The sequence below is a fragment of the Dendrobium catenatum genome, unplaced genomic scaffold (assembly GCF_001605985.2).
Source record: "Dendrobium catenatum unplaced genomic scaffold, ASM160598v2 fragScaff_scaffold_970, whole genome shotgun sequence".
In the NCBI taxonomy this organism is placed as follows: Eukaryota; Viridiplantae; Streptophyta; class Magnoliopsida; order Asparagales; family Orchidaceae; genus Dendrobium; species Dendrobium catenatum.
Genome location: NW_021319432.1, coordinates 5,212 through 60,313, shown reverse-complemented (window position 1 = coordinate 60,313; position 55,102 = coordinate 5,212). Strand labels below are relative to the sequence as shown.

Sequence of the window (55,102 nt, the reverse complement as noted above, 5' to 3'; positions counted from 1 at the left end):
TTTTAATTCTATTTTGAAAATTTTCAAAACCTACTAACATAAGAAGAAACAATGGGTAATGATATCGGGACCAAAATTTGATGGGGTTGGGTTTCAAATCCCTTGGATTTTTTTGAGTTAAGTGCAATACTGGAATAGTCCATTAACTGATGTGCTTCACTATTCTCCGAACAAATTCATGTCTTAAAACCCAGGTTGTCAAAATTTTTGTTAGAGCAGCTTCACCCATTTTTTCCCTTACATAAACATTTCGTAGCATTTTAGAATTCAATTATCTCAGCTATGCTTTATCTTAATCGTAAGAAACATTAGCATGCAGTAAATTTTACTTGGTCTAAGAAAAATGAAATGAAAAAACTCAGAAGTTCTTTAACCCTTGCTTGTGGTTCCTAAAAATACTTTTCTTGTGATAAGCAACTACTAGAATCACTCAATATAATCTGTCGCCTAAAACTTTAAGCTCTTATATTATAGCTTAAGAAAGATGTATTAGATTTTCTCTTATTTTTTATGATGATGTCTACTAAACTAAACCCTTTTTCCTAAAAGGTCTGGATATGAAATTGGTCATACATGATGTGGTAAAATTAATCTTTATCCAAAAGAAACCAAGTGAACAAACCACCAGTTTATGTGTTGGTTTTTAATTAACCCCTAACATCTACTTAGACACATCGTTTTTCATATCTAATCTTCACTCTCATCCTGTTTGGGAGTAAAGCATGCTATATATGAGAATAGAAGTAATGGGTGCTAATACTAAGCTACAATTAAAGTATTATAAGATATTGTATATTCATAATTCCCTTCTCAGGTGTTTTAATAGGTAGTGATCAAGTCATGACAAGGGTATTCTTTTTTAGGAGCAGATCCCACAAAGGACTCACTTAATCCTAGTGAAGAAATTTGCCAAAGGAGAATGAAGAGCATCACTCGCCGACATTTGCCATGGAGTTCACTCTACGCTGGGTTACGAGGAAGTTCCTCACCAAGAAAATAGATCGACTCTCATCTCAGTTAGATCTTCTCCCTTTGAACTCATCAGACTTAGTTACAGGAAAGCGCTTACCATAGGGACTTCACACTCCATTTGTCTGCTACTATCTGGCCCAGGGACTATTGACCCTCGCAAACACCTTTTCTCGCCTTTCATGATTAGGCGACCTCGAGCCTCCTACGTCAGTCGTCGGCCTAATAAGACAATTTGCTTGCTACGGGTCCATCTCCTCTCGAGTCTCGTTCACAAACTAACCTTACATCTACTCAGCTCTATTGAGCTTGCTCAATGACAAACAACTCACTAGACCGTTGATTTCGTCCTCTTGCAACCAATCAGGAGATGACCCATGTCCTAGATTAACATGTAACTTTACACAAGTATTTTGTGTAGCATGCATTTTTGCATTTAACTATATGACTTTTTTGTAGTCCTCAAATCCGTAAAAATAAATGGTGATGAAAAGTAGTTGGGATCTTTAGATCTTTTGGGACTCGTGAGTGTCACTTCTTATATTTTCTAACTAGGATAGTGGAGATTCAACTAGCTTACTCTCATTCTCTCTGAACTCTCTATTGTCCATTCTCATCAATTGGCTTTCAACTCATCAAATAGATTTGCTAGTAATGTTGAATATTATACACTAAACAAATATGGATTCAACATACTCTTAGGTGGGATGAGTGTGGATTGATGTGAGTGATAAGAAGACATGCTTTGTTTAATGAGGCACCTTAGCGAGAGCCTTTTGTAAACATGAAAATGGTGAATTCACCACTCGTTGTGATCTACATGAAATGGAGCAATTGTTGAAGATAATTTTGGATGCCTTGAGCAGCCTCCCACGGTGAGCTTGAGCTGATTGTACGCCCAAAGGATCCTATGACTCGGTAGCATGCCAAAGATGCTCGTAGTGAGCACTCGTCTCTATAACCATCCCTAACTACACCTGCACTTGGACGAGTGTTAAAGATTATAACTCACTGACTAGGCGAGATAGGAAGGAAGAACCCGAACTGACTAAAGCCATTTCTAGGGTTATCTCTGAGGCCAAGTTGTCTCCCAAGTTCAAAATGCTCATTTGGAGTCATATATAGGCAAGATTGATCCCACATACCATCTTGTGACCTTGGAGACTATGATCTCCTTGGTGGATATAGACTATGCCCTTAAGTGTCTCTTCTTTATGGCACTAAAGAAGTTGGCATTGAGGTTGCTTACTTTCCTATGGGAATAATCATCTCCTACTTTGAATTCAAGCAAATGTTCATTACAAAATTCGTTAGCGTTTAGAGACCTTGAAGAACTTGCAAGCTCTGCTGAAAATGAGGCAGTAGCCTATAGAGTCTTTTATGAGCTTCATTGTGAAGTTTCATAGAGAAATGTTGGATATAAAAGACTTGGAGCCAGCAGTCTCCTAGGCTGCCTTAATTTAAGGACGAGGGAAGGTCCTTTCAGATATGCACTCGGCTTGCAGTAGCCGAGGACACTCGCTAAACTATTTGAGCTTGTTAACAGTCATGTCACTGCCGATGAGTACAATCGAATGGCTGAATCTTCCCTACCACTTGCCATCAAGGGATCGGCCTAAGGTGAGAATTTGTCCTAGGGATAGGAGGGACAAAAAACTAAACTCGCCATATGATCACTAGGATCCTAGTATAAGAGGGCGCCCATATAGTCGAGGCCCTTTAAGATAGCAGTGCTACTAACATCGAGAGTAGTGGAGCTCACTTCTGACACTCATCCATTTCATGAAGAGGTCAACCATTAACCTCCATCTTATACCACCTACACTCTGTTGAGATTGTTTATGGCCGAACTCATAGAGGCCATATAGGATAAGTTCTTCAAGCACATGCCTCTTACGAAAGTAACTACCAACATCCGCGACATCTCAAGGTATTGCACTTTCCACCAAAATTGTGAAAATTGGATCAGATATCGAATCGAAAAAAGAAGAGGTTCAAAAGCTCAATGGTTCTACTGGGGTTGAATCGAATGTTGTAATAAATATTAAAATAATTCAAATAACAAATAAATGAAATAATAATTATGTAATAATTATGTAAAAATATAAATTTATATTTCAAATAAATGTAATTCACATATAAACTTAGAAAATTAATATAAATTATTGTTAATTTATATGTTATATTTAGATAAAATTTACAATTATAAACTTTATAAATCTATATTATAAACTTATAATTATAAATCGTTATAATAAATAAATAGATATATTTAATAGTTTATAATTAACAAAAAATCTAAATGGATTAACAATTAATTTTAATTAACAAAAAAATTTAGAATTATTCACACTATTAAAAATTAATTAAAAAAATATATTTAAAAATATGCAATGTGTGCAGGGGCGGAACCAGCCTTAAATGTTAGGGGGGGGCAAAATTATAAAAGAATATATATAACAAAACTCAAACAAATTATTAAATTGAAATAAAAATTACAAGCTTTGCATTCTATTTTGCATTTTTTGATAATGTTGCATTACAACTTCATTTGGAACCAAATCAAATACTTCTTTTTCAATATATGGAACTAGACAATCATTGAGCCAATCATCACCCATTTTACTGCGCAATCTATGTTTAACAATTTTCATTGCTGAAAATGCTCTCTCCATTGTAGCGGTGGCAACGGCAAAGTTAATGCTAAAACAAGAAGCCGGTGAACTAAGGGGTACACGATATCTTTTTTAGCCTTAACAATTTGTTTTGCTAGATCTGCAATGTTGTCCAAAGATGAGAACTCCTCGCTTGAACGCATATCAAGAATGTATGTCGATAGCTGGTGCTCTAAAGCCACAAGTTCAATAATAGAAAAATCAGCTGAATATAGTTCTGCAAGCCGAATTAATTTCTCCTTATTATAAGCAGAGAATGAGTTACTTGGATTTAGACATGACATACAAAGAAGCAATTCAGTACTGGCTTCAGAGAATCTATTATTCAGCTCTTGAAGTTGCATATCAATGATAGTATAAAAGAATTCCACTCGATAATGATGTAAATTTGTTGCATCATCATTTCTGTGTGCAGATCGTCGACGGGCTTTGAATGTAGAACTCATAACAGGAACATCAACTTCAAAAACTTTAGAAAAATGCGATACTTCTTCTAATAAGGAATTCTATCCATTATCCCTCATCATCTGTAATTGTTGTTTAGAGATTTGCACTAACTTCATTGCATTCAATATATCCTGATATTTTCTTTGCAAGGCCTGTGATAATTTATTTGTGACACCTAAAATATCAATCAATAAGTGAAGGATAAAATCAAAAGATTCCATAACATTTATCAGAACACCAGCTTCAACAGCTTGTTGATCATGTATCCATCTTCTTTGATAATTTCAAGAACTTCAATTACTGAAGCATACATTTTCTTCAAGGTAATTAATGTATGAAAATGTGAACCCCAACGGGTGTCACCAGCTCGTTGTAAGCTTGTCTCTTGGTTCAAATCTCTACCACTGTTTAACTCTCCTTTAGACAAATGAAACATTATTTTATCATGTTGAATTGCTCTAAGAGCATCACTCCTCTTACATGAAGCTCCAACTGTATTAACAATTCTTGAAGTAATCTCAAAAAGATGCTTCACATGCTAATGATTTTTAGCTACAACCACTAAACATAGTTGAAGCTGATGAGCAAAGCAGTGAATATAGAATGCATGAGGATTATCATTAAGTATTAAGGCCTTCAAACCATGAAACTCCCCATGCATATTAGATGCTCTGTCATATCCTTGACCTCGAATCCTATGTATGCTCAATGAGTGTTTAGCAAGTATATCTTCCATGGCTTCTTTTAAGGCAACAGCATTAGTCGATGCCACATGTTTAATGCCTATAAACCTTTCAACAACTTGCCCAAGACTATCCACATATCTCACTGCAACAGCCAGCTGTTCCTTCGTAGAAACATCACTAGATTCATCTACCAAAATGGCATAGTAGGAGTCACCAATATCTTTCATGATTGATATCAAAGTTTTAGCAGCTGCAGCAAAACAAATTTCTTTCTGGACCTTTGGTGAAGTTAACTTCAAATTTGAGCTTGAATATGCTGTAAAAACTTTCTTTATTTCATCATTATGATTACTAAGAAAATCAAACAGCTCCAAATAATTTCCTCGATTCTCTGATCCGGAAGACTCATCATGACCACGGAATGATAACCCTTGGCGCAACAGAAATCGTACACAATCTACTGCATCAGTCAACATAACCCTATAATCTTTTCTATTTCTCTCTTCTTTGCTCAACCATATAATAGGAAGACTTTGTTCTTTTGTCTTCATCAGATCTTCACATTTATGTCTAGCCTTATTATGTGCACTATTATGATCTCCAACATGACTTAACAATTTTTCTTTCTTCTTCCAATTTCTGAACTCTTCTCCAATAAATGAGTCTCCCCCACCTTGTCCTGTAATAGTTTTATCTTGAGGTTTGAACAAGTAGCAATACAAACAAAAAACAGCATCTTTATGCACGCTGTATTCTAACCAATCGGGATATTTCTCAAACCATTTTGGATTAAATCTACGTACAAGATTGCCAAATATTGTTTGGGGGAATTGATGATTTTTTGGTTGATGGGCTCCCTTCAACAGATATGCTCTCCGAATTTTATCTCTTTCATTTACATCGTAACACCAAATTGAATGTCGAATTCCTGGATCAGCTGGGAGACTGTTAATATCAGTCTCCAAAGGTTCTTTCCTCTTTAGATAACGTTCCATTCGAATCAAAAAATGATTTGATATATTCTGTGAAAAATTATATTAACATGGTCTACTCTCTTTTAGTAAGATCAAACAAAAAAAAGTTCAATATAAAGAGTTAAATAACATATAAGGAATCAATCCAACAATAATAAATCAATCCATAACAACATATATGCAATAATTCGAAAAAAAAAAAATTCAATTTATCATCCTAACATTAAAATCACAACTCAAAGAAAAAAAAGACCTAAATCAAATTCTCTCTGCTTTTCTCTTCTTTGCTCTAATGTTTTTCTATAGGTTTCAATCTACAGATTCTACATCAACAAACTTACATGGATAAAGCAACCTTTTAAAAAATACCTTCTCAAGTCCATTCTCAAGGTCTCCTAACGAAACCTTTGTTTAATATTTTGTGAGAAAGATGAATGGAGATAGAATGATCATATCTCAGCTGATTTATAAATTCTCAAATCAAAGAAAAAAATAATATAATTTAAAAATTCTCACGGAACTGCAACTGCTGGCCAAACCAGTTTTCTAAAGGAAAAAACATACGAAAATATCTCTCTGCTTTTCGCTCTAACGTTTTTCTACAGGTTTCAATCGTGATTCCTTGGAGTGTAAATAACAGACTCTTTAATACTTGCAGAAAAACTTCACTTTAGGTTTAGTAAAATATTAAAATTTGATGGCAAGTCTTGCAGAAAAACTTCATTGCAAGTTTATAATGATTAATGAGTTCAGAGCAAGAAGACAAAAAAGGTGGAATATCGAATATCTTGTTGAATGTTGATTGTGCGTCCGGTGTCCACCGTCCAGAGGCCGTCGCTCGTTGGCTTGAGTGGCGTCGAAGAAGCGACAAAGCCCGAAGGTGGAAGAAGAAGCAACGAAGATGGGAGGCACAAGGAAGAGACGTCGGCGTCGAAGGCGATTTCTCGCTCGCGGCTCGCCAGAGAAGAGAGGGTTAGAGCCTGGAGGCACAGAGCGGCTGTGCAGGAATCGCCGAATCGGGATGAATGCGAGAGACACGGAACTGGTTCGATTAGGGCAAAATAAAAAAATTTTAGAGGGGGGGAGCAAAATTACAAAAAAGGCCCTCTTCTAATTAATTTTTTTTTTAGGGGGGGCAATGGTTCCGCCAGTGATACCACTGTCTTTACGCATGTTTGAGCTCATAGATGGCTTTATGTAGTCTACAAACATGATCTGCTTGAGATGAGTATTCAAAACTTTTAGGTTGCCTCATGTATACTGTTTCATTGAGATCTCCATGCAAAAATGCATTCGCCACATCTAGTTGCTGAATGTCCCAATTATTAAATACTACTACAGTGAGAAGCACTCTTATGGTGGGTAATTTTGCTACCAGATTAAATGTTTCCGTATAGTCTATGCCTTGTTCCTGCCTATTCCCTTGAGCAACTAGTCTTGCTTTAAATCTGGCTATGGTACCATCCGAGTGGTATTTGATTCTAAATGTTCATTTGCACCCCAATATTGAAGCATCTTGAGGTGGTTTAATAAGTGTCTATATACCTATTGTTGGATTGCTAAAAATTATGTAGCCATCGTCTGTCTCCATTCAAAATTTTTTATAGCTTCGTTGTATGAGGTTGGCTCAGATGTAAGAGAACTCTGTCCTTGCTTGTGAAGGAGATTTAACCGTTTGCACGGTTTGAGCAAACCAGTTTGAAATCTGGTTAGCATTGGACGCCTTGTAATTTGATGACACTAGCTTGACAGATATGGAGAAAGATTGTTGGAGATCTGATTATCATTAGTAGACCCGATGCTATCAGGTGCTTGAGACGGATATATAGGATTGGATGAGCAAGGATTATCTGAGGATTGAGGAAAGATGTTTACGGGACGTTGAGAGTTTTGAATGGGTATGAGAAATGATGGTTGTGTGTAAGGTGTTGACATTGGTTCTTGTACTGAAGACTCCTTGAATGGAAAAGAGTCTTCTACGAATGTAACATGTCTTGAAATGTGTATAAAATGGATTCTTTGCTCAGACATTTGTATCCCTTGTAATTATATGAATAACCAAGAAATACACAGGAGTTGGATTTTGGTTGAAGTTTGTGACGTGTGTGACGAGGAGTTAACGGAAAACATTCACAGTCGAATGTTCTTAAGTGAGAGTATAATGGTTTAATGTTGTGAAAGAGCTAAAATGGGGAGAGATTGTTTGTGGTTATTGATGGCAGACGATTTATAAGGTATATGGCAGTGAGCGCGGCATCAGGCCAAAATTGGTGAGGAATGAATGCTTGTTGCAACAATGTCCTGGTAGTTTCCAAAATGTGTCTGTGCTTGCGTTTCGCTTGACCATTCTGTTCCGGTGTGTACGGGAAAAAAATTTGGTGAAGAATGCCATTTTGAGAGATGAATTGTCTAAATTGATGATTAATGTATTCATGACCACCATCCGTTCGGATGGTTTTTTATTTTGTAAGAAGTTTGTTTTTCTACAAAGCTTTTGAAAGTTTTGAATACATCGGATTTGTTCATAATCGAAAACAACCAAGTAAAACATGAGAAGTCATCAACAAATATGACATAGTATTTGAAGCCTTGATTAGAAGATACTGGGGATGGCCCCCAAACATCAGAATGTATAAGCTCTAGAGGATTACATTTCCTATTGAATGATTTCTCAAACGATAATTTGTGAGCTTTACTCATTATACAAGATTTGCATTTAAAAGAAGATGGTGATATATTGAGATGAGGATTACTATTGGCAATAAGCTGAGTAGTTCTATGGTGAGGATGCCCCAACCTATTATGCCATATATCTAAAGGATTCTTTATTGCTTGAAATGCTGAAGATGACTTCTGAGCCGATTTAGATGAGATGGGATACAGGCCATCCTTACAGTGACCTTTGAGAAGAATATTATTTGTCTTCATGTCCTTAAACAGAAAACCCGTTGGATCAAATGTGATGGATATGTTGTTGTCTTTGACCAGATTTGAAATAGAAATGAGGATGTGGGAGATACTTAGAATATGAAGAAGGCGAGATAAATGAAACTTACGAGATGGAGTCGGAAGAATCCTAATACCAGAGTGAGCAATTGGAATCGTCCTCCCATCTCCAATGGTGACCGTGTCAGAGCCATTATAAGGCGTTAATTGCGAGAGGTTATCTGCAAGATTTGTCATGTGCGAAGAAGCTCCCGAGTCCAAATACCAATCTGTCATTGCTCTGCAGCAACCATAGCTTTGTTTGTCGTTGATGTAGACGAAGATGGCGTGTAATTGATATTTAGACTGTGCCAAGAAACCGATGTTGTATGCCCTTTCTTGTTACATATTTGGCAGATTGTAGTTGGTTGAGACTGAGTTCTCGTATTAGAGTTGGTATTCTGTGGAAAACGACCGATATTCCTTTTGTTCCGTCCACGATATGTGTATAATGCAATATGTGCATCATTATTCATTGAGATTCTGGCATTTTCAACATTTATGTGATTTTCTTCACTAATGAGAAGGGCATATAAGTTGTCGAGATTGATCGATGTGCGAGTTGTTCTGATCGCAGTCTTGAACGCCTGATATGGAGTTGGTAGACCATTCAGGATATACATGATGATATCTTCATCGTCGATTGTGGAACCCACCGCAGCAATTTGATCTACTAGAATCTTGATTTCTGTCAGATATTGCGTCATGGTGAGAGCTTTAATGGAAACGTTATGCAGCTCGTTCTTGAGTTGTATAACTTTTGATCTATTTGTTGATTGAAATATGATTTTGAGTGTCTTCCAAATTTCCGACGTGGAATCTAGATGAAGGACATATGGAAGCACAGAGGGCGAAATCGTTGAACAAACAGCAGCTAATAGATTTTGATCTGTTATGTGCCATTTGGTATATGCTGGATTGGATACCATTGTGCTATCAGATTGAGAGATTTGTAACTATGGAGGCGTACCGATGGATTCAAGAAAATTTACAAAGCCATTTGCCCTAAATAGCTTTATAATTTAGCTCCTCCAGATCGAGTAATTATCTATCGATAGTTGCGTCGGCACCAACATTCTGAGATTCGAAACCATAAATTTAAGCGTTGCAGGAATACCAGTGTTCTCGTTTGAGCTTTCAGATAGATTTCCAATCTCAAAAGAATTAGAGTTCGCCATGGAAAAAGATTAAGAAAAGAACTCTCTCTGATACCATCAAGAAGTTTTTGGTACAGTAACAGCAAGAAGACAAAGAGATTTAATAAGGCAAAACAGAGAACATATTATTTCATGTCCTCTGTTACAGGTATAACACTAGTATATATAGACATTTGCGTTTCATTAGTACACGTGTATAACTGTTATTGGAACTATTTGTATACCAGCTGATGTGGTATTATTTGAGTTGTCCTTTGTCTTCTAATACATCAAAATAGTCATCGCAAAATTATTTGCATCTAACTTTCCATTGCAAATCATTGTATGCTATATTGAATTATCGCCTTAAAAATCATTAGAAAAATGAAAATCTAAAAAAAAAAATAGTCACATTGATATCATATAATCCTTTTGCATACTTATATTAAAGTAATCAAATCAGTAGCTTACATTAAATCAGGGAGTCCCTTTGCATGCCATAACAACAATGCAAATCATTAGACCATAGAGATATTTGGAACTTTTAAAATAATCATGAGAAGATTCAAACAATACAAGTAAACATTATCAAAATAATTGACTATAGTATAAGTGATACATCGAAAATTGTCTTGTTCGGGCACCAATCTTGAGATATATCCAAGTTAGAAATTTTATAAATTAAAATTGAAACCATCCAAGCTCTGATTCAACAAACTTATAGTCAAATTTAACATCTCAAAGAGATGAACCTCCAATCCAAGCCCAAATGGCTCAAATCAAGGGTATGAAACAAAGGTTCAATTCATTAAGTGGATGAACAAATGATCATTGAATGTGTCATGCTTATAGTTGAATCAAGCGGCCCGATGAGACAAATCCAACGAGCCAAATATCACTTAATTCTGACTTCATTAAGACACATAAATGCTTGATAAGGGAATCACTATCATCCATCCAATGGAACACTCCCAACATACTTTTGATCTTCTACATAATAAAAAGCCATGACACCCCTCAAAATACTATAAATAATCCCTCATTCTTCATATGAAAGGAGAGGAAGAAAAAGAAAAACTAATAAGCTCACTTGCATTCTCTAGCTAGCACCACCAACTGTCGACAGAGTTCTACCATCCCTGAATTTTCTTTTGATCATTGAACACCCCCCGGATTTCTTTCCAGCAACCAACCATTGTTGGACTTCGACCCTCATTGAACGCCATCAGATCTCTTCTGAATACCTAAGCATTACAAAATTTTCTCTTCTCTAAAGTTTAGAGAAATCTTCAACATAGTGTATTCTCCCTATCATTGAGTTAGGGGACAGAAAGATTTTTGTAACTCATTCAAACAAAGTGTTTCTTTGTTATTCCAACTAACTGTTTATGTGTTGAATTTTGGGCATTGCTAAGACAAATAATTTATTTACTCTATCGCCAGGAATTCCTCTATTCGCAACAATAAGAATATTCAAATAATAGTAATACAAAAGAAAATCATAAAAATAAGAATATTCAAATAATAGTAACATAATATTGTAGAAAGCCTAACAAATCAGTGCAAATCAGGATATTTTAGCTCCATATTAGTGTATGTTTAATCATATTTTTCATAATATTAATTCATGTGAAATTTATAAAATAATTTCAACAAGTAAAAAGGATTTATATATGGCACATTATAAATTCAAAATAATTACAATAATAATTTAAACCATTAAACTACCGTAATAAACACTTATATTAAAGCCAACACAAAATGAAAAAAAATAGAAAATATTTAGAACCTATACAACATGAATAGTTAGCTGCTCGATGTTATTAAGATTTTTTTTTTTATTTGTTTATACGTTTTTCTTAGTTAGGAGTTTGATTGAGAGTCTGAATCGACTGCATCATTTTATAAAGTTGATTATAAAGCTGCTCTGAGGAAAAGAATTTAGTTATTTTGATTGCAAAAATTTACTTTTCATCACAAAGTAGTGAGAAAGTAATAAGAGAATAATAACGAAATTAAATTGTAGTTGTTGTCTGAAAAGAATAACAACAAAAAAGTTGTCTTAGGTTTCGTTTGGGATAGCTTTCTTATTGCTTTTTAAAATAGTTTTTTAAGACAATTTTTAGTTTTGTACTAAAAAATTGCTTTAAGAAGCAGCAAGAAAGACGTCCCAAACGAAGCCTTAGGCTTCATTTAGGACAACTTTTTTTATTTCTTTATAAAGTAGTTTTTAATACAAAAAAAATATTTTAATTAAAAATTTTTATACTAAAAAACTGATTTAAAAAATAGCAAGAAATCTACCCCAAAGGAAGTCTTAAACAAACCATTATAAATATATAATATTTGCAATCATTTCAAATATAGTAAAATGATTTTATTTAAGCATACATATATTTTTCCTAATATAACTAATAATTTATAAAACAATTTTTAGTAAATATATTCTATTTAAATAACCATGTGCTCAACATATATATTTATATATACAATTAAAGCACTGTTAACAATAATAACTATAAAGTATTAATTAATAAATCAATATTCTCTATTATCAAGTAATAAAGATTGAAAAAACTTACAAACATAAGATCACTTAAATCAAGAAGCATAATTTCACAGCATAGATTAAGGATTTAGGGTTTGTTTGGAACTGTTTTTTTATTGCTTCTTAAAACAGCTTTTTAGTAAAAAAATAAATTTTTTGCACTAAAAAGCTACTTTAAGAAGCAGCAAGAAAACCGTCCCAAACAAAGCCTTAATTCAGATATCTACAACTATTTGTAAATATGATTATAAAGCTGCTGTGAGAAAAATAACTTTTTAAAAAGCTATTATAAAAAATAACTTCATAGCTCAAAAAATAATATGATTATGATCTGAAAAATAAAAATAGTAAGAAAGTTGCTCTAAATCAGAAATTACTATGCATGAAAAGCTAAATCATTGAATATATTTTGAGATCAATATATTATAAATTATAATAATGATGTTGAAATTTCATGAGAAAAAAAAATTATAAGCCAAGAAATACCAAACAACATAGCTAGCAGGCAACCAGCTATAATAAATTGATTACTCAATGATTAAAAATTAAAGCAACCATCAATAGTAAGGAGCAGGTAAGGGTAATAAGCCTTCTTCCCAAGCCGACCTACTGCCATTTAATCGTTCTATCAAGACCTCCATTAGTTCTGCTCCCTCACCACCACCACCACCACTTCCTCCGCCACCTCCCATCACCTCCTCCACTCCTCCGACCCCCACACCACCATTCCCTGCAATCCACTCATACTCTCTCATCTCCTCAATCTCCACCCCTTGATAACCAATCCCACCAACCTTCACATCCATGTCCTCCATCATGACCGGCGGCAACATCAACGGCCCCAACTGATGCATCCTCACCTGCAAAGCATTCAACTTCCTGTTCACTAAGTCCAGCATATCATCCGCCTCTTCTTTGCTCAGACTATCCACCGGCCGCCCCGCCAAACACTGTCGAAGACAAACCGTCGTGCTCAGCTCCTTATTCTCGTGCTCCAACCGAAGCACCTGCTGGCTTAGTTTCACCAGCCGTTGCTCAAGAAAGCTTCTTTGGTTGACCATTTTCTTGTTCTTGTCTATCTCCGGCATGTTCGTCAAGTCCGTCAGTATCCTCTTCGCTTCTTCGACAGAAGGAAAGACCTCCGGTTGCTCGGTTTGAGGGGAATACACGACGGCGCAGGCGGAGACGCCGCAGAGGATCGACAGTTCATTCACCTTCTTCAGAAGCCCGCGGCGGCGTTTCTTCAATGTGGCGCGGCGGGTGGCGTCGTTGTTGATGTAGGCGAGGGTTACTTTCTTTCTAGCCATGGTTGCTCTGGTTCGGAGCTTTGAATAGGCTTAAGTATAGGAAAGTTGCTTGACTTATGTAATTATATTGTTAATAAACTGTTAAGGTAATATTGGAATTAGAATTTAATTGCATGTAGATACGGGATCGAATGAAATGTATCTTCCTAAATTAAAATTGTGAGAGGATTATTTTGCTAAAATTGAGGGGATAAAAACTTATTGGGAAAGGTCAGAGGATTATTTTGCTAAAATTGAGGGGATGGAATCCCTGCAGAGAGGATTCGAATCGGGCATTTTGAATGCTTGTGGGAGACGGCGGAGAAATTGAAGAGCAGATATTCTCACGTGCTTTTACGGTTGTTCACGTGACTGTCGCAGCCTGAGGCTTCGTTTGTTTTTTTTGTGCTTTTTTAAAAGGCAGTTTTAAAAAATATTAGTTTAGAAAATAGAGTATTTTAACTGAGAAGCACATATAAAAAGCTTTCTCAAAACTGCAGAAAAATAAAAAAAAGAGTTATTGGGAACGTGATTTGACGAACCAAAAAAAAAAAAAAAACCTCCGTTTTCAAAAACGGAGAAGGAAAAAAAACGCTCAAACAAACAAAGCCTGAATCTAGAGGGCATGAGTACATAGATTAGCATACGCGCGTAAGTTTAGCATTATTTGAAGGGATATTCGAAAGCAATTTTTCATAAAATTGCTCAAAAATTACGTTGGTGCCACTATCGCCAACGGCGAGGCGTTTCAAAACGTCAAATTTTTCATTCTACCGACATGCGAAGGTTCTACCTAAAAACAAATTGGAAGAATGGAAGGTTCATGATTCGATCGGATGATGTAATAAATAGTAATATTAATATAAAAAATTAATAAAATTAATGAAATATAATAATCATAAATAAACTTCATAAAATATATAATAAAAATATTAAAAAAATAAAAAAAAATATTATCAACTAAAAAAATTAATAGTATCAACTAAAAAAATAAATATTATTCATATTATAAAAATTAATTAAAAAAATTGTTTACAAAAATATGTTGTACAGTATATATATGAAATTAAATGTGATTTTTTTGCTTTGTTTGGTTTAGTCCCACATTACTTGAGAAGTTTTGCTTTGTAAAGTTTATATATCTTTTTGCTTTCACTCATGTCAATAGCTCATGTGGAGTAATACAGATATATGAGATGAAAATCTTGTTTTTAATATAAATTTAAGAGTTTTAAATTAATATTTATTTATTATTAAATAATTTATTTCATTATTTATATTAAAAAATTTTGAACCGGCTGATTTAAAAAAATCCGGACTGGTTTGCTGGTTCACTAGTTGAAACAGTGGTTCTTGCCAAAATTGGCCGGTTTGAAGCAGAGCCGGTTTTCAGGTTGAATCGAAACGGCGTTCAAACCGGTTCACGGTTGAACCGGTCAGACCGGCTGTGGGTCATATGAGCAATAAAAATTGGAATTTTTTTTAATTTAAAAAATTTAATACTATTTTAAAAAAATAAATGATATATTTATAATATAGAAAACTTTTAAAATAACCTCCACACAATTTATGTATAATCAATTTAATCTAACAGTATCAAGTTGCCTTTAATTAATCTATCGATTATATAAAATTGATTCAAAATAGTCATTTTTTTGTAATTATGATATAAAATTGAACCCAATTAATTTCCCTGACTTCACAAAATTGATCTCAATTTAGTCTCGAATGAATAATTTTGGATCAATTTTATATAGTCGATGGTCTAAATTGGAACAATGTTATATTCTAAGATTAAAATAGTCATATATGAACAGTCGGGAGACAATGTGTTCAAGATTAGCTCATTAAAATTCGAGCAGATCACAAACCAACTTTGAACAAATAAAAAATAAATAAACAAAGAGTGAGGTAATTTGATTATGATGAACTGATCCAAATTAAACCCAACAAAAACAAAATCCATCTGATTCCAGATTAAAATCAAACACAGCTTAATTCAATCGGATCAATCAGGCTTAACCTTTCCAAATCTAGCACTTAATCATCTCATTGCACTCATATCAAAGCCTTCTAAGAAAATCCAACAAGCGGCGTCGATGAGGAAAAATATTACGTGATATTGCGGAACACATTCAGACGCCAAACAAAGGCTGCCACGTCACGTAATGCATAGTGCATTACATGCACATGACGGCTCTTGATTAGCTGAATTCGTTTGGAGTCTGCACATAATAATCTCTTTGAGCTAGATGGCTGCATACTTTTTTCCTCTCGCAAACCATAATGCACATAAGTATATGATGGTTGTGATATAATTTTTTCTTCAGAGATTCCATTGAAAATTTTTATCACAAATCATCAGATTTTCCATCAAAATAGCCATCCCAAAATTATTTGCATCACATGCTACATTGAATTATTGCCTTGCTACCAACATTTGCACTGAGAAAATCATCAGAAAATGAAAAACCACAAAAAATAGCCACATTGATATCATATATTCCCTTACATACTTATATTATAGTAATCAAATCAGTAGTTTACATTAAATCACAGAGTCCCTATGCATACCATTGCAACAATGCAAATCATTAGACCACAGAGATACTTGGAACTTCTAATATAATCATGAGAAGATTCAAACAATGCAAGTTATCATTATCATAATTGTTGCGTCCTGTAATATTTGCAGCAGTAGAGAAATATAAATTTTAACACCGTAATTTTGTATGAAAATCAAATACGTAAGCATATAAGAGAGAGGGTGTAGCATTCATAAGAGACACCAAGATTTTTATGTGGAAAACTCTGAAAAGGGGAAAAATCATGGGGCCTCGCCCAGCTTGAATGAATCTACTATTATTTGCAGTCGTTTACAAATGAGGCTCTTCCTTGGGAGAAGGCGAAAAATATGCATCATATAAAGTGTATTACATTATAGGACCTGAAAGAATCACTATTGATATGTTTGTTTGGTCAGTAGAACTATAGTTGGACGGTGATGGAGGTCGGAAAGACCGTAATCTTGTAACAGTGTTCAGAGGGATCATAGTCGACGAGCTAGTGGTCAGAAAAGACAATTATCTTGCAACAAAAATCAAAAGGACCGTAATCTGGCTATGAAGATCGAAAGGACCGTAGTCGACGAGCGACAGTAGTCATAAAGAGTATTGTTTAGTGAAGGAGATCAGAAGGACCGTAGTTAGCTGGCGACGGAGGTTAGAAGTCTGGTGATGGAGCAAAGTTTGGTATCGGGTAGAAGTCCAACAAAAGTCTTGCGACGGGCAGAAGTCCGGAGAAGGGTGGAAGTCTGGTGCCGAGTAGAAATCAAGTGATGGGTGGAAGTTTGGTGTCGGGTAGAAGTCTGATGAAAGCCCGGCGACTGGCAGAAGTTCGATGATGGGTTGAAGTCCGACATCGGGTAGAAATCCAACGACTGGCAAAAGTCCGACGTCGAAATCTGGTGATGAATAGAAGTCCCATGACGGGCGAAAGTTCGGCGTTTGGTAGAAGTTCGACGACGGGTAGATGTTCGGCGGCGAGTGGAAATCTGACGACGAGTGGAAGTCCGGCGACGGACAGAAGACCTGCAACGGTCAGAAGTCTTATGTCAGGTAGAAGTTTGATAATGGATGAAAGTTTGGCGTCTAGTAAAAGTCCGACGAAAATCCGACGATAGGCATAAGTCTGGTGATAGGTAGAAGCCTGGCAATGGGCGGAAGTCTGGCATCTGGTAGAAATCTGGTGACAAGCAGAAGTAAACAATGCAAGTTATCATTATCATAATTGTTGCGTCCTGTAATATTTGCAGCAGTAGAGAAATATAAATTTTAACACCGTAATTTTGTATGAAAATCAAATACGTAAGCATATAAGAGAGAGGGTGTAGCATTCATAAGAGACACCAAGATTTTTATGTGGAAAACTCTGAAAAGGGGAAAAATCATGGGGCCTCGCCCAGCTTGAATGAATCTACTATTATTTGCAGTCGTTTACAAATGAGGCTCTTCCTTGGGAGAAGGCGAAAAATATGCATCATATAAAGTGTATTACATTATAGGACCTGAAAGAATCACTATTGATATGTTTGTTTGGTCAGTAGAACTATAGTTGGACGGCGATGGAGGTCGGAAAGACCGTAATCTTGTAACAGTGTTCAGAGGGATCATAGTCGACGAGCTAGTGGTCAGAAAAGACAATTATCTTGCAACAAAAATCAAAAGGACCGTAATCTGGCTATGAAGATCGAAAGGACCGTAGTCGACGAGCGACAGTAGTCATAAAGAGTATTGTTTAGTGAAGGAGATCAGAAGGACCGTAGTTAGCTGGCGACGGAGGTTAGAAGTCTGGTGATGGAGCAAAGTTTGGTATCGGGTAGAAGTCCAACAAAAGTCTTGCGACGGGCAGAAGTCCGGAGAAGGGTGGAAGTCTGGTGCCGAGTAGAAATCAAGTGATGGGTGGAAGTTTGGTGTCGGGTAGAAGTCTGATGAAAGCCCGGCGACTGGCAGAAGTTCGATGATGGGTTGAAGTCCGACATCGGGTAGAAATCCAACGACTGGCAAAAGTCCGACGTCGAAATCTGGTGATGAATAGAAGTCCCATGACGGGCGAAAGTTCGGCGTTTGGTAGAAGTTCGACGACGGGTAGATGTTCGGCGGCGAGTGGAAATCTGACGACGAGTGGAAGTCCGGCGACGGACAGAAGACCTGCAACGGTCAGAAGTCTTATGTCAGGTAGAAGTTTGATAATGGATGAAAGTTTGGCGTCTAGTAAAAGTCCGACGAAAATCCGACGATAGGCATAAGTCTGGCGATAGGTAGAAGCCTGGCGACGGGCAGAAGTCTGGCGTCTGGTAGAAATCTGGTGACAAGCAGAAGTTCCATATCGAGTAGAAGTACAATAATGTATAGAAGTTCGATGTAGGAAAGAAGTACGATAAAAGTCCAACGACGGGGACAAGTCCAGCGACAAGAGGAAATCGGGCGATGGGCGGAAGTCCAGTGTTGGGTAGAAGTCCGACGATGGGCAGAAGTCAGGCGTTAGTCGATTGTATGGTGGAAGTCCGACGGTGGCCGAGGAAGAGTCTGGTGGCAAGAGAGCTCAAGTTTCTGTTCATCCTTCTCTTCATTCTCTTCCTTTCTTCTTTGCTTGAGCTTCCTCCCTCTCCTGGCTTGGGGAATGAGGAATCTCTATTTATAATTTTCCAAGAGTTGCATGATCAGTAGATATAAGGAAGATCAAGGGTGATTTGGGAGTGGTTTGAATGGATAACTGATGTTGATTCCCGTGATCATGGACCATTTACTGGACTTTTGAATGTCTTAATAATATTAGAACTTGGTGATTTTGGGCTCATTGGATTTGTCTTGTTGAGCCGCTCGATTCGACTATAACACATCACATTTAAAAATTGTTTGATAATCCAAATTATTGTTTAAACCTTCAAAATTTGATTCGGGTCTTTGACTTGGACTCATTTGGGCTCGAATTGAGTTGAATTTGATGTCGTTGGATTTGTATTTTTGTGGCGTTCAGTTCGACTATAAATTTGTTGAAATCGAAATTCAAACGGTCTCCTATTTAATTGATCGAATAGCAAAAAATTGTGTTGCAAACTTAAAATTTGCTCAAACTTGATCATAGAAGCTTCATTGAGCTCCAAAAGTGCTAAAATTGATTCCAAAACGTCAAAAATGATTCCATGGATCCCAAGAAATTGTCCAATTTGGACTATCCGGGCCGAAAATTCAAGCCTAGACGCGAATGGACAAACTTTTGAATGTTTAATGAAAATATATTATCTCATCATTTTGGAGTAGTGGGTTTCCTTTTGGCCCCACATGTAAAATCAAATATTCAAAAGTTCGGTTCAACTCAACATAGTGCGATTCGACCTAACTCGACGTAGTGCAAGTCAAAGCTAGCTCGAATTAATCAATTTCAGCTAAAAAGGGATTTATTAGCCTAAAGGTAAACTCGCCTCAAGTAGGCAACTACAATCCAAGAACTTGTCCCCATTAGGTGATTGCAGCCCATCAAAAGGTTTGAACTAAGTTCTGAACAAGATTTAAATCAAGTTTAAACTAGTTTGAAGGGATCCCTCATATGAATCAGTTTGAACTAAGTTCTGAACAAGATTTAAATCAAGTTTAAACTAGTTTTAAATCTTGTTCAAATATGGATTTGAATCAAATTCAAACATTGGTCTGTAAGAGGTTTGAATTGCAACATGTTTAAATCAATTCAAAATACTTCAAATTTAAAAAAAAATAGTTTACGGATAGAATAATTTCATTCAAAATGTGTTTTTTGAAAAAACAATATTCAAGAAAACAAATAACAATTCTCCTATTATATGCATTAGGAGTCATATAAAGTAAAATTTCATATTTTAAAAATAAGAGGGAACATAATTTGTAAAAATGGAAATTAATTGTCACTCAATATGTGGTTGAATTGATTAATACTATTAAAATCATTTTAAAGAAACTGATATTGAAATTGAAAAGAATTTAATAATTTTATTTCCAAAATATTTTTTCTAATTTATTTATTTGTTTGACTTTTAATATTTGAAGAATTTACATGATTTTTTTTTTTTTTCATATTTGCATTCAAAACAATAGAGTTGTAGTATTAGGGATGTGGTTGAGGGTTTTGCCCTACGCGTGTCGGCGGCGGATGGTGAGGCTCATCGGCGTCGTTTTCCGTCAAGTTTCGGTTGGGGAGTGCTCTATTCTATGGTATTATAAACTTTCCTTTCCTCTTCCCGCTGTTTGACGCGTTCTTCTCCGGCCGTTCCGGCTGGATGGCGGTCCGTCGGGTTGAGGACCCTGGTTTTTTGGTTAGTTCGTTTAAATCTAAATCTTTTGTTGAAGCTCTATCTGGTTCTGTGTCTTCGGAGAGTTTTCCTGATCTCCGGCATGGTTCTTTTCGAGGTTTACCGTCTTTGTGGATTTCTGAGGCTGAAATTTGTGCTTTCTTTGCCTTTTCAATTTGCCTTAGTTGGTTTTTTTTCCCACAAAACGCCCTTCTCTGGATGCCATTCAAAAATTTTTCTTTGCCCTCAAACTCAAAGCGGAGTTCTCGGTCAAGGTTCTGGATCATTCGCATGTTTTGATTAAATTGTCAAATGAGCTTGATTACAGCCGTGTGTTTTGCCATCGATCTTATATGGTGAACAATTGTTTTATGAAGATTATGAAATTGTCGCCTATTCTGGACATTGGATGTGAATCTCCGGTCATTCCAATTTGGGTATCCTTCACGCTTTAGGTTCTATGTTTGGTAATCCTTTGAAGGTCGACTCGGCTACTTCGGTTGGATCTCGACCTTCTCTCGCGCGAGTTTTAGTCGAACTGGATGTGACTAGGATTTATTCGAAACAGATTTGGCTGGGTCCTGAGGAATCTGGGTATATTCAAAATGTGCAATTTGAAACTTTCCCTGATTTTTGTGAGTCTTGCAAATGTCTAGGACATCTTAAAGGTCACTGTGCCTCCTATGCGAAACATTTTTTGAACTCTAATCTTCCTCTTGCTGAGAATGTTTTTGTTGAGGCTCAAGATGTTGAGAACCGTAAATTGAATGAGAATGAGGTGATTAGAAATCCTGTTAGTGTGGTGCCTCCTCTGAATTTGGTTGTTCCGTCTCCTGATGTTGAGGCCCCGGCGGTGATTATGGAGGTTTTGGCTGAGTCTCCTCTTATTCAAGATGAGTTGCATCTGGAGGGTGTTTATGTTTCTAATTTTGAGGTGTTGCCTAATAATGAGGAGGGCTGTATTGTGGCTGAGCCTGTTATGGTGAATATAACTCAGGAGGCTTTGACTGGGTTGGTTTCTGCTCTTGATAATTCTGGTTTAACTAGAGAGGTTGTTGGAGGGAATGTATTATCTACAAATGCGTTGCCTTTCTTTCCCCCTGTAGCTACGCCTGTGAATGATTGTTTGTTGCATTTGGAAGGTCAGGTAGATTTTACCCCGCCTAATGGTGTTGATGTTGCGTTTGACCCGGCTGTTAATAATCTAATTGAGGTCCCTGTTCATTTGGTTGATTCGCAAACTTTGGCCAATCGATTGGGTGATCATTCGGGGTTGGATGTTAGAAACCATATTAACTGGCTGGAGGTTTCGTCAGAGTGTGAATCTAAATCTGAATTTTCTGAAGGTGGCTTGGCCTCTCCGAATTTTTGTAGGGGTTCTGACCCTGGTAATGATTTCTCTTTGGTTCGTGCTAGACCTGCTAAAACTACTGTTTCTCGGGGGAGATTTCGTGGGAGAGGCCGGCGTAGACGATAATTATCTTTTAATGTGTTATGTTGTTGCTTCCATGCTTTTTTAAGAATTTCCTGTGCTTTTGCTGTTCGATTTGTTTAGGCGATGGATTCAGGGATATGATGTAGTTGGGGCTCGCGTCTCTGTTGTCTATCGTGTGGCAACCGTTGGTGTGGTTTCTTTTCGGGTCAGTTGGTAGGTGGTTGCTAGCTTCACTTTTCTGGATGGCCCGTACGTGGATTCAGGAACGTTGGAAGCCTTGGCCGTTTCCTGAGCCCACTTTTTGGTTGTATTTTTCCTCTTTTATTTCCCTTTTTTTCCTTCTTTATCTGTTGTAATCTCAGCTTATTTTATTTATAAAAGTTTCTGTAAAAAAAAATAGAGTTGTAGTATTCTAATAGATTTATAAAATTACTATTTATTTATTTCTTTTTAAAATATATTTATAAAGATATTATTCATAACTTATTAATGAGTTATAAAAAAAATATATAAAAATATATAATATTGAAGAGCAAAAAATTTGGTTCCAAAATAATTTTAGTTAAAAGTCTTGATTATATGGGGACGCCGAACACTGTTCGAAGACCAACCATAATGCATCACATCACCCCTTGCTCGGTACCGTGGTGCGTTCTGATTGATTTTCAAATGATGTTCTGTGTTTTGTCTCCGCACAGAATAATTTCTCTGATCATATGATCTCCATCAAATAACAAGAAGCAATCCTTAAATGCAGGTGAAGGAGTTGGCCGTTCACAACCAATCAGTAGACCAATAAAGTTTAGCTTAACAGCTTCCAAGCACAAAAGTAATATCAAGATTGAACAAGTGTAGATGGAAAAGAAGAAGATGTAGATTAATAGCTAAGCCCACTTATAAACAAGCATTCCTTTGAGAGCAACACCTTAAAAGAATCAGATACATAGCTCATCTTATCTGTTGGTTGGGAGCTTCAGCTATCAACTAAGAGGTCTTGAATTCGAGATTTGCGTGTATGAGTTTGTCTTAATTAGCCTAAGGCTTCGTTTGAGACAACTTGCTGCTTTCTAAAAAAAGATTTTTTATACAAAAAATTTTGTATTAAAAATGTTTCATAAAGCAGTAAGAAAATCGCCTCAAGCGAAACCTAAATGTCTCGAAAAGGATAAAAGTATCAGACAAACTATACCAAATTCCAGGTAGAGAAAATAAGCCTTAGACATTCCTAGTTGCCTGATAAATAAACTTATAATTATGAGAGAAGGCATGATCCTACTAATAATTATAAAAATTAAGAAAAAGAAGAAAATAGTGGGTTTTATCCCTCAATCAGAGCAAATCCTACCAAATAAAATTGCAGTGAATTTTTCTATCAAGCTCTCTGCTAGAGCACAGAACTAAAAATCAACCTGTATATCCCAGCTTATATTTTGCACAGGTCATGACAATCATTCACTAAGGAACAAGCTATAATAAGAACTTGATGAGCTAATGAGGATTTTTGGCATGGAAGAAAACACAAATCCAAGCTATAATCTATGCTTGTAACAATCTGGAGTTATTAAAGCAGTAATAATTTCATTTCTTCCATTACGAAAGTGATAAAAGAGGACAAGCTGAATAGTTCTCATTAGTTGTGATAATTCTTTCCAGTCAGGAGTAAGAAACAACAATTGCAGCAATATAAATACTGTGGAATTAAACACTCTTAAGGTATCTACTCTTCTGGCCTCACGAGACTTTGGACAAGATCCTGAAGCAGTTCTGTAGTAGATTACTACTGCACATCTAAAACCACTCCATTTTTTGAAAAAAATATTATCAACCAGGCAAGTTGGATTTCTTCTCCAAGGTTGCAACCCATAAATGTCCTATCCCTCGCTCTCGGTCTCCTGGTTGTCCTGGAAATTTGACATTTAATAAGAAATTATTCATTTGGCTCATATCAACAAGCAGATGATGGATGGAAGTATTGTTGTATTTATTCTATTCTTTGAAAGTTAACCTTTTGAACTTCACAAAATTTGTAAAATATCAGCTGTAAAATGAGGACTCTACATGCCAAATACATCTTAGATAGAGAAAGGAAATCAAAGAATTGATTTATATTGGGAAGAAGCAAGGGTGGATCCAACCTTAATTTTTAGGGAGATAAAACTTATAAGTAAAAGTGTAGAGTTTTTTTTTTTTCATAAGTATCCTTACAACTAAAATTTGTTCCGAGGGCGCTGCCTCCCGACCCCTATTTATTCATCGTTGTACGCTTTGCAGATATGTCGGGGGTCCAAGGAGGCAGTGCCCCTTGGCGGGGGTTTCCGGAGGCAACGCTCCCAAAACAAATTTTGGATGTAAGGATATTTTTGAATTCTCTTTACTATTTCTCTTTTTATTTGGTTCACCGTTCCCTAACAATAACATCTCTACACAATGTGTTTAATTATGTTGGGGCAATTGCCTAAAGACCATAGTATTTTAAAAATTTTAGGGGGGAAGGGGGGCAATTGCCTAAAAATTCTTGTAATAAAGACTAAAAAATATATAGAGGGCAAATTACCTAAAGAATCATATAATAAAGAATTTTTTTAATTTTTTAGGGAGGTCGATTCACCCATGGGAAGGATATTAAAGGGTTCTTAAATTCCACTAGTGGTTGAGGAGCTTAGAGGAAGGTAGAGAAATAACTACAGACTGAGGGCTGGAATCAGGAGAGATGCAGTAGGTGGAGATTGTGTGATGAGAAAAAAAGGCAGTGATGACGGCGAAGGAATTATAGGAAAGGCAAGTCAAAAAGAATTCACCGCCCACTTGATAGAGAGAGACATGGTAGTGAGATGAGAGAGATACATGGTGCAAAAGCAGGGAAATTCCAAGGCAGAGAGGGTTTATCAAAAGGTGAGGTAGCAGCAAAAATTCAATAATTTTTCATTTCAGTCAAAAGACAATCTTAAGGGATCATTTATAAATAAAGCTCATAAGGATAATCACAAAGAAATATACCTAAATCAATTAAAAAACATCGAGTCAATCCTAAAACAGACTCAATTAGTTAACAAACTGTAATCAATCTCATCATTGGCATCAAGTATATGTCAAGATTGGACCGTTATCATTTATAAAGCACAGGTCCGCATACAACACCAACGACTTGCTAAAATTAAAGAAATATAACTAGGACACAACAGGTCATGGACCTCCAATGTCAATTGATGCTTAGGTAGTTAGGTCTATGCAATTCAAGGTGTTCTCTACTCTCCTGACTCTGTCATTCTCAATCTAAGCTATTTGCATTTGATTGAATTTAATATCCTTTAATTTATTCTCTAGCCTAGGCTAGAGATGATCTAAGCAATTCTTAATTTTGACCATTGGTTAAATTGACTAGATCAAGGTCGGTCATCGCTAACCCTTTGATGAGTTCAATGCAATTCTGTGAGCCATTTCTAATATTGAGTCCCTGACTAGTTTAGCCAGAATCCAAACTCAACCATTAAATCAGTCTCTGGCTAGCTTAGCTAGAATCCAAACTCAACCAATAAATCAAGCTAACGAGGACCAACCTTAGATTAACCAACCGATAAAAGGACAGTTTTGATCTCTCATTCTTCATTTCAAATCTATATGTCAATCAATTTAGGTTTGAGAAAAATTAGTTCTAGGTCAACCTAAATCTAACTCAACCCTATATGGCAAAAATTTTCGCTCAGTGGTCTAAGCCTCTACTTATTTCATGTGGTTCTCTGGTATGGACTGTGGCATTTGGTTTGACCCACAGCTAACCTATGTGGGCTCCTAAAATTCGAGCCTCGGCCTTTCCACGGACCCCTTTCTTTTCATTTTCGGGTCGTCGAGGAGAGTTTTAACGCTAAAGTTCCAAGGCAAATTTTCAGAAGGCAGATTGAGTTTTGAATAAGACACTACCCAGAGATTTCGCCCTCATTTTGCGATGACTTTATGATTTGAGCTCAAGTTTCCTATAGACGCAAGCCCCTATAGTTAATTACCCCTCCCAATAACAAGAGAGAACTTTCAATTAAGGCTAGTCGTCAAATAGATACATAGTATCTGCTGTATAATAGCAACATGTTTAGGTATTTGAAATTTCATATTTAAAATTAAAAATTCACCACCTTGCACTTAAAGAGGATGGTGGGGGGAAGTGATGATAGATCCAATTAAGATCCTATGGTTCCGTCGTCCCAGACCATCGTGATCTATGATCTACTTAGCGGAAGTTGTCAACCCAACTTGACAGAAGGATCCTTGTCAGCAACCATGAGTTGCTTTGTCTAATGATATCTTATAGATCTAGGGTGAGTATTTGTCCAAGGAGAAAAATATGAATCCACCTTAGCTAATAGAGGGATTTATGCCCAATCGATTATATCCTATTGATTCATATATCAATGATTTAAAATCATTGGGGAACATGTGGGCTCTGACCATGCTGTAATTTAGTGGTATCATTTGGCGGCAAAACCATCATGACAGAAGGTCCCGATCATAACCATTTACATGTGGTTCCATATAGCGGCGAAATTGTAGATGTAGTGCCATTTAGCGGCAAAATTACCAGTTAAAGGACACGCGCCACGTCCTTACTGGCAAGAGACGAATTCAGAATGAATCATAGTGATATTCTAGACCAAAAATTAGCTCTGTATGAGCTGAAGTGATTTTCAGACTTATCCACCTCGACAAATTGTTGTAGAGGACGGATGAATTTTGTTTTAAGTGTTTAAGTATTTTTTTCAATTTATATTTTATATCTTGATGGATTTTGGGTTTTGAGTTTTTATAGAAATTTGGGAGCATTTTTTAGATGTTTGGGGACCCCTCTTGGTTGAAATTTTTAAATTTAAAATTTGATAATATGACTTTTTTGTTGGGAGCATTTCAAACAATTTTTGTCTATTCAGAAACTTATTTTGACATATAAAAATAGTATTTTAGTTCAACTAAAGCTTCAGTATATTTTTATGTACGGTCTTAGTAATTTGGTAAATTTTTTAAAACATAAATTTTTGCTTAGTAGGGTTTTTTGTTATCTGCCATTGGGATATTTTGGCACTTTCTTAATTAAGTATAATTATATTTTATTTACTGCAATGCATGACAACGAGTGTGAATATGCAGTTGAACAATAGCTGATTGCTATATTACTATTATAGTATTGTGATAATAAGTGTGGAGAAAAATAAGTAAAAATTGGTCATTCACTAGCGTTGGCTGGAGACTGACTGACTTATACAGAATGGTAGGCCGACGAGCTTTCCTTTAAATATGTGGTTTAGTAATATCCTCGTCTGATTCACGTGATACACTGATTGAGAGATAAATAAATGATTACTGTACCGAATGATAAAGTATAACGACTCTATTTATTAAGCCAATGTTTTACTGACACTGATATGATACTGAAAAAATACTAATTAAGCTAAGACTTCTTACTTTTTTAGCGTGACATACTGAACATATGATTAAGATACTGATTTGATTTTGATATAAAATAATCGGATAGCATATATACATAGTTATATGATTCTACTACATTAATATGATTTCAATAATCTTTACCGATGTTTTGGTTTTACTGATTTATATGATTTCTTTATGAATTGATAGCACTGATACGATGATTTTTTTATCGATTTAACATCCGTGTTGATTTACTTGCTTCCGTGTCGTATTGTTATATAGTTTACATATTCAATTGCTACTGCATGTGATCTTTACTATTTCTGTATTGATTCTTGATCATATGACTGTTATCGTTATGATTTGACAACGGATATGCATATTGCTCCTTTGTCTTGCGTTGAGTTCAATTGTAGGATTTGGATATTTGCTGGGCTCTTGAGCTCATTGTATGTGGTTAAATGATTTCAGGTCAGAGCAAGGGAACAGGAGTTAGAGATTGACCATGAACCTTCAGGTTCAAGTTCTTATTATTTTAGTTATTCTTTTGTACTCATGACAGATTAGTTGTGATATGATTGTATAGATCCTGAGTAGTGTTTATGATTTTTTGGGAAATGAATACAAATGTATATATTAATGTTTTGATCGATAGTTTTATTTCTGCTGCTATTCATATTGATAAAAAAAATTAGTTAGCTCTGGTTATTATTTATTAAAATATATAATTCTTCTAAATAAAATTATGGGGCGTACACCATCGATTCACTCAAATTTAAATAACACCTCTAGAGAATTGTGTATTGCATTAAACAAACTGAGAAAGGCAATGCAATTTATCATGTATCATCCATAAATCATATGAAGGTGCATAATCTCACCAGCGATAGTAAGGATACTCACCTAAAGGACCCATCACTAGACAAAATTTGTTTAATATTTAAAACAGGTGTTACTAGCTGGAATGTTGAAATTTTACTTGCATAAATATTTATAGGAACTTAGGAGGCTCATGTGTGTGTGTATCAGATTTTCAAAATTAAAAGTTGTATCCATGATTGAAAGAAAATCAATAATATATGTACCTATTCAAAGATTTTTTAAAATTCATATAAGTTTGAAGCTAAGACCTAGAGTTTTTTTAATATAATATGCAGAAAGCATTTGAGTCGAAAATAAGCTAGCACATAACAAACTTTACTATTTTCCCCAAATTTCTCATTAATATGTGCAATAGTTATATATTGAACTATTTTTGTAGAGGGGGGTCATGTAGTTCAAACTATTTAAAATATTCAATTTAATCTCTTAAACTCTTTAAATGTGATCCAAACAATCCCATTGTTAAAATCATTGTTAAATTTTACAAAAATTTCACATAAAATTCATGAATAAGGTGGGATTGAATATATTTTTTTGAAAAATAAAGTTTTGATACATCATGGTTTGCATGAAATACACTTGGTGCATTTTTGCTTGAGTTAAATGAGGGTGTTAGTAGAATATGGATTGTTAATTATGATAATTGTAAGTTTTCCCCTTATTTAAATAAGAGGACATGGAATTTGAAGCAAGGGATATAGTAATGATGCATTTAAATTCAGAAAAGCTTCATTTATAAACTTCATGGTTGATTCCAAGATATCTGCATTGGCATAACAGACCTTTTTGTGTTAATTTGTGGATTACTTCGAAGACAGCATGAAATTTATATTCTGATTTACTTGATAAATATTAAATGCCAAATTCTTCGAAGTCTTTTTTTTTTTTTAAGCCATGCAAATTGTTGTAGACTCTCTTTTTGGGCAACAATGGCTACCATGGTTAAAGTTCTTCAACAATCGTAATTACAGTGTCTCTACCACTCCTAGCTATAGTCCTGCTACAGGTTTTTCTTCAAGTTGTATTGATGCTACTACAGGAATTACTAAATTTCTATTTAAGGATTTGATGACTTTGTTGCTATGGTGCTTAGCTAATTTGTATTTTGCGCATTAGGGTCATGCTTCAACAATTTTACAGACATGTTCTATTGTTGGTGCTTACCAAGTCCTTGCTCTATATTTTCTGGTTGCAATTCTTATAACTTCTTTGGGTGGTTTTATACATATATTCAGTGGAAAGTCTTGGCATTTTTGCCAGTGACAAAATATATTTATGCCAATTTTGTTAACAGTCGAGATTTGAATATTATTTGGAATTTAAATTAAACAAAAAGAGAAACAACCGAAAAAGTAGATGATTATAAACATCAAAACTAGAGGCACTTAAAAATTTTGATTGATTCACCAAAAGTCTGACCACCTATTTATAGAAGAAGCCATCTCCTTACACCGGAAGGCCAGGATCGTCTTCAATTTAGTGATATCTTTACGTTATCTATTTCTTTAAATATTTGAGATTACTTATACTAGAGCTCTTGATTCTAGTCAAATTTGATACAATTCAAATTTTACTTGCAGTGTAAAACTTTAATCGCTTGCTAATTCTATATGAATCAAATTTCACATTGATTTATTTGAAATTAATCATATGTTGCATTATCATCTGTATTCAAATTCTCATATTTATGTTTTGCATCTAAGAAAAATGAATTTTTATGTATTTTGTACATCTAAGGAAAATGAGTTTTTATGAATTTTGTGGTGTTCGATCTGCTATTCCTAATTTTCTATGTGATATGCGTTCATTGCACCATCTTAACTGTATTAGTAAACTTAGACCCTTAAACATCCTGTATTAAACATCATGTACAAGCATGTTTGAGCGATTTAATTAAAGAAATTAAATTTTTTTTTTTTCATACCTCATTGCTTGGTTGAGTGAGTCGGTTCCATAAATCTCCCAACTGCTTGCTTATTTTCTTTTCTTCTGTGGATAATGAGGGGTTGACTTTCACACCATGGTCAAAATATAGATTACAGCTATTAGATTTAGAAAGAGAATGTTCTTCTATGGCTTGGGAAGACCTTTTCCTTCTTCGTTGACCAGAAGATGAAGAAGATAACGTCTGACTCTGAGAACCATCAGAATGAGCATGATATAGAACACCGGTGAGTTTTTCAGAACCATAGATAGCAGTCACTAGATATCCATTTTCAAACTTTCCTGTAATTTCCCCTCTCAACCAAGAACCTATTTCTAGTGGTGGATATCCTGCATATCAACAACCAAATATTTCCTCTATTAACAAACCCATTATACTTCATAAAACATTGTACAAAACTGGCATCATTACTATAAGAAATGCTACAAATTTATCTATAAATGTATGTATAATGGGTCTACTTTGTTGCATGAGCTACGTATATAATAAAAGACTGAAAACCTGGTAACTGAAGTCCTGTTGAATTCTTTTGCTGTGCTATCTTTGTAGGATCTTGTTGCTTTAATGGTTCTTGGTCGATAAGAACCTCACCAGAAGAAGAATCTGCAAAAATATTCAAAATGTATGCGCCTAATGATTAATGGATACAGAAGCATATCACGGGGCAAATGAACAAGAATCTCTTTGGCAAACCTGCTAAATGTTTTCCACTGGTGCCATGAGCACCAGTAGTTCCCACCTGATTTGGTTTTGATGCTGAAGGACTACCATAATTTGTACCTGGTAAAATAGTTTTCAGCAAAAAATAAAAATCTTTGCAACGTCAAACTAACAAAAGATACCAAGTAAAGAATTAAAGCGCCAAAGGTGGTACCAGTGATTGGGTCTATCGGGTCTTTATTGCGGAAGAAGTATACTTCTTCATAATGTTGAAGCAGGGAGATGTAGTACTTTCTCAAAACAAATGATGCATTTGTAATTGTTGATGGAAAGTTGAAGGCAGAAATTACATCTTTCCATATTCGATCTCTAATAACCTGTGATTAGTTAATGAGATGATAAAGTTAGCTAAAGCATATAATAAAAATATTATAGTCATTCAAGACAAGAAGTTAGTGGAAGAATAATTTTCATGTTAATTACACTAACCTCAGAATAGTGGACAATCTGTAAGGTTAATCAATCTGCCAGGTTAGTCAAGTTCACCATGACCCCAAAGTTAGCTTTAGATTATGTTTAATATTCATGACTCGATAGCATCATTTTGTTCCCGATTGTGGTTACTCAACGAGCCACAGCACCAAATATTTGTATGACACATAATAAGATCATAAATCATAAAGTCTTCATTCTCATTTTGCTATGTTAGCACACTAGACATTCAAGTCTCATTACCCTGTGCCAATTGGCGGTCATTTTATTCTCTTCTAACAAAAATGAAAAAGCATCTCCAACTTCTATAACTCCATCTTCTGCACCAACCCACCGACAGTGTGGCTGTGCTTTCCCTACAGCTTTTTTGGATATTATTTGTTATTTTGATGCTAATTCCTTTCTTCAGAAATTTCCTTATTTCTGTGATTGAAGGTATTTCTCTTCTAGCGCTCCCTGTATTCATGGATAGTAGAATGTGTAGAAAGCTGTAACGAAGTCAATACTTGCATCTTTGATGGGCCCTTCAGATTTTTCAGATTGTCCTTTTTCGATATCTGATGATTAGGCGGTTTTAATTGTTTTATTTGCTAATTAAAAAAAATGAAAGAAATATGATGCAAAAGCATAAAACATTTGAACATCAAATAGAATTTTGCTTTGATGTGCAAATCTCCTTCCATGATTTTACTCCTCAAATAAGTGTGAGACTTGAAATACCAGGATAAGTAATACCTCCTTACTTAGGCTTGCTTTTCGAGTGACTTCTTACTTTTTTTTTTCTTCGTCTCATCCTCTCCTAGAGGGTTTTCATTATTGGTTGAGAGTGAGGTCGAGTCTTTTTGGATTTCTTTTTATTGCGAAAAATTTCAAGCATATGTGAGGGTGTGTAATTCTTAATTTTCGAGAATTAATTTCTAGTAAAAGGTCATAAATCTTTTGCCTTTTTTTTCCTAGAAGATAGTGAATACATGTTTAAGATTAATAAATTGATTTTGGGAAAATAACAATTTTTTTTTCTATGTTACTAGTTACATTAACATTGGAAACTTTAAACACTAAGATCTACCTCAAAATTTCAAGCATATGTAGACCTTTCTCTAAGAGTTTATATTAAGCAAATACTTTATAGATGTGTATGTTGAAGTGGTCTCCATTCTTCAATACATCTATATATATTAAACTTTTTTGAGTCTTTCCCCTCATCTTCAGATTCATTACATTAATAAATACACAATATTTTCTTTGGGTTCAATCTCTATCAAATCATTGCAAGTGGTGTTGCTATATCTAGACTCTCGCATCCATTTCTGTCTCTTACTCTTGTTAGGGAAGTTATGGATTGGCACTTAATGTGGCTATTGGCAAAAAGTGAAATTTGAATTCAAATCCTTATATTGCAGTCTTATAATTTTGTTGGTTGTGATTCTATCGATTGCTTCAAGGCCCATTCATAATTAAGAAAATAGTCCTTGAAGATTCCATAAGCTGAGGTTAGCTCTTTTGATTACTAATATGAACATAGAATATAATTATATATTAAATACTCATGTGCAATTGAGATCTTCCAATATGTAGGCAATGCTCTCTCTACTCCCTTGAGGGTTTCTCATGACTTGCATACTACTCAAGATTCATTCGTTGAGTTAATAACTTCACTTGTTAATGGTATAGCTTTGATAGTTGGGTCTTCCAATTTATTTAGAGTCATGCTTGGGTTAGACATATGCGAGCTTACCAAGGACTATGCTACAAAACTTCCTATTTCTTCTCCAATCAATACTACAGTCATACTCGCCAATGGTACACGAGGATGTTCTACTGTAGAGAGTTTTAATGATTTAGCTTGGTTCAATATCAAAATTTGATTAAAAGTAATTTTAATCTAATAGATAAAAGATTTTAATAAGTTATTCCACATCAGGATATTAATCGAAAGAAGACCTTCTCCATTCTCCCATATTCATTAGATTTCAAGCGAAGCATAATAATTGGGAGAAAAGGATCAAAATCGTCCCTTGACTCTTTATGAAAGACCAAAATGGTCCAACTTTAAAGGACCATTTTGATCTTTCTTAAAAATTTAAAAGACAATTTTGATAATTTTTGTTGATAATTGACATATTAATTTTTACGTTCTAGACTTGGCACATGAGTCAGCATGATCCACTTTTTTAGGATTCTTTTACTCTTGTTTACTTCTAATTAACTTAATATGATATATTTTCTTCTTTTTTTATATATAGCAGTCTTTATACAACTGCATTATTATGTATCTTTTTCACTAAATATTACAAAATTTCATTGCCCAAAAAAATTTGCTATCAAAGTTTATTGTTCTTTTATAATGCCAAATAAAAGTAGACTAAAAGATCAAAACATTTAACAAATCAACACACGAACATTACTTACAAAATGTGAAGAAATAATTACAACATCAAACCTTTATACCAATACGTGGGGGCAACTACATGAATCATTTTTCTCCATTCTATCCTATTAAGAATCAAATTCTCATTTAAATCTATATATCAATCCTTTATACAAGCAGGCAAGGCCATGAGGCGAGCGTGCAAGGGCTAGCAGGCAAGCGCGAGGCCACGAGGGCAAGGCCGGGCGCAAACGCAATGGGTAGGACAAGATCCGAACGAGTGAGGGCAGGTCAAACAAGTTGTTTTTGGGTTCTCGGGTTAACCTGAACCTAAATCGATACATCAATCGGGTCAAAAAATTAAATCCGAACCTAACTCATTTGTTTAAATGGGTCGACCAGAACCCGAATTTTTCAAAACGGGTTATGGTCGGGTCCGGGTCAAATTTGTTGGTCGTGTCTGATGTGATGCATGAATTGAGTTACACATGATTAAAGAAAAAGAAATTAAATAAGAGCTTAACCGTTTATAATATCATGCTTCAAATTAAAATCGGTTACAAGAAGTCGTAGAGTTATACTTTGCTTAGGCAAAGGAATTACAATGAAAATTGACCGGGCAATTTAAGCCAATACAAAGGAAAAAGTAAAGTTTAAAGCTAGTGAATTGAATCCAACAATTAATACGGAGTTGTTCACCTTGAGGCCTCTTCTCTCTTTCCTACGAAACTAGGTTGAGCGGCGGAAGATCGTCCAAGCTAGTAGTGAGGTTGCCACGAGGAGGGAGGAGCCAATGATCGTCTCCACGAGGAAGGAGCTTGGAGGTGGTGGAGGCGCGGGTGGGTGGCCTTCGATGATCCAGTCGTAATCTGAAAACTGTTCGTCAATGACGTCTATAAGAGTGGGGAGGATTTGATTCAACTAGACTTCCACGTTGTCGTCGAACTCAAATCCCACATCGAAGAACGGCGATCTAAGAATGTGAACGTGGCCGTAGATGTCGATCTTAATCCCGTAATCAGTAGCGGGATCCGCCATACACCATGTATTGGGAGCCGGTTCGTCACTACAAGCTCAAGGGGATGAAGGGGTGGTGTGGGGATGAGGGAGAGATTGGGTCGGCGGTAGAGAGAGGTGGGGAGTTTGTGATTTGTTGAAGAAAACTGAAATTAATTTCAGTTTTAAGGGTTTTGGGAGGGAAAATACAAGAAATTTGAATTTCCAGTTGAGTGCAATTAAGGCATTAATGGAAATTAAATTAGGGTGAGGTTAATGGGGAGCCGGCGGTAGAGAGAGAGGGGAGGGGAAATAGAAAACTGAAATTATTTTCAGTTTTGCACAATTGTGGGGAAGAGTTATTTGGAAGTAATTAGGATTTCAAATAGGAAGGGGGCATTAATTGGGTAATTAATGGGGAAGCAAGATTGGGGGGCCGGCGGCATAGCTAGGGAGAGAGAGGGAGTTATGGAGAGAGGGAGGGGGTTTTCCAAATATAAAATGATGACTAGGAAAATCTGAAATAAAATCCAAATCAACTTAAATTTAATTAATTTGGATTCATTCAAAAAAACCTTCCAAAAATAGAATTTCCAAATTTGGAAAGAAATTGAAATTTCAAATTTCAAATTTCAATGAGAAGTACGGGAGGGGATGTGGGGAAGGTGGTGGAACCGAAAGGAGGCCGGCGGCAAGGTGGCCGGCCGGCGAGGCTATGGTGGCCGGCGGGTGGATCTAGGGACGGCGGCAACAGAAGCTTGGCTTCTTGCTTCCTCTTCTCTACTTGGGGTCTTCGGTGGTGGAGAGATAAGAGACTAGAGATTTCAAGCCTTGGGTGATTGCTACAAGTGAACTCACAAAGAGATCACAAAGAACTCACTAAGAGATCTCTACGATATTGAACTCACAAAGAGAACAAAACATAAAAAATTTTCATTTCAATAATTCATTAGCCTCATACAAGATACATGAGCCCTTTAAATAGGCTCCAAATGACAACAAGTACAAAAGTCTACTATGCCCCTTGGGCTACAAGAGAAAACAAATACCCACAAGGGTAAAATGGGAAAAACTGAAAGTAAATAAGTAATAATAAAATGCAGATACAAATAGTCCTCAGTGGTACAGGCTCTCCATCATGGCCGTCGATCTCTGGTGTCGTCTCTGATAGACGCGCCGGAATCTCCTGTCGATGCCCCCATCAGTGTCATATGTTGACACCCCTATCTTCAAATGAAGAGTAATTGTTATTTTTGTACTTGTGGATGTCCAGGAGATATTGGGCATGTACACAAATTTAGGAAAAATATGGCTAAATTATCTACTTTCTAGCAACGACAATGGGTGCTTTTGTTAGATGATCAATTGTCATAATGTAAACTAATAATGATGCATATTAGTATATTCAAGAAGCAATGCAATAATACAGTATAATGATCACAAACACCTTAGCACCATAAATTACTATAATCTTATTTTTTCCTAGCTGTTCCAAAAAATTTTGAAGCAAAACAATACGTCACGAAACCTAGGCATTTTATCAAAATATAATACAAGCTAAAACATACCACAACAGCTATTCTCCACTCCAAGCCCTCAAAAAGAAACAGAAAATTACAAAAATGAATGCAAATAAATAAAAGGAAAAAACATGTCCTCTAGACAACCAGATCACCATAAGATCTCTCATATGCATACTCTACCACACTCTCAGTAAGAACAAATCAACAAAAACAACTAAGCAACATAAAATAGATCAGGACCAAACCAGCATATGATATATGAAGATCACTGTCCCTAATGCATGCAATTAAAAAAAATAAGAAAAGATGTAAAAAGATTGAAGACAGATAACTTCTTTGCAGGCGAGGACAGTCATCCTCCTAATGATTCTCATAGCCAAGAGGCACTACCGCACTGGGTATTTTGGTGACGGCGGTGGTGGTGAAAAGAGATGTTTTATGGATCGACCCTCAATTGCCAATTTGCAAATGCGTCCATGAGAAATGTGTTGAACTAGCTCACATAATCATAGTGTTAATGGCTGCTCTCCATAATATAGCTCAGATTTGTACCCATTCAGGATTTAGCATGCCATTGTTGTTAATCCAAACAATCAAGCTGGCTGCTCAGGCCTGACACTCTTCCAAACTTGTGAAGACTTCTCCTCCTAAAACTGAATAATGTTAAGGTTTTAGGGCCTCCAAGGCTGCTATGGCATCTAGGATATCCTCCTCCTACATTAGCATCTACTCAATTCTCCTGTGTAATGGCGTCTTTAGATACAACACCTCCTCTACGGTGCTAATGGAGACATTTGTCTTTCAAGCATAATCCATAGATCAACAATAGAAAATCAAGTCTCGTAATCATTATTTCTTGCAACTTGTGGAGGATTTGGAATAATTTTTTTGAATTGTGAAATTCAATGATGTGCGCATTTCAGTGATGTTGCACAGATGCCCACTTGGCAGCAACTTGGTTGATATAAACATATGACAGGCTAAAGAGATATTTGTCAAACCAACAACAGGAGAGTTAATAATGGTACCTTGCCAGAATTTTCAACAGGTTCTTGGAAAAGTAAGGAAACAAATGACTTCATCATAATCAGGTCCTGTCGCAACAAAGTTTGAGTAGCCATATTCATCCATATTTCTTAGCCCATAGTATGTCTTGACCGTCGTCCTGTTAAAAGAGATAAATTTTGCCCTAAGAAACTTGCATCAGCCACATGCTCTATTGCATTGGCGTAGAATTCTCAGATAATCGAAATTAAGCATGTTTTTGGCTATTGGACAAATATTCCTTAGCCAAAGGCATCGATCATCCCTTGAATTTTCCATCCTAGCAATTCGAATACTCACTCAACAATGCAGGATTTTATCAAGATGGAGCAGTGGTAACGTTCAGCAGCTACAGTGCTAATGAAATGTTTTGGATCGAAGGTTTTTCAGGATGACGTAGCTCCCATTTAATACTTGTTGAGTACTATTTAAAATTGGTAAGGGCTGAGAGAAAAGAAATGAGCTGCACGTATAAGCTTTAACTATGTGAATTTAGAAGCTAAGGAGGCATGAATGACACTTGGAATTTGCATGCTTTAGTTAGATAGGAAAGCACACATGGCATATAAGGGAAAAAGGGCCACATGCAATAGTTTATCCAATAGTTCTACATGCAAAAAATTTGGAATCTAGCTCAATTAATGGACTTTGGGCACCTGGGCACTACGTCGAGCACTTTGGCACCGAATCTTGCTCCTCTTCATGAAAACAAAACTAGTGCCTATGTGTTTGGATTGGGCATCTACACACCAGTTCAGCTAGATGATTTTTTTTTTTTTTTTTTTTTTTTTTTTTTTTTTTTTTTTTGAAAAAATAGTAACTCTCAACCTAGCATTTTTTTTTAAGAGTACTGAAATAGATAAATCGATTGTCTTCCAACAAGCGCTTATTTTAACATCCTCAGTCTGACTCAGTCCAACTCAAACTATATTTGATTAGGTGAGTTTCTTTTGTCGATCCACAAGAATTGCTCGGCCACAAAATCATTATCTTCAGAGTTGGTCCAAAATGCTCCTATGGGTTATGCCCAATGACTAAGGTGTGTGAAATTTCCTGCCAAAATACACCAAAAACTCCCACTCGATTGCTAACTTGCCACTGCCTCATAAACCTTGAACACTAATTCCCCCTCCTACACTCTAAGGTGCAACTCGCTCTTATGGATATCAATTTGGGTTCTCTCAGTTACCCGAAAATGATCGACCCATAATGATGGGATACTTTGATTTTGCGCCCTTCATAACCAAAATGACGAAATATGTTTAGAAAATGAACTTATCAACATTTACCAATACATCCTAAACAATTCTCGTAGGAAACTTCATTGAGTTGATAACCAGCTGCAATGAAATAGTCGTTGGTTTTACTTCCCTGAGACCCAAATTCCTATGGATTGAAAGAGAAATGAGATTAATCCTTACAACAAGAACACCTAACGTGTTGTCAAATTGCATATTTCCAATATTGCAATGAATAGTGAAGCAACCTGAATCTTTCAGTTTTGTTGGCAGCTTTCTTTGTTGAATAGCACTACCTCCCTGGGTGAATGCCACCATCTCGTAATCTATCGACTTATTGTTGGAGAGGAATTTCTTGAACTTCGCATAGATGGACATCTGATCTAGTGCATCAGCAAAAGGGATGTTGATGTGTAGCTTCTTGAACATGTCCAAAAACTTAGGGCTTGTTTGAGATTATTATTCTTTTTTGTTATCTCTTTTGTTTTTAAAAACATGTTTGTTTGATGCCTTTTTCAAGTTTCTTTTTAAATTTTAAAAATAAACTATGTTAATTTTAAGAACACTCAAACCAACTTTTTGATGTTTTTTTAATATTTTTAAAAGCAATTACCACCGCTAGCCACCATTTCTAGCCACTGTCAGCCACCACCACTGGCCAGACCTTTGGCCACTGCCGTCCACTGCCACAGCTCTATAGGCAATCATCGCCATCACCACAGGAGTGAATTGATTTAATATTTTATAAAATATATATATATTTTTAAGATACAAACATATTTTATTTGAAATCATAACAAATAAAAAATAAAAATAACCCCAAACAACCCCTTAACAAACTAATTGTCCTACTAATAAAATAAAATTAAAAATTAAAAATAAAAGTGACCCCAAACAACCCCTTAACAAACTACTTGTCCTACTTTTGTTTTTGAAAACACTATGGGTATGGTAGCGATGAAGCGAAAAGAGACGAATCATCACAACAGTTTTGTCTTGACCTGCTCATTCTCCTATCCTCATGCTCTTTTGCACTAGTCATTTCACCTTCTAGCTCCTTGCCCCTTAGATCACTCAGCATTTTTCCGCTTCTCAGTGTCACAGCTTTCACACGCATACCTAGATTCATCTTTAGTTTTGCTTAGTAGAGCTCCAGGCTGTCTAAATGCTAGCTGCTGTGACAACGGACCAGTCCAGACCTCAATGTTTCTGATAACAATATCCTTCCTTTAGAGAGAACATCGAAGTTTCTTGCCATTGAAGGGTGGAATCCTCTTGGTAAGAGTGAGCCAGGCAAGAGCATTTCTCAGTGAGAACTCACCTTTTCCTTTTGTTTCGTTTGATAAACAAGGAAAAAAGTGAGGCTCTGATTTGAGCCTCGTTGTTTGTAGCATGTTTAATGTCCCATCAACTTAACATGGAAGCATTAAGATCCAACCAGAAAGGGTTTTCATGCGCAAACAAAAGTGAGTGTCTGTTATTCTCTTGATGGCAAATCTGGAAGGCCCAGAGAATGAAGACAAGCACGACAACACAAGCAGCGGGTTTTTTTTTTTTTAATTCAAAAAATTTATCAAATTCCTATTCAGTTCACCAGAATTTCAAAGAAAAAGTAAAACTTACTTTTTGAAGTCCACCACGGGAAGTAACTTCAACAAATAGGCGGTGTAGATTAAGAGGTCTTCCTCCAACCCTTGGTACCCTATGTAAGGAAAGGAATTGTCTGTCAATAAGAGCACAGCTCAAGAGTAACAGCAAGAGCATCAGATGGTCCAAAGATTAAAATTAGTTATTCTTAAATCAACTAGTTGAAACAATAATGCTGTAACAGTTAGTGAACTAATATAGTTAAGGCCATGTCATTCACAATGAAACAAGTTTTCAGTTTTTTAGAATAAAAAATAGGCTCGAGCTCGAAGCTCGTGAGCTTGTTAAAGAGTCGAGTTCGAGCCGACTTGGCTCACTTACACTCCTAGCTCCAATCCATCCAAACCTAACAAATACCAGAATAAAACTAAACAAATATGCTACAATAATAACAATAAAAAATATGCAAATTTTACTGCAATGGCTTTTTTTTTTTTCTAATCTTTCAACAATGAATTCATTTACCAATCATATTGGTGTATCTTTTACCCTTTACTGTAAAAGCATAAGCCACTTAAATTTTATTTTCACATTTTATTCAATACAACTACTCCTACAAGCCCTCCACAATATAAAAATTTCTCAACCTATCCCTCTAAACTTCGCCACAAGTCTCTTTAAGATTTTCTTCTACATCACACTAAGCCGAAGAATACCAATGACTTCTATAGCGTAACATTACTCCTGAGACATCTCTTCAATTTCACAATCCATCCTTGATTGCAACAATTATATCTTCATCTTTATTCCCATTCTTTCATAAAATGGATCCAATATATTTAAGCCTATTGTGTTTAAGTATCATTCGACTTTTTAAAAATATTGATTAATATTATGAATTTAATCATAATATTCTTATTATACTTGAGCCATATCCCAACATTTTAAGGTAGGCCCTTTTTGAATCCTCACATTATGTATTCGTATAATAAGTTGTAGGATGTTTTAACCCTATTTTGTGCAAATTTTATTGCATAATTTTTAGCAATGTAATATGTCATTTTGATGCAAGACAAGCTATAAGGCACATTAACAAATTCAGGACTGAGGAACTAATTATCATTACATTTTGTTATTTCATTTTATTTTTATGTTGGAAAATGAAAGTGAGCTATTATATATTATTTGGAGGGAATATTTTAAACATAAAATCTACTTTAGAACAATATAAATCAGCCCAAATCAATCCAAAAATTGGCAACAACAACTCTTCGTAGTAAGTCGACTTAGTCATCAGCGCATATTGGTGTCGATCATCAACAACCATGGACAATCGACAATGACATACACCGATGACCGCACTGACGTGCACCGACAACAGTTGAGTTTTTCAAATATAACTTGTTCTTTTTTCTCATGTTTCTTGTTCTACTGCATCCCAGCAATCCTTCAAAAACTATAATCCAAAAAATGGACTTATACCCTTTCCACAAAACCCTCTCCTCCTATGTCCACTTGTTGTAGCTAGTTCACATAAAATATTTAGAACTTCCTAACCACATCTAATTAACCTAAAATCACTAGCATTAGTTAGTTAACATCCAAAACCTTTGATATTGATGTATTCGCCATTTTCCATCAATAAAAACCTAGCCCTCCACTACAATAAAGTTTCAACTAGAAATCCTAACTTGGTCAACATTTTTTCTTCGCCTTTAACCAATCAAAAATCTTCCACCTTCACTCCAATAACAACAGAAATCTCCTAAAAATATTCCCATCATTTGATTTTAGTGACGAAAAGATCAAAATCCTCTTATTCTTTGCCACAAAAGAGAAGAAAACTAACCAATCCAAATAGGCACTAACATTATAAAGGACACCTTATCTTTGAACTTCTCCACCAAGGCTCTTCACCAATAAAGCACATTTGTTTGAAGAGGACGATATCTTATGCTTCATCCACAAGGCATCTTGAAATCAAGTGATAATATTTACTTTTCGTTACTATTAAATTATTTTGATAATATTTACTTTTCGTTACTATTAAATTATTTCACTTTAGTAGAAATCTCTATTAAAGAAATTCAAGATATTGGAATGTCATGTTGGAAATTCTAAAATTAATTTGTTAGTTCTCTAAGTAGAGAACACCCCATAAAAGCTAAAAGACAATCCTACTTCAATACCTACCAACCCTCTTTGATATATGAGAGTTCCATGCCATGTACGAGCGTGTAGAAAAAAAATATTCCATACAACGTCTTGAATGTATTTTTAAAACATAAAAATCAAAGTAATATTTTTGTGATTAGTAAGTTCTATGCATGTTTATCTTCACTTATGAAAATGTTATGCATTTGCATTTCATTATTGTATAAGCATTTGTCCTTTTCTTTTTGCATAATCATTTTTGCACAAAAATAATTAAAAAAATAAATAATTCATTTGTATATTTGTACGACTAAAAAAGTTTCATCAAACAAATCTAAACTATCTAATGAGAGTTTGGAACTTAACTGATTCATTATGACCCCACCCCTCACATGGAAGTTTTTTAAGTAAAATATTTATTCAAATTATCCAATATTTTTTCTTGTATATTTTCATCTCATCATTTTCATATTATTAAAACACTTCAAGGCCTACTATGCATTTGTAATTATGCATTTCAACACCAAAATACCTATACACTCAGATAAAATTAGAAACTTATACATTTGATGTTGTCACAGCATTTACAAATTTTGATATAGGCTCAAACAATTGAAAATTCTCTTTGAGTGGCAAAATATGGATGACTATCAAAGAACTAAATTTGATAAATCAAAATTCAAAGGAAATGCCTAAATACAATAAAAAATGACTTCTTAGAAAGAGAACAAAAAGTTGGGTGAAAACCCTAACATAGGTAGATATAAACAAAAGTTTATAATCAAAATAGAACTTAAGAAAGCCAGTCTAATACCATAAGATATCCCCCTTACCTATTAGGAAAAATCCTTCTACTTTTGATGAAAGGAGATTAAAAGAATTTAACCTCATGATGAATGATAGAACTCATACAATTCTTGATAGGTTGAAGCATATAGATAAAAGATTAAACAATCTTATGAAATTAATAACCTTTAAGGATGACCAAGAACCTCTCTTCGAAGACAGAAAATATTAATCCCCAATTAAATGTGTCTAGCTCAGCTATTGATCCATCTATCTCAGACATCTATCCTAATGAACTTGAATCCCCATCTAACTTCAGTATTCATGTTAATGAGCATTTTGTTGCACCTCTTTCATGTAACTACTATGGTCTAAGAACCTCTGAGTAATTTATATGTACTCTTTCCTAGTAAGCTCACAAATGAGACTCCAATTAGATGCACACAACTATGGTGATCTCAAATCATCAGTTTAACTTTTTAAACATTTCCTGATGTCATGATTGATAAGACTTCTAATTTTTTAAATGTTAATGTACTACTACCTTCTAAGTTACAAAGATATGTAATTGTCCTAAATCACTAACTTGATGTATCTAACATTAGTGACAAACTTTATAAGACTTCTCTTCTTGAAATATCCAACATATTATTGCCCATTGAGATACATACATATGCTGTGAACTTAGATCCCCAACCTATCTTTATTGGACACACATATTAAAGAGTCCAACTATGAGCCGTCATCTCTATATGGCATAAAGGTCGATTAGAACTTACTCCTAAACCTCCATATGTCTCACCAAATTGGGCATTATAAACCACATTATGACACTGATTGTATGTTCTTAATGCCTCCTTATTTGATTCAGAAAACTAATCATTCATTGTATACCACTACAATTTCATTTGCACTTCATGCAAACAACCTATAGTCACATATTATACAATGAGTTGACATAAATAGAGATAACATTAATAGAACTATTTTATTTACTTGTAGAATATAATAATGATTAAAATTTAACTTACACTCAATCCCCTGGCAATGAATCCAATAAATACTATAATGATGAGTAAAACCCTTGACTTACTGCTTATTTTTTTGTTTTGCCTCCTAATGTATTCTATACAAATGTTTTCAATGCATATGATATCTTCTAACCTAAAAGGTTTATCAAACATTAGAATTGGAAAATAAACACACTTGCAGGAGATATAAGTCCACTTCTTAAATTATTACAATTATCAATTATTATATAATTAGTTATAAACATTATACCATTGAATGCATCTAAAGCTATGAATACTCCACCACTTATATAGATGCATGGAGTGTTAATCCTCTCACTTAGAAGCTGTAATATTTATTTTCAAATATAGAGAAATCCGGAGAGGCCTGCCGCTGTAGCATATGAATGAATTTTTAAGGAGGGATTTTGATGTATTTTCTTATAATATTTCGTCTTTTTCAATAACACTTCATGTATTATTTGAACCACAATTAAATTAATAAAAAATAGTTATGATCTAGTTGAACTTTATTGTAGTGGAGGGCTAGGTTTTTACTGATGGAAAATGGTGAATACATCAATATCAAAGGTTTTGGATTTAACAAACTAATGCTACTGATTTTAGGTTAACTGGATATGGTTAGGAAGTTATAAATATTTCATGTGAAGTAGTTACAACAAGTGGACACAGGAGAGGCTTTTGTGGAAAGGGTATAACTCCATTTTTGTGAGCTATGTAATGGATTATGAATTTTGAAAGATTGTGGGGATGCAGTAGAACAAGAAACGCGAAAAAAATAACATGTTTTGTTTCACAAACTTCAACTATTGTCGCTGCACGTCGATGCAGTCATTGGTGCTTGTCATTGTTGAATGTCCATGGTTGCCGATGATCGACACCAACATGCACAAACAACTAAATCGACGCACCTACGAAGAGTTGTTGTTGCCAATTTTTGGATTTATTTGGGTTTATTTATATTGTTCTAAAATATATGTTTATGTTTAAAATATTCCCTCCAAATAATATATGATAGCTCACTTTCATTTTCTAACATAAAAATAAAATGAAACTATAAAATATAATGATGATTATCAAGCTCTTTGGTCATGAATCCATTAATGAGCCTCTTAGCTTGTCTTACGTCAAGATGAAATATAAAGGATATAAAAGATACTTTTTTGAAGAAAGAGCTTTTATTAAAGAAGATTTAAATGGGCATATTAGTAGAGTAGCAGAAGATTTTACAAATATTTATGATAGTTATGGATTTTGAGTGACTAATGACTGTTGTAGAACTATATTAGAATTTGCTCTAACTTATGATTTTGTAATTACTAATACTTTATTTAAGAAATAAGAGAGATGACTCATTACTTATAAGATAGTTATATAAAACTCAGATTGATTATTTTCTTAAAAGAAGATTAGATCGTTTAGATTACATAGATTGTAAAGTCATTCCGACTAAAAATCTATGTGCCCAACATCACTTATCAGTTTTAAACTTTAAGATGGTATGATAGAAAATGAAAATAAAATAAAATAATGTCCTAAGATTATGTGAGGACTGAGGAATTTAAAAAATGTTAATAAAAATATTTTTAAAGTAAAATTCAAGATCTTAAAATTTAGGTTGTCCATGGAGCAAACTAATATTATCTAAAAAAACTAGTGATATTATGAATATTGCAAATTATATGTTAAGAAAATAAAAAAGAAAAGATCTTAATAGTATAAAAAATTGGTTGTGAAATTAAAATGTGTAAAAAAATAACAAATAAGAAATTTTGTTATAAAGTTATATTAGAGGTAAAAACTCAAAAAATTAGAAAACACATAGAGGGGCCTATAAGAATTCAAAGAAAGCAAAATATGATATAAAGAATTTATTTTTAGTGGTTTCTATAATAGATTAAATACTAAGAAAGGTGAAAGATGTATGTATAGGCTTTAAAATGAAATACTAAAAAAATGAAAAAATAAATTAAAATAATATCCTAGGCTTTAAAATGAAATGGTAGAAATTAAAAAATAAAAGTAAAATATTATCCTAGGATTATATGAGGCATTTAAATAATGTTAATAAAAAAATTTGTTTTTGACTTTAAGATGAAATGATAGAAAATAAAAAATATAGTAAAATATTTCCCTAGAATTAGATGGGGTATTTAAATAATGTTAATGAAAATATTTTTTAATAGTATGATTTGATATCTTAAATTTTGGGTTATTCATGAAGCAAACTAATATTATATAAGAAAAATAGTTTGTGATATTAAGAATGTTAAAAATTATACGCTTAAATAATCAAAAGGAAAAACTATTAATAGTAAAAATTATTGGTAGTAAAATTAAAATAGGCCAGAAAAGATAAAAAATAAGAAGTTTTGTTATAAAAATTGTGTTAGATATAAAAGCTTGAAAAATATATAGCGGAGCCTATACAAATTCTAAAAAAGTAATATATGATGCAAAGAATTTAACTTTTAGTGATTTATATAATAGATTAGATACTAAGGATGGTGAAAAATGTATGTATAAGTTGGTAAAGCAAGTAAATATAAGTAAATTTTAGTTCAAGTGAAATGCACTGAGGATGAAAATAAAAAAATATTGTTCTTAGAAGAACATATTTAATATAAATGAATGAGATATAGATTTGTTGAGAGGTTTACGGAGAAGCATAGAGAAAGTAAAGAGGATCTACATATAATATTTATTGATTTAGAGAATGCATATGATAAAGTTTCAAGAGAAATGCTCTACAAAGTTCTAGAAAAGAAAGTAGTTAATAATGCTTACATTCAAGTCAATAAAAATATATTTGCAGGAGTTATTACTCTGTCCAAACACAAGGTGGTTTAACCAAGTATTTTCCTATTTCAGTTGGATTACATCAAGGATCAACTTTAACTTGCAAGAGGATTTAACTTGGTGTATATTTTTTGTTGATGATATTCTTCTTGTTATTCAAACTGGAAAAGGAGTTAATGAATAACTTAAATTATAGAGATAAATATTAGAGTCTAAAGATATGAGTTGATCTAAAACAAAATCCATGGAATGTAATTTTAGAGTAATTGATCTAGTGGCAAGATTGTGACATTGGGTGATCAAGTCATTAAAAAAAATACATGTTTTTAGATATCTCGGTTTTATTGTTCAAAGTGATGGTGAAAAAGATGTAAATATAATGAGTAGAATTCAAGTGGAGGAATGCATCGAGCATATTGTGTGATAGAAAAGTCCCCTCAAATTTAAGGAAAAATTTTATAAGATGGTGTTGAGATCTGCAATGCTTTATAGCATAGAATGTTGATTATTAAAAGAGATGCATAAAATTAAATTAAGTGTTACAAAGATGAGAATGCTTAGGTGAATGAGAGGCTTTACCCTTAGAGACAGAATGCAAAATGAGTATGCACGTGAAAAGATTGGAGTAGCTCCGGTGGAAGATAAATAAGAGTTGCCTTAAATGATCTGGTCACATAAAGAGTCGACCTTCCAATAACCCTATTAGGAGAGTAGATGTATTAGATCTGGCCTATGTTAAGAAAGATAGAGGTAAATCTAAAAAGATTTGATTAAAAAATATTAAAATGACATTTTTATTTGATTTAAATGAGAATTTGACTCTTAATATAATAACGAAGAAAAAGAATTTATGTTATTGACCCCACATTGTGGGATAAAGACTTATTTTTGTTGTTGTAACAGTTTCGATCCCACCCAAATGATATAATATACTCAATCTTTTCATTGATAAAGGTCACTCAAATGAGAAGTCACTGAGTGCTCGGTCGCTCTTAGAACGAGCTCTATTCAATTTCCATAATCTTGTGAAACTCTAGGCCTCTTCATTTGTGTTAGAGACCAATTCATCAATTTATTGATGGTCCAGCGAACACTTGCAAACAGAACTACTTTTCCAAGAGCTTAACAGAAACTCCTGATTTCTTCATCTGCATTGGCAATAACAATAGATTCATTGGCACTGAATTTGATATCCTTAACTACGTTTAAATTATTCTGACGTAATAATTGAAAATCATCCATTCTAGAATTTCTAATAATCAATGCCATCAAATATTACCATAGTTGCATGGATCAAATGCAGGTTTCCAACCTAGATTGAATCTATAGATGTTTACATGAAAGATCAACCACAAGAGTTCAATTTTTCTCACAATAAAGGATTAAAACCGCTACTTGTTTTCCATTAGAAGCCCATAAGTTATGAAAGCATTTGTTCTTTAAATAATGTAGGCAATGTAATGTTTCAGGCATATTCTTTACTTAAGGTCCAGGATATAACAAACTATCCATTAAAAAGCAAAATCTGGGGAATTTCAATTATCTCGCTTACTTTTTCAAGCCTCAAAATGAACCTCAAAGAGCTGTCTAGCAACTCTGTGGCCTCTCAATCTCACAATGATGCCTCCGGGAGTCATCAATGTACTGCTTTCACGAAATATAGTAAGCTTACATCAAAACATCTCTTCACACCCTGTACAAATCTTGCAATCCTTTTTTATTCAATAATTAAAGAAATTTTTGCATGGCAGGCCCATCATCCTCAATCATCGGGAAGATATAGCCGCGCTTTCTGAGTGAAAATAGCCAAGGTAGACCTCATTGATGTTGAATCCTTTGTAACTTGCAAATAATTTTGACTTATAGCATTTTTTTATTGTTATGTGCTACTTTGTGTGCTAGGGAAAAACAAAGATGGCCAAGATATAGATGGCACTGGCAGCCAAGTAACAAAACTAAAAAGTGTGCACCAACAATCAAGATATTATCCGATGTGAGATCAGTATACAGTCTATGAAAGGAACCGCACAAGAAAGCCTTGTTTACCCTTTAGCAGATTCAGCTATTACTTAAATTGTGAAACTGATGAAAATTCAAAAACATTTAGGGAAATATGTTTAAATTCATATGTCCACCTTCTTCAAAAGAGCTGCCATTCTACTTTACCACCTCCATAATGCTTTTTTATGCATGATGCATCCAAAGGAGCTCTGAAAAGGGTGAACACTTGAATGAACCATTAATTATGCCAAGCTCAAACTCCAAAGCATCTTGATGGGGACATCGATAAGAGGTTTCGACGCGTCTATCAGAGGCGATACAGGAGATCGATGGCCATGATGGAGAATATTTAATTTTGATGCATTTTAAGTATTAGTTATTTTATTTTAGTCTTTTTTCCGTTTTTTCCCTTATGGGTAATTCGTCACTATTGTAGCCCAAGGGGCATTCTCGTCTTTTAATTTTTTGTCATTGTGAGGCCTATATAAGTGGCCATGTCTTATGTATTGGATGATGATTAATGAATGAAAATTTGTTTGTTTCTTCTTCTTCTTCTTGCATGAGAGCTAGAGAGAAGGAAGAGAGAGCTAGAGGTGAGCTAGCACAAGGCCCACCAGTCGTTGGAAGAATCCGCGGCTCACTTAACTCCTCTTAATCTCCCCCCCCCCCCCCCTCTCTCTCTCCAGCCGCCGGCCTACTAGGGCCCTCTCCATTTAATGCTTACTTAAGGCATTAATTTCAAGTTAATTTGAAATCAAATTTCGAATTATTCTCACCCCAATTTCATTCAAATCCTGAAATTAATTTCAGGTTTTGGAAATAAAACCCCCATCCCCTCTCTCTTGAACCCGCCGGCCCCCAATAATGTGCTCTCCCAATGTTTCCTATTGAAGCCTCAACTCAAATTGGATTTGAAATCAAATTTCAATTTGATTCCCTCCAAGGTTAATTAAATCTAAAACTTATTTCAGATTTATTTCAGGTTTACTGAAATCTGATTCCAAACCCCAACCTCCCTTCCCCCTTGAAGCCGCCGGCCCCTCTCCCTCCTCCTCAAGCCGTCGACTTCTCTCCCCACCACCATCTCTCTTTTTCTTCCTCCTTGCGTACCTTACTTCTCAAGCTTATGATGAATGGCCGATCCCGATGTTGATCATGGTTTCGCCTACAACGATCGTGGGGAGATAGACATTCTTCTCTCTCCTTTCTACAACCTCGATTGGGAATACGACGAGACAATGGAAAGATACGTCAAGCGCATCCTTTATTTCTTAGCACATACGATCGATCTTCAAAAGCCTAAGACGCCTTGGCTTCTCGTTGGGAGATCCACCGCTTCTCCGTCCGTGGCTACCGCTCCATCAACGAAGACCTTTGGTACTATCTTCCTAGTGGCAATTTCTCTCATCGTATGCTTCATCCTCAACCGCTAAGCCGTACTTTGAGTGTGAGTGAGTATGGTAACTCATCGTGAACTTTCTAAACATTAACCGTGGGATTTTATTACAACATATTAGTTTTTACTGAGATAATTTCAGATCTATCTTAATTTGTTCTAAATTTCTAGTCTTGTAATTGCTTACCATAATAAAATTGACGATTGAGAGTTCTTTTATCTCGCCTTACGAAACATTGTTCTTAAGTAGCAAGCATCGTGTATCTTTTAATATTTCTGTGCAAGTCTTATTTGTCTCACATCACATCTTGTATTTGGAAAAAGCTCAGCTGCATGAACAGTACCAGATTTACTGTAACTGATATGTTATTCACATAATGATTCAACAATTGTTTAAGAAAATGCTCTAGGATAGCATCGTGTACTATCTTACCTTGTTACCTAATTGTGGTTTACACGCATAAGATCTTCATTTCTTCCAACAGAAATTATAGCTTTGTGCAAAACTGAGCTATGCTTTCTTTGTTGTGAATTATGATAATTTGTGGAGCCTAATTTTTGTCCTAGGAAGAAAATGCTCTATACAGACTTAGTTGTAGGTTGCTTCAGGGGTTGGAAGGATATCGGGCTTAGCGGCAAAGCTCATGAAAGGTTTCCAATATTTGTATTTATTTTATTAAGAGTATTTTGAGAATTTTATTATATTTTTTTAGCTATCCTAGGTTTTCTTCTCATAAAGAAGGGGATCATCTTATATCTCCCTGAGATATTAGGGTTGTAATTTAATACAATCAACCACATCAAAATTTACAATGGCGGCAGCAAAATATAGCCATCAATTGGGTGAACCTATATAAAATTCTTGCTTTTTTTTTAACTATCTATTTTTTCTATTTTTTCACTCTGAAACCTATAATTTCCAGCAAATTATAGTTTGAACACATTAGAGTACTAGTCACCAAGTTGAACCTAATACAATAGTAGCCACCAACCTATTTGACTCTACATCTTAGTCCCTAAGGATGAACTCTGATCACTATTGTATCGACACTATATCATTTGTTCATCTAGCTAATGTGGAATTAAACCCAAAACTCTACCTTACCAATAAATATGAGAATTCATGATGATGCGATAATGTATGCTTCAAAGCCAAATTTTGCTAAGCTTTCCATGCATTCTCACTTCACAGCTACCATGGCCCAAACTCAAAATAGAAACTTAAAAGCATCATAAAAGTGTTAAAGGACTGATAAAAACAATAATAAAAAGTAGAAATGTATTAGCAGTTTAACAAAGAATAGAGAACAAAACTTCTTAAAAAAATCTAAATGTAAATAAGGCACATCTTCGGAGATCAGACTCTCATTTCATTCACCACAAAAACTAGTTCTCACGATACATTTTCGAGAACAACATAACTTAGCAGTACAAACCATAATGTCAATTAAACTGATCAACAACATAACTGTAGCAATCGATCCTTAATTCTATACGATTGGAATGAGATGGATTTTTTTTTTTTTTTTTTTTTTTTTTTGCAAATCACTAATACTCTATCTATAGTCTCCAAAGAGCTATCGACAAAATAAACATTAAAAATAAAAATTAATTGAGAAAACAAAAGAAACTGATTAGTAATAGCAGATAGCAGTCTAAACAATGCAGGAAAAAAAAATTTCATACCATTAAATTTGAGATTAATCAAACAAAGCTGCATCAACTCACTCAACCAGCAAAAAGATGGTAAAAAGACAAAAAAAAGAACATTTTCCTTCATGGATGAGCACTAAGAATGAAGAAATAAACCATCCTAAAAGTGCTGAAGAAATATTGTCAAATTTTGGAATATCTCATTAATTTTGAGAATAAATTAGACTAACAGTACTAGCACAAATATAAATAAAACCACCCAACTATACTACAGCTGAGATTCCACCACAAATAAACCGGATTCCTCAGAGAAAAGTCAATATTTTATCCATGATTGAGCAGAGAGATGGACAGATCAAAAAGTTAGGAGAGTACAAACGAAGACAAAAGAGGATCTAACGCCAAAATGTCAAAAAGTTACGGATGCATTCATGTAAACTAATTAAAGAAAAACTACCAATCAAGGCATTAGATACCTAACCCACAAACAAAAGAAGGTACAAACCCAATAATAAGATTAAATTTTTCCATTACTGGACAATGGATGATGCCTAATATGGAAAGATAACAATAACTAAAGGTGCCAGGAAACAGAGAAAACAGGTCAAAACTTGAAACACCCAAACAGATCACGATAATAAGATGAGAAAACCATAAAGAATTAGAGAATTAATTATGGTAACAGTACAACTATAAATTAAATGCGATCACTTAACAATCTTCACACCAGCAATTGTATCTAGCCCTTCCGCCTCAGAATAGCCCGAGGGAACCTTAGAGAAGAGCAAATAGCTTCAGCCATGAAGAAGCAGAGATATAAAGATCACAAAGCCCAAAAATGATATGAAAATAGAAAGAAATAATGATGCATAATCAAGCAATCAACATTAAGTGCCTAACAAACATAAGTCCAACAACGTTCATGAAGAAGATTAAATCTTTCCATCACTGGATAATGGCTAATTTGGAAAGATTTGAGGTAGACGAAATCGAAGCAAAAGAGCCAAACTTCAACAAAAAAAAAATCCAACCTACTAATATTAAGCCATCTAGAAAAAAAAATTACTTTTTTTAAGAATCTAGAAAAAGAGACCACAATCACCGAGGTTGAGAAAAGCACACTTGTATTAAACTTATTGTAAAGAGATCTGCGACAAAAATGACGCATTATCATAAACTCACCGAACAAAAACTACCAAGACATTTATTACTCAACTCACAAACAGAAGCCGAACCGAATCCAAAAAGACTAAATACTTTCTTTACTGGATAATGGCCAGTTAGGAAACTTTACCCTAACAATAAAGGTTCCCGGATGCAGAGCAAACAAGTCAAAATTTTACGCAACGGCACAGATCAAAGATCAGAAGGTGAGTAAAATACCAAGAACCTAAACTCCTTCCCGCAATCATCAATCCAACCTCCAAAAAATCACCCATTAAAAAGAAACAACCTCTAGAACAAGATCCAATCCTCTGCTCAAGTTAAGAAAAATCCACTTACATAAACTTGGTACCAAGAGATCTGTGTAGGGCCTCCAGAGTTGCCAAGAATAGCACCTCATCCGATACCACATCTTCATAGCTTGCCGTGGCCTCTGTAGCAGTTGGCTGAGCCGAATTAACCGGAGGTTGGGATTGGATTGGGACCGCCGCTAATGGCGGAGAAGTTGTTATCGGGGAAGACTGGCCCTTGTCAACAGACATGATTATATTTTAACAAGAGAGGTAAAGAGCTAAAAAATAACAGAATGATGGACGGGTTGCCCTAACAAATCTTGATGCTTTGAGTTATGATGTGGATGTATTTATTGTATTTACATGATGTTGTATTAAATTATTAATCATTAATGTGACATGAAAATTGAAAATTAGGGTTAGGGTAAAGAAAATCTATAAATATAAGAGAAAAATAGTTTTGGAGATAAGATCTGATTTTATATATATTTTATGATTACTTTAATTTAATTTAAAGGTTAAGTTTGTTTAACTCTGTCTAAGAATGGGCAAATTTTTATGTCCGGTCATCGGACGTATCTCTACGTACGGATACCAATAAAATATTATTTTAAGTCAAGCGAGTCAAAAGCGCAGGTATAGCACAGGTAAAGCGCAGTCAAGCGCAATTAAAGCGTAGATAAATTGCAATCAAAGCGCAGTTAAAGTGCAGTCAAAGCGCACCTAAAGCGCAGTCAAAAAGCACAACCAAAGCACAGTCCACGTAGCAAGTTTTTATTGGATGTCCGGACCTATTTTTAGATCTGATGACTGGACCTAATAATTTTCCCTAAGAATGGTGAGTGATAGAACACTTCAGTTTAAAATATAATTATTATTTTTTTCTTTTTTATAGGCTATGGAATCTCATTTATTCAATTTTGCAAAAATTTATAATTTTTTAGGGTTTTAGAATCAATTCTGATGTAAATTATCGGCAGTGCGCAAACTTCTATTAGATTCGAAAAAGAATTTTTTTGGATTTGGGTCGAGATGGATAGAATATCAATAGTGAAATAGAAGTCTGATTATTCAAACAGAAAAATGAATAAAACTTTTAAATTATAATTTTATTTTTTGCAATTATTATAAATTAAATTACTTTCAATTTGGTACAAATAAAATTAATTTATTTATTCAAATTAATTCTTTTTTTATGTAATTGATAGTATTAGTAAGTGTATAAATTAAAGCTTCGTTTAGGATAGCTTTCTTATTACTTCTTAAAACAACTTTTTAGTACAAAAAATTAAAAAAATTTGTATTAAAAAGCTGTTTTAAGTAGCAATAAGAAAGTCACCTCAAACGAAGCCTAAATTTAATATGAAACTTTTTAGTTTCAATTAAATGGCTCCAAATATATGATGTATGTTAAATTTTGAAGTTTGACAAATTTATTCGGCTTATTATGGCTCAAAATATTATGGCTTCGCTTAGGACGACTTTCTTACTATTTTTAAAGCAACTTTATGTTACAAAAGTTTTTTGAATTAAAATTTTTTGTACTATAAAGCAGTAAGAAAGTCATCCCAAACGAAGCCCAAATCTTCAACCTTCGTCCCATCATCGTCACAAAAAAATTGCATTTAAAATGAGAATTTATTGATTTGTGTTCAAATATTATGAATGTTGGGCTGCTTAAAGAATAAATTTGACGAATTAATGAAAA

At 34.6% G+C, this 55,102-nt stretch overlaps 3 protein-coding genes across 5 annotated transcripts; all 3 read right to left on the bottom strand.

Moving 5' to 3' along the window:
- Positions 1–4,629: 4,629 nt before the first annotated feature.
- On the bottom strand, positions 4,630–5,772 carry LOC110111255 (zinc finger MYM-type protein 1-like). Its single transcript, XM_020843031.1, has one exon. The coding sequence runs from the start codon at positions 5,770–5,772 to the stop codon at positions 4,630–4,632; it is 1,143 nt and encodes a 380-aa protein (XP_020698690.1).
- A 7,205-nt stretch (positions 5,773–12,977) lies between these two features.
- LOC110111252 (MADS-box transcription factor PHERES 2-like) lies at positions 12,978–13,727 on the bottom strand. Its single transcript, XM_020843029.1, has one exon. The coding sequence runs from the start codon at positions 13,725–13,727 to the stop codon at positions 12,978–12,980; it is 750 nt and encodes a 249-aa protein (XP_020698688.1).
- Positions 13,728–23,522: 9,795 nt separating this feature from the next.
- Positions 23,523–53,710, bottom strand: LOC110111261 (high mobility group B protein 15). 3 transcript variants are annotated; one of them, XM_020843042.2, is made up of 8 exons: positions 53,441–53,710; positions 40,154–40,232; positions 31,081–31,243; positions 30,900–30,986; positions 30,708–30,809; positions 30,349–30,535; positions 30,186–30,250; positions 23,523–23,865 (listed from the first exon to the last, which is right to left on the bottom strand). In XM_020843042.2, the coding sequence occupies exons 1-7, from the start codon at positions 53,641–53,643 to the stop codon at positions 30,187–30,189; spliced, it is 885 nt and encodes a 294-aa protein (XP_020698701.1). In that variant the 5' UTR covers positions 53,644–53,710; the 3' UTR covers positions 23,523–23,865; position 30,186. The 3 variants fall into 3 exon arrangements, with proteins under 3 accessions (XP_020698701.1, XP_020698702.1, XP_020698700.1); XM_020843043.2 differs by adding an exon at positions 37,277–37,413 and having other exon boundaries at positions 30,186–30,535; positions 53,441–53,503; XM_020843041.2 differs by having other exon boundaries at positions 30,186–30,535.
- Between the last annotated feature and the right edge of the window lie 1,392 nt (positions 53,711–55,102).

What these genes read in the sequence shown, in the direction of transcription:
- LOC110111261 (XM_020843041.2), bottom strand. Translation starts at nt 53,643, where the DNA reads ATGTCTGTTGACAAGGGCCAGTCTTCCCCGATAACAACTTCTCCGCCA. An exon ending in CAGTGGAAAACATTTAGCAG is followed by an intron (nt 30,810 to 30,899) that starts GTTTGCCAAAGA and finishes ATATTTTTGCAG; the next exon opens with ATTCTTCTTCTGGTGAGGTT. An exon ending in TCACTCAACCAAGCAATGAG is followed by an intron (nt 23,866 to 30,185) that starts GTATGAAAAAAA and finishes TCAAATTTCCAG; the next exon opens with GACAACCAGGAGACCGAGAG.
- LOC110111252 (XM_020843029.1), bottom strand. Translation starts at nt 13,727, where the DNA reads ATGGCTAGAAAGAAAGTAACCCTCGCCTACATCAACAACGACGCCACC.
- LOC110111255 (XM_020843031.1), bottom strand. Translation starts at nt 5,772, where the DNA reads ATGGAACGTTATCTAAAGAGGAAAGAACCTTTGGAGACTGATATTAAC.